Source organism: Schistocerca serialis, chromosome 4 (assembly GCF_023864345.2).
Source record: "Schistocerca serialis cubense isolate TAMUIC-IGC-003099 chromosome 4, iqSchSeri2.2, whole genome shotgun sequence".
Classification (NCBI taxonomy): Eukaryota; Metazoa; Arthropoda; class Insecta; order Orthoptera; family Acrididae; genus Schistocerca; species Schistocerca serialis.
Window position 1 is genome coordinate 891,022,068 of NC_064641.1, and position 72,089 is coordinate 891,094,156.

General features: G+C 43.5%; 1 long non-coding RNA gene across 1 annotated transcript; it reads right to left on the reverse strand.

The window, feature by feature from the left end:
- Window positions 1-15,136: 15,136 nt before the first annotated feature.
- On the reverse strand, window positions 15,137-52,430 carry LOC126473564 (uncharacterized). The gene is made up of 2 exons (XR_007586489.1): window positions 52,172-52,430; window positions 15,137-16,908 (listed from the first exon to the last, which is right to left on the reverse strand). It is a non-coding gene; the product is annotated as an uncharacterized LOC126473564 (long non-coding RNA).
- Window positions 52,431-72,089: the final 19,659 nt, after the last annotated feature.

Below are 72,089 nucleotides of genomic sequence, written 5' to 3' on the forward strand. Positions count from 1 at the left end.
ATTCAGAAATTACACGCCACGGAAGTGCAGCACAGAGCTGACGCCAATCGTGAGACCACACCGCCAAAACCTACAGCATTCGACTTGCAGACTTTTCTAAGTGAGAGGTTTAAGAAAGACGAACAGGGTAAGGAAAATTTTATTGAACAAAAGCGAAGGAAAAAAGATAGAAAATTCAAGACACCAGGTGAACGACTCGAGAAGACGGAAAATTTACTAAAGAAATGAGAGAAGAAAAGCGAAGAAACTGGGAATGCAACATTTGAAGAAAATAAGAGGCACAAAATTTGAAGAAAATAAGAGGCAATTTAACAACTTAAGCGAAAGGCTAGACGAGCAGACTGGGGCTGTGAAACAGAAAGTAGAAGACCACATAAAGAAATACGAAGAGTAGGGCATGACTATGGAGTAGAAGACAGATGATGAGACGGAAGAATTGGGTATGAGAATAAATATGCTAGAGCCGGCCGAAGTGGCCGTGCGGTTAAAGGCGCTGCAGTCTGGAACCGCAAGACCGCTACGGTCGCAGGTTCGAATCCTGCCTCGGGCATGGGTGTTTGTGATGTCCTTAGGTTAGTTAGGTTTAACTAGTTCTAAGTTCTAGGGGACTAATGACCTCAGCAGTTGAGTCCCATAGTGCTCAGAGCCATTTTGAAATATGCTAGAGCGGACAATGAAGGAGCCACAGACGAATTGAGGAAAAATGTCAACACACTGACACCACTACTAGGGATATTGAAGCAGTTCAGCCATGGAGCGAGGGGTATGTAAACTCACAGAAGATTACGATGGGAAAAATAATAGAGCAAGTTGAGGCTCTAACCACCGCCGTTGAGCAGCTGTCGAATTATAATAAAAGCAGCATCTGACGGAATGATACCAATAAACACAAGCGAATTTGCCGAGATAAGAGATTTGGTGCTATTTAAGGATGCGCAGGAAACTATTAATCGCATGAAAAGGAAGATGTTGGTGGCCCTCGTGAAAGAAAAGGAGAGCGGCAGATTTTCCACGCGTAATAACAGAAAACAGAACGTAACGATTCAAAGTGAGGAAGATTCGTGAACCTACTGAGAGATTACACCGCATCAGGAGAGTGCTGTCACCTTCAACTCCTCCAGTTAATTACACCAGTAATTACCACCATGGCTACCAAGGATGTATCATGCGACCTAGTCGGCGGGGAAATCAGTAAGCAGTTCGTGTCGGAACAAAAATTTTCATTCTTTTCGGTGGTTCCAAACCGCCTACATTCCGTGAAACATTACCGAAACCTTGGTGACACGTTTTAAAAACTAATTCCGCATGTGCTCACTTCAGAGACGAAGCAGCGACGAAAATGCCAGCAATTATGGGACAGTCCAACCGCACGACGAATTTAAGCGCGCCTTTCTTGAAGAATACTGGTCGAAAGGAATGCAAGATCAGATGAACATAGGGATTTTTTTTTGTCATCAATCTTCTGACTGGTTTATTACGGCCCGCCACGAATTCCTCTCCAGTTATTTGCTGGATGTATTCCAATCTCTGTCTTCCTCTACAGTTTTTGCCCCCTACAGCTCCCTCTAGTACCATGGAAGTCATTCCCTTATGTCTTAACAGATGTCCTATCATCCTGTCCGTTCTCCTTATCAGTGTTTTCCGTATATTCCTTTCCTCTCCGATTCTGCGTAGAATCTCCTCATTCCTTATCTTATCAGTCCAACTAATTTTCAACATTCGTCTATAGCACCACATCTCAAATGCTTCGATTCTCTTCTGTTCCGGTTTTCCCACAGTCCATGATTCACTACCATACAATGCTGTACTCCAGACGTTCATTCTTAGAAATTTCTGTCCTCAAATTAAGGCCGATATTTGATATTAGTAGACTTCTCTTGACCAGGATTTATTTATTTTTTTTTTTTTTTTACCATTGCCAGTCAGCTTTTGATTCATCCTTGTCTCGCCCGTCACTGGTTATTTTACTGCCCAGGTAGCCGAATTCCTTAACTTCACTTACTTCGTGACCATGAAACCTGATGTTAAGTTTCTCGCTGTTCTCGTTTTTTACTACTTCTCGTTACGTTCGTCTTTCTTCACACTTCATACTCTGTACTCATTAGACTGTTCATTCCGTTCAGCAGATCATTTAATTCTTCTTCACTTTCACTCAGGATAGCAATGTCATCAGCGAATCGTATCAATGATATCCTTTCACCTTGTATTTTAATTTCACTCCTGAACCTTTCTTTTATTTCCATTATTCCTTCCTCAATGTACAGACTGAACAGTACGGGCGAAAGGCTACATCCTTGTCTTACTTGCTTTTTAATACGAGAACTTCGTTCTTGAATGTCCACCCTTATTATTCCCTCTTGGCTGTTGTACATATTGTATATGACACGTCTTTCCCTATGGCTTATCTCCACTTTTTTCTGAATTTCGAACATTTTGCACCATTTTACATTGTCGAATGCTTTTTCCAGGTCCACAAATCCTATGAACTTGTCTTGATTTTTCTTTAGTCTTCCTTCCATTATTAACCGCAGCGTCAGAATTGCCCCATTGGTGCCTTTACTTTTTCTGAAGTCAAACTGTTCGTCATTTAGCGCATCCTCAATTTTCTTTTCCATTCTTCTGTATATTATTCTTGTAAGCAACTTGGATACATGTGTTGTTAAGGCGATTGTGCGGTAATTCCCGCACTTATCAGCTCTTGCCGTCTTTGGAATGATGTGGATGATGCTTTTGCGAAAGTCAGATGGTATGTTGCCAGACTCATACTTTCTGCACACTAAAGTGAATAGTAGTTTTGTTGCCACTTCCCCTAACGATTTTATAAATTCTCATGGAATTTTATCTATCCCTTCTGCCTTATTTGGTCTTAAGTCCTCCAGAGCTCTTTTAAATTCTGATTCTAATCTTCTCAATCGACTCCTGTCTCTTCTTCTATCACATCAGACATATCTTCCCCCTCATAACGGCTTTCAATGTACTCCTTCCACCTATCCACTCTCTCCTCTGCATTTAACAATGGAATTACCGTTGCAATCTTAATGTTATCACCCTTGCTTTTAATGTCACCGAAGGTTGTTTTCTCTTTCCCATATGCTGGGCCTGTCCTTCCGACAATCATTTCTTTTTCGATGTCTTCACATTTTTCCTGCAGCCATTTCGTCTTAGCTTCACTGTTTTTCCTATGTATTTCAGTCCTCAGCGACTTGTATTTCTGTATTCCTGAGTTTCCCGGAATATTTTTGTACTTCCTCCTTTCATCAATCAAGTGAAGTATTTCTTATGTTTATTCGCAGTTACCTTCTTTGTACATATGTTTTCCTTCACAACTTCTGAGATGTTCATTCCTCTTCAACTTTAGTGTTTACTGAGATATTTCTTATTGCTGTATCTATAGCCTTACAGAATTTCAACCGTATCTCGTCATCCCTTAGAATTCCGTATGCCACTTCTTTACGCATTGATACTTCTGATTAATGTCTTAAATTCTTTCTTTTTTTTAAAAAAAAAATTGTTCTCAGGTCTTATGGGACCAAATTCCTGAGGTTATCGGTCCCTAAGCCTGCACACAATATAACCGAAACTAACTTGCGCTAAGGACAACACACACACCCATGCCCGAGGGAGGACTCGAACTTCAGACGAGGGAGTCGCGTGGACCGTGACAACACGCCTGAGATCGCGCGGCTACTCCGCGCGGCAATGTCTTAAAACTTCAGCCCACTCTTCATCACTAGTATATTGTGACCTGAGTCTATATCTGCTCCTGGGTACGTCTTACAACCCAGCATCTGATTTCGGAATCTCTCTCTGAAAATGACGTATTCTACCGAAATGTTTCCCTATCACTCGGCATTTTCCAAGTATACCTCCTCCTCTTGTGATCCTTGAACAGGGTATTCGCGATTATTAGCTGAAACTTGTTACAGAACTCAATTCATTCTTCTCCTCGGTCCTCCCTTGCCTCAAGCCCGTATTCTCCTGCATCCTTTTTTTCTACTCCTTCCCCTACAAGTGCATTCCAGTGCCCTATGACTATTAGATTTTCCTCCCTCTTTACATACTGCATTACCATTTAAATATCCTTATACACTTTCTCTGTCTCTTCATCTTCAGCTTGCGACGTCGGCATGTATACCTGATCTATCGTTGTCGGTGTTCGTCTGCATTCGATTCTGATTAGAACAACCCGGTCACTGAACTGTTCACAGTAACACACCCTCTGCCCTACCTTCCTATTCATAACGAGTCGTACACCTGTTATACCATTTTCTGCTGCTGTTGATATTACCCGATACTCATCTGACCAGAAATCCTTGTCTTCCTTCCACTTCACTTCACTGACCCCTACTATATCTAGATTGAGCCTTTGCATTTCCCTTTTCAGATTTTCTAGTTTCCCTACCACGCTTCTGACATACCACGCCCCGACTCGTATTCAATCTTTTTCTCATGGTAACCTCCCCCTTGGCAGTCCCCTCCCGGAGATCCAAATGGGAGACTATTCGGGAACCCTCTGGCAATGGAGAGATCATCACGACACTTCTTAAATTACAAGCCATATGTCCTGTGGATACACGTTACGTGTCTTTAAAGCAGTGGTTCTCATTACCTTCTGCATCCTCATGCCGTTGATCATTGCTGATTCTTCCGCCGTTAAGGGCAGTTTCCCACCCCTAGGAGAAGAAAGTGCCCTGAACCTCTGTCCGCTCTTCCGCCCTCTTTGACAAGGCCGTTGGCAGAATGAGGGTGACTTCTTATACCGGAAGTCTTCGGCCGTCGCCAATGCTGATGGGGATGTTGATGTCTAAAAATTACATAGAGTCGAGGTGGCCGAATACCACTGAGTTTCTTAAAGACATGGTATGGAAGAACCAATTTTTAGACACGCTGTAAGAACGATCGGAACACACATAGATTTGATTGACGAAGCTCCCACGTTATATACAGCAATAAATAGGATCGCTTGCAGAAACAAGAATGATATTTGCGGATTCCAGCAACTGCTGCACGAATTATGGTACGACGAGAGTGGGCAAAACGGAATTTAGTTCAGACTAACTTTCCGCCAGTAAAACAACAAGTAAATAACCACACCTGATGAATGACACTTTCATAAAAAAATAAGAACAGAAATGGATGGTATAATCGATACTGTGATCTCACTAACAGCCTCTTGCTCGAACGAACAACTGGGACGTAACGACCGACCAGATTATGAAGGACTAGGTTGCAGACAATAGACTGTTGAAACTGGAGGACCTAACCACCGACAAAACCCAAGGTATGAGGAGAAAAGAAACTGACAAGGGCACCCACTGCAGAACGAACAATTTGAGGTACTACAGCATGAGCAGCACTGTATATAGATTCTCAAGAACTTACGAATATATTATTACCAGAAGAAGAGTAGTTTAAAGGTTGCGAATATCCTGCTGGCAATGTAGAATTTAACGATTGATTAGTCCAGTGTGTGTTTGATACAGTCAGCCAAATTTTCTGTTTTAGACAAGGGTGCTTATGATGTTTTTGATAAGAAAAAGAAATGGCTAATGTTCCAGATACCAAATTTAAAGGCCAGAAAAGCCGTGAGATGCAAGAACGCCGATGTGAAGGAGCAAGTGCGAGTAGATTTTAAGAGCCAAACTCACGGTTTTCATGCAGATTTTAGGTGATAGAGGGCTTGACAGTGGAGGCAATATTGGGACTCGATTTCTTAAAAAGGTACGAGATGGTTCTGTGGTTTGAAAATTTCGTTACTGCAAAGTTAGCTGATAAAATCGTGGCGCAGCATTGCAATAACTACGAAGAGAAGGATGGAGGACAAGGATTTGTGAGATTTAAGTGACATGTAAGAGTAAGAAAGAGGTAAGGTATGGAAGTAGGAAGTAAAGTAAACTGATATAGAGCAAAATTTCAGATGTGGGATCTTCTTTTTAGTTAAAGAATTTTTGTTCATGATTTCTAAATATTAAATGTACAGCCATACAAACAGCTTTAATCCATTACAATCACTATAACTCTTATACATATACCTTTAGCTAAAGTAAACAGAATCCGCTCTTGATAATACTCCAGATCACGTTAACGTAACAACGGAAATAAGCCAACAGTTCATCTGAAGATTTGTTATTAATTTAAATATACAGGTCCTAGTCATACAGACAGCTGCACATCACCGCAGATACAATAACTCTGTATTATTGATTCCTTGGGATTCATGTTAATGCCAAACATGATAATTGCTATTAAAAAATATATTAAATTAAAAAATAAATAAAAAAATACTGCTTGTAATATACAAGTAAAATAAGATAACAGATCACCTGAAATTTGTTCTTGTAGTAATTTATTTATTATTGTATCTTGTGCTTTCATGTTATCGCCATTCCGATTAAAATACTTGCCCTTATATCGACTTTAACACATGTAAAGAACAACAAATTACATCTCTGTACAAAGTAGGCTTATGCCATATCTCTCTGTCAAGATCTTTGTTACAAGCAACAGTTGTAAAGCGCATGCTGGATGCTGGTAAAGTGTCACTGTCAAAGTGTAAACTAATATAGTTTGTGTGAAAGTGTTCTGGACATCAAAATGGAGGCAGACAGATACGAAAAAAGCAGCCTCTACTGTCGCAGTAAGTAAAAACTAAATTTACATCCATATCGACAGATAAGCTATAGTCATGGCGATACATTAAGGTGTGACCCATCTTTCTGCCATAGAACCAGCATCCAGCGTTATGCTACTACCAGTAATGATGTAACTTCCCGGATCCCCCCGAAATCATCTGAAGATGAACCTGAAAAGGTTCGAAAACCGGTTCATGTAATAAACCATTATTATTGAAAAAAAGTGACTGGTTGCAGTTGTGTATAACTTATTTACATTCAATATACAGTCACGGTTCTAAAATATCCGTAATGGATAAGCATAATCTGTTTTTTTTGTTTTTTTTGCAGATGAAATTTGAAGAGAAAACACGATACGACTAGTTAATGAGTTGAGGTGGGGGGTGGATGGAAAGGGCATTGTCAGAGACAAAATTATACACAGAAGATTGAAATAACAGAAACGAGTAAGAAAAGAGCTTCCTTTTAGTGTGGCCGCAGTAGTATTGAGGTGAAGGATACTACGTACATCAACGTGTGGGTAATTAAGAGAAGGCTACTGAGTGCTGGTAGACTTCTCTGATTTAACTTGTAGAGCGTGAAATCGAGAGATAACGTCATGAATATATAATAACTAATCTAACCTCACTCGAGCTCCCAACCGAAAGAGTTTTTTACAGTATTTTAAAACCTTACTCAGAGATAATGATTTAACATAAAAAACTGAACACTGGAAACAGCTACAAACTAAGATATAAAAAGAAAGGAGTTCAGTTTTGAAAAGAAAAATCGATTAGTAAATAGATAATAAAGATTTTCAGTTTTACAAATGAATTTTAAATTTGTGGTTGGGTAAGTTCCATAAAAATGATAGTTACGTAACGTGGGGTAAAATTAAAGTAATAATTTGGTTACTCTTAGAAAGCAATAGTTAAAGAAATTTTAGACGCTATTACTAGAACCCTACCCTAGACACTTTTATCAAATCGGCCAAGCTTGCACTTTAGTATTATTATTTCTTTTCAGATAATTTGTGAGTAATAAGCCGATTTAACTGTGAATCTGGTTTCATTTAGTAATCATTGAATTCCTAATTCATTATTTTGGAGGGTGTCTGATAAATTCACGTCATATCACAGGGCCATTTAGCATACATCCAGATTGGAGACTATCAGCGCTGAATTCACACAGTGACTGGTTTCTTGATCAGAATGTTTTATACTGACACTACGCTCCTCTTTATGTGCTGCCTGATGGGAGTTACCACTGATATTGCTTACATCACTGAATACCGAAACGTGCCCGCTGACGTCAAGGAAAGATCTCTAGTATTACCTTAGACCAAAAAATCTTACTGGGTCAGGCTTCTGAATTTTTTTTCCCCTGGACTAAGTAAGAAGAAATTACTACCATTTTACTGAAGCCTCCCACTGTTCCATTGCTATATGTAAAGTACCACCTCGAGTTAAAACAAGAATCAGCTCATTCGCTAAACATAACCTCGCTTTGGCAAGGCTTGGAAACGAACAGTGCACAGTTTTAATTCTTTTGCCTTAAATATTACACGGTTGTCATGTCATCACGTAAAGTGGCGGGGAGATGGAACTGGAAGGAAAGATTTGCAGTTTAGCAACAAGGTCATTGAGCGCAGGAGGAAGTACCGCACACAGTAGTTATTTGCTCAGAGTAAAATGAAAGAATAAGAAACGGCACAGATGTTTGTGTGTGATTACTGTTCCCACCGTATATAGGCTCTTTAATGAGGCCCGTAATCCGCGTTTTTCATTAGCGCGTCCGTCAGGCAGGTGATTAATTGCGCCGCGGAGAACACACGCGAGTAATAGAGCGCCAATCACCGCTTTCGTCCTATCACTGATGCTATCTCAGAGAGCCGCCGCTACGGTTAATTTCGAGATTTAATGAAGACTCGCTGCAACAGACGTGTAATTACGTCCGAGATCTCTAATTCGAGTAATTACAGGCATCGCGGAACTAATACGAGAGAACATCGAGCGGTGAAACGGCGTAGCCAACTGGGAACGCTATGGCGCGGGCTGCAAATTGGCGTAAGTGGGTTTGAGATGAGGAGAGAGGAGCGTTAAGGAAAAGGGGGAGGGGGTGGGTAAGGACACACCAAGATGGACCACCCAGTGCCCCGCTTCGATCAGGAAGTTTGCAACTTCAATCGGCGACCGCTCGAACACAGTCCCCGATTAGGGGTGGGTGCACTGGAGCGGTCGGGACCGTCAGAGCTAAGCGTCTTCTTGGCTGGCGGTGGCAGCCTATCCGACTGCGGCGGCGAGTAGCGATCGCTCGCCGCGGGAGATTTATTGCTCGCCATCCATCATGCAGAGGCCCGCGACCGAGATTTATCGCCGTTTAATTTAGGGGATCCGCCGGGGGGTCTCGCAGGTGGTCCAGTTTGGAGAGAAGCAACAGGTGGCCGGGGAGCGGGGAAAACAAGTGTTCCAGGTCGCCTACCGCGGGGTGTTGTGACCTTTCCCTCCGTCCGATCCGACCCATTGCCACCTTAACGGCGCAGTGATAAAATGAAGCAAGCATGAATGAAGTGTCTGGAACAGAATGACCTCCGTCATGCCAACCAGTGTGGATTCCGTAGACATCGTGTGTGACACAGCTAGCACTTTCTCACACGATATCCTGAAATCTAGGGATCAAGGCAGTCAGGTAGATGCAGTATTTCTTCAGTCCAGAAAAGCATTTTACACATTACTCTGCGCCAAACCTATTCATTCCTAGAGACGAGGTACTGGCAGAAGTAAAGCTGTGAAGACGGGTCGTGAGTCGTGCTTGGGTAGCTCAATTGGTAGAGCACTTGCCCGCGAAAGGCAAAGGTCCCGAGTTCGAGCCTCGGTCCGGCACACAGTTTTAATCTGCCAGGAAGTTTCAAACCTACTCATGTTACCGAAAGCATCGATAGTCGTCTGCTGTTAGGCACATTTAATGCCGCGTATTTATGTGCGCATCCATAGGCACTTGTCTGTCTCAAACACCTTTACTCATCTAGCTGTCTGCTGGAGACGTAGGGAATCTGTGAGTTCTTGGCAAGTCGTTTGGGCTTTCATGTACGTCAGCCAAACTGAAAAGCTTGGTAGCAGAAGCAGTTTGTGAGGCCCTGTGATCTCGTGTTTAACTGGACACACTTACTGCTGCGTTCAGCATAGACGCGTTGTCCTGTGATAATCAAACAGACACAATGAAGCACCTTCGTACTGGATTATGCTATGATTGCTGCCAATGTAGTGGCTGCGTAAACGATCATAAAAAATTTCTAGTAATGTAGTTCAGTATTTGGGAGGTCAAGGCCTTCGTTCTGGATTATGCTGAGATGGTTCCTGCCAATGTAGTGTCTGCATAAATGATCACAAAAAAACTGTAGTAATGTAGTTCAGTACACAGGGGGTCAGGAACTTAAGGGCGGATATTGTGATCACTGGTAACTTAGTATATACATACGTCTGTTTGTTGGTTGTTTTCTGCATCTAACAGTTTTCCCACAGACACATTACATAATATACTACGAGGTGCTTTCTGCACTGCCGTAACTGCATCACAAAGTGGACTACGCTTGTCATTATAGATCACCTGTTTTGTGTCGACGCATTAACATCTCACCTGCTGCCTAGGGGTAAATTAGCATTATTGGCTTGCTCTTGCTACATGAATTTGGAGGTACTAACCAGAATAAAAATATACTATTCTTAATAGCATTAATTACCAGTCTGCAAATTAAGTAAATGCTACAAATAACCTTATAGGTCGCGCTTTGACGTACAGTTCTGTTTGACCAGTACCAATATATTTTCGTATGTTGACGACTCCCAAGGATTGTGTGTCTTTTAATTCTGTGTTTCCCAAGCAGATTCTGACGATGGTTTCATCCTATCATATGTGTGCTGTCCGGGCTCGTCTTTTGAACAGTGGTTTGGAAATGTGGTACTTATCATACATGGTGCGGATCGGATGCCCATCTGCTTTTTATCCAAGGATTTACCGAGGAGTGACATATTTTCAGGCGCACTTGCACCTTGAAAGTCGTGCCACGTGGGGTATTAGTTTAACATGACCTGAAGATATACCTCCTGGATATGAAACCCGTCGTCAAACAGTGAAAACACAATAAACAGCTATAGCGGATTTGGACTTTCACTCAGTTTAATGTAGAATACTTTACTATTTCTAATTTTAAATTGTTTGATTGTCCTTCACACTACGTAGAAGTAATTGCTGGTGTAATGTTGTTCAGTACACTGTTCTCTGTCGGCAAAAAAATTATCTGCATTTACAACCCTTACTCCCCGTGTATGTTAATTAATGAAAAAGTCGTCCTTTAGCTGAAACTAATTGCTTGCATTGAGGTATTTTCACCTCATATTTTGATTGAGATATATCAGTTAGCAGAAAACAGTGGAAGGAGAGACCATTGTGGAATGAAAGAGTCCAGGAGGTAATGGGAAGGAAGAACAAGGCTTTCAGACTGTGGTTCGAAGAAAAGACCGAATTAGCAACAGGAAGTATAATAAAAAGAAGAAAGACGCAAATAAGACAATGGTCGAGGAGAGAACAAAGTGGATAGAAGAACGGACAATGATGATGGAGGGATAGTAGAGGAAATAAGAAAGTACTATATGGAATGCTCAGAAGAAGGAGGACAGGTTTGAGAGAGAATACAACAATGATGGATACTAATGAAAAAAGAGGTTAATGACAAAGAGACACCGAAGATCGTGTGAAAGGAGTACTTAGAGCAGTTGCAAAATCCGAACTAACTTGGAAATGAGGCTAACAGACTAAAAGATGTAGAAATAAACTCTTGCGGTTGGGCGAGGAAACACCTGACATGGAAATAAATGGAAATGGTACTGGACAAGTTGAAAAGGAGGAAAGACACTAGGTGTGGACGAAATAAGTGTCGAAATGGTAAAGGCAGCATGGAGGTAGGGAAAGAGAGATTGTATAGCTTTTCGAGGAATGGGTGGAATGAAAGTTTGGAAGAGGGCACTAATTGTCCCTGTATTCAAGAAAGGGAGCAGGAAGGATTGTAGAAACTACTGGCGAGACACACCGATGCCGCAATTTTCCAACGTGTACGAAAAGAGCTTGGAGAACAGAATCTGAACAAGGGTCGAGAACAAATTGTGAGAGCATCAGCATGCCTTCAAACCTGGAAGGTTAGCTGTTGTCCTTATATATGCAGTAAGGCAGCTGCAAGTGCATAACTATGAATTTGGCAAGCAATGGTGTTCACAAATGACTTGATGACCTGGGGAACGGGGAGGATGAAATTCAGGAACAACTTGAGGCTTGGGAAGAAACTGTGAGACGGTATGGAATGAAATTTTATACAAACAAATGTAAGAGCCTGGTGACAACTACAAAGAAAGATAAAGCAACTAGAATAAGGACTGGAGGTGAAAAATTGAAGCAGGGTGAAAATCTAACGTACTTGGGAAGTGAGATAGACGAAAATGTAAGAAGTGAGAAAGAGATCACTGAATGTGACAAACAGGCGAAATGATAGGAGGCTGATTTGGAACAAAGAGTTAAAAAAAAAAAGTTTGAAATGTGTAGAAGTTACTAAATCCCGGTACAGACCTATGTCTCTGAAACATGGGTAACGAAGGAAGAAATGAGATGTGCGAAGATAACAAACAGGTGAATTAAACTTCATCAGAAGTTGCAGAGGTGTAACAAGTAGACCCAGTATGAGTAATGCAAGGGTAATGGAAACAGTGAAAGAGGAACCCCTGCACAGCAGCACATAAATATCAAATGTAAGATGGAATGGGCACTTAGGGAGTATGAAAAACAATAGAATTCCCAAAAAGACCCATGAATTGGTGATGCAAAGGAAACGATCAACAGGAAGACTTGACGATAAATGGCTGGATAGTGTAGAGGAGTCTGCTGAAAAAAGAAGCGAGGATTGGACCAGAGTGAACACAGAAAGATGGTGGACAAACAGGACTAGATGGCGAGATTTATGTTCCAAACATGGTTGGAAACTGTTCAAGATTACGATGATGACATCAGCTGCTTTTAAATGCTCCTTATAGAAACTCTCAAAAGGCAAGTTCAGCATGGGATTAGTTCACGGAAGCCATCACTGTATTATGTCGCTGCGAATAAGAAGTGGTTTTGACCATAAGTAATTTTAGATATAATTTTTAAAATGAAAAATGAAAACGAATGTTAGTTAGTTACATGTTCCATAGATCACTTTTATCGAAATGATGTGGAAAAAGTCAGTTTTAAGGGGTATGTATATGTAATTAGTGATAACATTAATGAACACATTATTTTCTTAGTCTTACTCAAGCAGCTACACAAGTTTCAGTACATGATGTAATAACTAATACGCAAAATTACTGGTACGAAGAGAGAGGTATAGTTTCAAGCAGTGTTACGCCATAACTAAAAGTGTTTTATGTTATATCGGAACTCTTATTAAGTGAATATGTAGGTTATAATGAACAAAAGGCATTCTCTTTAAAGCTGGCCACTTTAACTGTCAGGGATCTTCTCTTGCCGTATGGTCCGTATATATATATATATATATATATATATATATATATAATAGAAGGAAACATTCCACGTGGGAAAATGTCTGCTTGTGTCTGTATGTGTGGATGGATATGTGCGTGTGTGCGAGTGTATACCTTTCCTTTTTTCCCCCTAAGGTAAGTCTTTCCGCTCCCGGGATTGGAATGACTCCTTACCCTCTCCCTTAAAACCCACTTCCTTTCGTCTTCCCCCTCCTTCCCTCTTTCCTGATGAGGCAACAGTTTGTTGCGAAAACTTGAATTTTGTGTGTTTGTTTGTGTGTCTATCGACCTGCCAGAGCTTTCGTTCGGTAAGTCACCTCATCATAATATATATATATATATATCACGATCCGATTACACTTCCTTAGGTTTCTGTTCTGAGTTATATTTACTCCTGAAAATTTCTCTCCATTGAGAATGACATGCTGCGTCCAAGACTACAGGAAAAAAATTATATGTCATTGTTTTCCACTCTTAAGTAGCTCGGAAGAAAAATATGTACTGCCACTCCAATAATTTTTATATTTTTAACACACCAGCGAATATTTTAATCATACCCAGTGGTAATGTCTGTGTTAACAGAAAAATAGATTCTTATCATCAGTGACAGAAGAAGCACCTAGCGTGAAATGAGACACATTAATACTGTTCTGTTGCTTTGCCTCCAGAAATGAGCAATTTGGGGATGGTTCCAAGTGAAACAGTTGCTACAGTCTGAGTACTGTGGGATTTCTGCTTTTGCAAACACAAATAAATTCAGATTCTGTTTTCTCAAACGTAGTTCAGCATTTCTGTGCCATCATAAACAGCTTCTTATTTACATTACACCAGAAGACGTTAAATGAATGACAAAAAAGAGTGATGACTGAAAATTAGTCTAAACGCTTTTTGTTGTTACCATCTAAATTTTTGCTCTTCGTCTCAGTGAATCTAAGGCTTGTGAATTAACCAAATTTAAACAAGAGTGCATTTGGAAAATTTGGTGTAAGACAGGGGTCGAGTTATTGATTCATCTGTGACACAGCCACAGGCAACTTCGGCAACCAAAGCATTTACCAGGTGCAACCCAACTGTTATCGGTCTATCCACGTTGAACAGTCATCTCAGATGCACTGGTCTATCCCTGGGACATTGTTCGTAGTTTGACATACAGTTTTTCTCTTCTAAGATATAGGCACTCTCTGCATGTCCAACCAGCCCTCAACACTGAAGAACGTCCAGATTCTGTCAAAAACACAAATCCTGTGGGATCAAGTCCAGAGAATGCGGAGGTCAAGGAAATGACCTACCTCCTGCTATCAACCTGGCACAGAATCTGTTGTTTAGAAGCTGACTGCTTAACACTCAAATGAGGAGGAGCTACATCAAGTACGAACTCGTATTTTGTCCTGTTCATTAAAGCACATAATCTAGCTAAACAGGTATGGTACTCTTTAAGAAACCATTGCTAATTTCATCTTTCGGGCTCAAAATCGGACGCAAAACACTGGCATCATAGCTAGGTACTGTAACATAACCAGGTTTAAGGAAGAGTGAATTTTGATCAATTAGCGTATGTAAGTTCCATTTACTAAGAAAAGTTGTAGAAAATGTGTTCTGACACCAAAATAAACCATCTGTGGACATATTTCCATGCAAAATATGTTGTTCTTTTATGTTGAGAAGTATCTCCTGAAAGATTGTACCTTTTTATCACACACTGGATACATCAATGAACACCAAGATATGTAAATGTCATTGTCAAACAATTTAACAGCAGCCTACAGCAGAATCACAGGCGGATGTACACTGTCTGAAAACATTTATTTGTCTCTGTTTCATTAATCTATTATTTAGTTTCTTATAGGGTATGCAGTAATTTTCTGTCACTTTCCCTGCATACTTGTTGTGTGTACCAGAAATATAATGAAGCTGGAAAATGTGGTTCGAAAAATATGAAATAAATTTCAAGACAGTATGAAGATTTTCATTGTTTAAGCTTTATTTGTTATCCCATTAAATACATTATATTGCTTTCTATATCTGTCTTAATATACAATGCTCTATCTATCATTTTACATATTTTTATAAATTTCATTATATACACAAAAATTATAAATAATAGTCTTCTTCTTGTATCTCTGCTATGATGTACTCCTAATGGTTTCCTTTTCCTAGGTGCATTAAATGCCCTAGTCACCTGAAGAGATTTGAAAATTTCACAGTAAAATAAAAGGTAGTGTTCTTTTTCATTCACATCAAGCATAAGTCTTTCGTTACCTGCCACATGTATAGTGATTCATGGAGACTATAGTTAAGTAGCGAATAGCTACCCAGTTGTACTATTGTCGATTCTTCACTTCTAATAAGTCATTCCCAGCAAATATTTTAACTCTTACATAATATATAATTATCTGTTTCCTCACTTTAACTTTTTATAATAGCATTAGTGACACTGGAGAGGGAATTATGTGAGCTGTTTTGGAAAATTACGCTGTAACTCGAATTTAAAATGTAAGAGTAACTGACAGACACTGACAAATTAGAATATTTTTGGTTGACTGTGTTTCATAACTTTTATAAACTGTAGAAACGACATGTAATACTGTAATCTGCTTTTCATTTTATTTTTCATTTAAAAAACCGAACAGCAGTACATGTTTACATGCTGCCATTTCTACAGTTCTATAACACAGTTCAATTAGTCATAGAATTTCTGTCAGTAACATTACCTCCCAAGGGATGTACTTTGCACATTTACAAATTACGCAAAATTACTCTTCAGTAGCTAAGCTGAATTCATACCTTCTATTAATGTTCAAGTTAGCACTGTATCCATGTTCTCCTAATAGCAAAGAGGCACAAATTTACACAAATAACAATAGCAATGTTCAGTCAACCCAGTAATTATGTAATGGATTACAGGCAGTTTGGTCACAGAAACAAGATAATTTTTGGTCACTTCATTCCATTGTGAACTGCCAGAAAATGTATACCAAGAATATCTACTTGTGCAAAAAAAAAAAAAAAAAAAAAAAAAAAAAAAAAATCCTTAGACTTAATTCCCATGACTTTCTCAGAAGCACACTGATTCCCCAATGGGAAGAAAAGATTTCCTCAGTAACTTCAAAATATGTAACCTATAAAAAGTAGTATGCAGTTTGCTATCACGTTTGATGGAACTCATTGATAACACTGCAATTAATTTTCAAATTACGCTAAAAACCAGGAATTTCGTATTTGCATGTAGATATTGGTTGCTGCAGTGACGGGATCAACAAAATATTTCGAAAGACATTTCCAACAAATATTAAAATTGGAGTGAATTACAGTGGAGGCAGTGTGCATAATAAGAGAATAAAAGAAGTTAACATAGTAACTTATAACGGAGTCAAGAATGATACCTTTTAGTTTTTTTCGTTGAAGAGGGGAAACTTAGATGGCTAACCAAATAAGATTTCAAATTGACTGTACGAGTAAAGCACGGTATTTCTAGGATGTGACGACAATCATTGCTGATGGGTGTACTCGTTCTGGAGAAGTGGCGAGGGAACTGGAGACCGGTCCTGGAGTTCCAGATTAGTCACAGCCTCTACTGTAAGCCACACGGGCAGTGCTAAGGGCGAGGACGGCGAGTGCAGCTGGCGACGTCACAGGTGACGTCAGCAGTCCTGCCGCGGCGGGCCGCAGGACGCGCTTTGGGTCACACTGTGCTAACTCTCGGGGCCCATCTCCTCCTCGGTGCACGAACTCTGCAACACACCAAACAGCATCATGAAGCACGGAAAACTGGCACGTCGTAAAGGACTAAGAAACAAACATACACGCAGGACGATTTCTCAAATACCATTGTTAATTGCGTAAATACTTCAGTAGCTGAGGAGGCGACACAGCACCAACCCTTTGACTGGAGACTGATCCCCATTGAACTATTTCTGAGACGAGCTAATTAACACATGACCCAAGATGCAAAATAGAACTGCCCGGGAAAATATTTCATGCTCCTTAAGATAGCCAGCCAACTTACATTATCCGCTCCAGGTGTGGATGATTTGCGGTGAGATGCCTACCTTAAAGCACACGAAATATTTTCGGGGCCAGTTCTATTGCGTCCACCTCGTGTGATTAATAATGTTACGTAATGCGAAGTTTATGCAGTACCCTACTTTCAGTTCTTAAAGTCAGCCATATGATCAGAATGCGCAGATATTGCAAACTTTCTCCTTGGATGATGGTGGGTGCAACTGTCAAGACATTAGTAACCATTCATGAATCTGCATACTTAGACAATTACCGAAATAATTTGTGAAGCAACGTATGTTAATTTTTTTCTGCTTGTTCACACCTATAGCGACAACTTGACTGAGTCCCAATGAAATGAACACTAAATCTAAGTACATGAATATTCTTCTAACATTTCAAAGAGGTAACTTTTCATATGCTCTACAACTGTAAAGATTTCTTCACTTTTTAGCTCTTGCATGAAATACACTGAGTTGACAAAATCCATGGAATAGCGATATGCACATATAAAGATGGCGGTAGTATCGCGTGCACAGGCTATAAAAGAACAGTCCATTGGCGGAGCTGTCAGTTGTTGTTAGGTGAGTATTTGGTGAGGTACCCCATGTGATTACGCCCACAACGACGGGAATTGACGGATAACCCAATTGACGGATAACCCGGTGGCCGCGGCCTACGCTTAATAATCCAGAGCAGCCGCGTCTCTACAGAGTTGTTAGTGCTAACAGACAAGCAACACTGCGTGAAATAATGGCAGAAATCAATGTGGGACGTACGATGAAGGTATCCGTCAGGACAGTGGGACAAAATTTCGCTGTGCCAGCAAACGACAGATGCGAGTGTCTGCGCTTGTCAGCACGGCATAGCGTGCAGCGCCTCTCTTGGACTCGCGATCTCGTCGGGTGGACTCTAGACGACTGGAAAACCGTAGTCTGGTCAGATGAGTCCCGATTTCAATTGGTAAGAGCTGTTGGAAGGATTCGCGTGTGGCGTTTATCGTTGCGACGGGATCTTCTGATGAAATTTCAATTACCAATTTTCTCCTCCGATTGCGAAAACATTCTGTTGGCACCAACCTACATAGGGAGAAATGATCATCACGATAAAATAAGAGAAATCAGGGCTCGCACAGAAAAATGTAAGTGCTCGTTCTTCCCGCGTGCCGTTCGAGAGTGGAACCGTAGAAAATGGTTCAAATGGCTGTGAGCACTATGGGACTTAACATCTGTGGTCATCAGTCCCCTAGAACTTAGAACTACTTAAACCTAACTAACCTAAGGACACCACACACATCCATGCCCGAGGCAGGATTCGAACCTGCGACCGTAGCGGTCACGCGGTTCCAGACTGAAGCGCCTAGAACCGCACGGCCACACCGGCCGGCTTGAACGGTAGAGATACAGCATCAAGGTGGTTCATTGAACCCTCTGCCAGGCACTTTATTGTGAATAGCAGAGTAATCACGTAGATGTAGACGTAGATGTAGAGATCTTCAAGCTATGGAACCAAACTGGCAACAAGATATAGTGCAAACAGATGGTGTCCCCACAATGGTGTGAGCTGTCTTTAGATGGAATGGACTGGGTCCTTTGATCCAACTGAACCAATCACTGACTGGGAATGGTTATGTTCGGCTACCTGGAGACCATTTGTAGCCATTCATGCACTTCACTTTTATCTATGACAATCCGTCATGTCCTGGGCCACAACTGTTCGAGGTTGGTCTGAAGAACATTCTGACAATTCGAGCGGATGGTTTGGCTAACCAGATCGAGCGATGTGAACCACGTCGAACATTTACGGTACATAATCGAGAGGTCAGTTGGTGCAGAAAATCCTGCGCATTTGTGGAAGGATATGTAGGGAGCATGGCTCGATATTTCTGCAGGGGACTTCGAAGGACTTGTTGACTCCGCGCCACGTCGAGTTGCTACACTACGGCGGGCAAAAAGAGGTCAGACACCACATTAGGAGGTGTCCCATGGCTTGTCACCTCTCCTGGGCACAGGTCAGGTGCTGAAGTGTGCCAGCATGGATGCAAAACAGTCAGTCTATACTCAAAGGCGTAGTCCATTTACTGGTGCAGTTACGACCATGCAGAAAACATCTAGTAGCAAAGTAAAGTTTGTGAGATTTTGTAGGAGGACTGTTTGACACAGAGAAAAAACGACGAACACAATATCGTGTACACATACTGAGGTACCTCGTATAAAAGTATCTGCACTTATGCCCGCTACATACTGCCTATACCGGGTCTCCGTCTTATGACCCGTCAGAGGCATTTTCTATGGTGCGTCGGCTCGTATTTTCGGTCCTTTTTTTTTTTTTTTTTTTTTTTTGCAGGGCGAAGCTCGAAACGATCCAGCAAATAATGCTCACCACGTCTTTCTTGCGACGCTCTGTATCGACGGAAGGTGTCGGTTTGTTAGTCTAGTGCGTACTCGTTATTCCGGTATGCATTAACAAGGGCAGTAATGACTACTACCACCATACAGCAGCGCTCCCCAGTCGATGCTGGAGAACTGGTTATTACTTGTGTTTTACTGTACTTTGTTAGTACATTCCGATAAAACCAATATCGCACCAGACTAAAATGAGTCCGCTCTATCGAATGGGCACTTAAAATTCCGCTTCAAAAATAATTTTGTTTGTTGCGGGAAACAAATCGAAGCTTTCCGTCGATATTGAGAGCCGCAAGAAAGATGTGGTGGGCGGTATTTGTTGAGCCGATTCCAGCTGCACACTGCAAAAATGAAACTCCAGATATGTCCAGAAAAAGCGAGGAAATGCGCCCGAAGACCCTTAGGAGGGACACGCACAGGTGGCGAAGGCATTAGTTACACTACAGGCCATTAAAATTGCTACACCACGAAGATGACATGCTACAGACGCGAAATTTAACCGACAGGAATAAGATCCTGTGATACGCAAATGATTAGCTTTTCGGAGCATTCACACAAGGTTGGCGCCGGTGGCGACACCTACAACGTGCTGACATGAGGAAAGTTTCCAACCGATTTCTCATACACAAACAGCAGTTGACCGCCGTTGCCTGGTGAAACGTTGTTATGATGCCTCGTGTAAGTATGAGAAAGGCGTACCATCACGTTTCCGACTTTTATAAAGGTCGGATTGCAGCCTATCGCCATTGCGGTTTATCGTATCGCGACATTGCTGCTCGCGTTCGTCGAGGTCCAATGACTGTTAGCAGAATATGGGATAGATGGGTTCAGGAGGGTAATACGGAACGCCATGCTGGATCTCAACGGCCTCGTATCACTAGCAGTCGAGATGACAGGCATCTTATTCGCATGGCTGTAATGGATCGTGCAGCCACGTCTCGATCCCTGAGTCAACAGATGGGGATGTTTGCAAGACAACAATCATCTGCACGAATAGTCTGACGACGTTTACAGCAGCATGGACTATCAGCTCGGAGACCATGGCTGCGGCTACACTTGACGCTGCATCACAGACAGGAGCGTCTGCGATGGTGTACTCAACGACGAACCTGGGTGCACGAATAGCAATTCGTCATTTTTTCGGGTGAATCCAGGTTCTGTTTACAGCATCATGATGGTCGCATCCGTGTTTGGCGACATCGCGGTGAACGCACATTGGAAGCGTGTATTCGTCATCGCCATACTGGCGTATCACTCGGCATAATGGTATTGGGTGCCATTGGTTACACGTCTCGGTCACCTCTCGATTGCATTGACGGCACTTTTGAACAGTGGACGGTACATGTCAGATGTGTTACGACTAGTGGCTCTACCCTTCATTCGATCCCTGTGAAACCCTACATTTCAGCAGGATAATGCACGACCGCATGTTGCAGGTCCTGTACGGGCCTTTCTGGATACAGAAAATGTTCGACTGCTGCCCTGGCCAGTACATTCTCCAGGTCTCTCACCAAGTGAAAACGTCTGGTCAAAGGTGACCGAGCAACTGACTCGTCACAATACGCCCGTCACTACTCTTGATGAACTGTAGTATCGTGTTGAAGCTGCATGGGCAGCTGTACCTGTACACGCCATCCAAGCTCTGTTTGACTCAATGCCTAGGCGTATCAAGGCCGTTATTATGGCCAGAGGTGGTTGTTCTCGGTACTGATTTCTCAGGATCTATGCACCCAAATTGCGTGAAAATGTAATCACATGTTGTCAGTTTTAGTATAATATATGAGTCCAATGAATACCCGTTTATCATCCGCATTTCTTCTTTGTATAGCAATTTTCATGGCCAGTAGTGTAATAGTCGGAGGTAGTCCAAAACCTCATTCGACCAAAAATTACGTTCTTTTCTTGCTGATGCACGGCCATCAGAATAAATGCTCCGTATTTAACTATTTTGACAAAGACGTGACATTAAACACACACCTGCCCTCCCCAGCTGTGTGACCAATCATACGACTGCTGAGCAAATTGCTGTGTTCGTCAGTTATTATTTCTTACCATAACTCGATAAAGGGAAGATCGAACACGTGTGAGCGATTGGACTTTTTTCCTTCTTCAAGACTGCGTGTGAACTACGTATCAACTACTCGCACTAGTTTTTGACTGCAATTCTCTGCATGTCTGCCCAGCCTTGGTACGGTTCACGACTTCCTCCAAGAACGGTATGTATGTTCTGAGAGCGTCACACGGTATACAAATGCCCCGGGGTCGCAAGACTTCCTGCAGAGCGGTTCATGTAAAACAAATGAGCACAGTGAGAAACCCGGTCGCTGGGGCCAGTGTTCTCTGATTGGACGAGTACGAACGCAGGAAATTCGGTCTGAAGTTCGTACATTGCATGCAATGTGCGGAAATGATATGAATGTGTCGGAAGAATCGATTGTGTGGTAATGCCGGTCAAAAAATATAGAACGTCGTCCAAATGTCGCGTACTTATTGTCAGACGCAGTTTACGGTTTATGGAACCAGACGGTAATTTCATGTTACAAATTTATAAATTCTTAGAAAACCATACCAATCACAATTAATTATTTCATACGTAACTATTTTTATAATATATGTTTACAATAAATTTTGAAGATTTAACGTAAAAATCTTAAATTTAAATCTACCCAGGTTTGCTAAATGTTTATCAATTAATGTCTTTAACAAAGATGTAAACGTCTTTGCTTCTAATGGTATCTTTGTACTTTCTCATCGTGAACAGTTGACACGGATTAGTGGAGCAATGGAGACAAGTCGTGTTTCGTTATGTCCTACAAAGCAGACAATGTAGTTGCAGTTGACAGCTCACGGAAGCGAATGAATCTTCCGTTTTACTATTTCGATGTTTGAAGACTTAAAATATAAACAATAAAAGTGTACATATGTATTTGATTTCTTAGATATTCACGACACTTCCAGAATTCTAGTATCAGTGAGTGTTCTTCGAGCAAACAAAACTTGCGGATTTCCTTACCTGTGTAAGAAGACAACGGAGCAAACTTCAAGACATTCAGTTACGTGAATATTAAATTTTAGTAAAGTAAGTATACTCATTAGTTCAGATCCATTCACAGTCGCTACAAACGACCGTTCCACGGACAAGTCGTTGAATAACCAGTACTGAATCTGTACATTAAAACACAGTTGACAGTTTTCTGAAGGTTTCCTAGCCCTTCCAGACAAAACCCCTTTCCAATCTGTAATTAATTATTTACTCGCACAAATAGTCTTCAAAAATTGGTTCGTTTACGTAGTTTGATTTTAAAATAATCGGAAACTACCGATATCAGAGTTTTTATTTACTTTGGGTTCCACAGCCATTAGGCGTGAAACCCATTATCCGCACGGAGCTGAGAGATTTTGTTGAAATAAAATAATTATCAATATCCGCTACTGGCCTGTTCGGGCTTTTAAACCGAATTTTCACCAAAAGCTGTAGTTTTTCGTTGCTCGACTGGTAACAGTTCCGAGGACATTTCGCACCAAGGGATTTGACGAGGGAAGAAAGTGAGATCGGAAGTGAAGTGACGGAGGTCGTAATTAGTAGGCCTCCCATCTTCCCCTACAGCCCACCCTGTCTCTCTCCAAACATGCCTTCTATGACTAGCTTGCCCCACTATAGAGTTCACTGCTGTTTTTCCTTGTCTTCTTTTTTTTAAATACTTAATTTTTTAAATTAAAGTCCTTTATGCTCAAAATGGAAAAGGGGTAGAGGTCGTCCCTCTTTCGGGATTCAGATATTCATTCTGGTTCAGCAAATATCATTAGCACCCCAAGGGCATCGTCGGTTCTCGTCGAAATTCAACCTGTATTCCTCGTCAATACACAGAATATTAAAACCTTTTGTAACTGTTGAACGAATTTTCTGCTACACCTTTGTAGCATGACCCAATGTTGCAGTTGCAGTTAGGAGTGAAAGTTCAGTACGCCTGGAATGATTGTGGTTATCGAGTAGTGAGTGAAATACGCAACGACCGATATCTGCTGCCTGGGAACACGAGCCAATCTGCCTAAAACCGAAGTTGAAATCTACGGTGATGGGGCAGGTTCTGGTAATTAAAGCTAATTTTTTCATCGTCTACGACCAAATTACATTCTGATCAGAACAAACGAACCTATGTGCGAGGGTATCCTGTAATCGACACTTTCTGCTGGGAAGTTCTGGTGGTAAACTGACGTTGCGCAGCTTTTGTAGGAGCATTCCCCTAGATTACATCCAACCAAGTGCAATTGGCGTCTGACAGCAGAAATTTTTGTTGAACATCACACAATCTACATTTACATCTGCGTGACTGCTCTGCAGTTCACACCCAAGTGCCTGGCAGAGGGCTCTTCGAAACACTTCCAGAAGACTGTTTCTCTACCATTCCACTCTCTAGCTACGAATGGGAAAAATGAACACTTGCCGGCCGCGGTGGTCTTGCGGTTCTAGGCACTGCAGTCCGGAACCGTTGGACTGCTACGGTCGCAGGTTCGAATCCTGCATCGGGCATGGATGTGTGTGATGTCCTTAGGTTAGTTAGGTTTAAGTAGTTCTAAGTTCTAGGGGACTGATGACCTAAGATGTTAAGTCCCATAGTGCTCAGAGCCATTTTTGAATGAGCACTTAAACCTTCCCGTATGAGCTCTGGCTCCTTCATTTTATTGCGATAGTCATTTCTCCCAATATAGGCTGGCGAAGACAAAATATTTTCGCATTCAAAGGTGAAAGTTGGTGATTGACATTTCGTGAGAAGTTCTCCCTGCAACGAAAAATGCCTTTGTTTTAATGATAGCAATCATCAGACAGTGGACGACGAGTTGCCATTCTTCGGCCTTTTTCGATGTCCTCCATCAATACCACCTGGTAAGGATCCCATACGGCACAACAATGCTCTATCAGAAGACGGACAACCGAAGTGTAGGCAGTCTCTTTAGTAGACCTGTTGCATTTTCCAAGTGATCCGCCAATAAAACTCATTCTTCAGTTTGCCTATAGGACAGAATTATCTACGTGATCGTTCCAACTTAAATCGTCCGTAATTGTGAAGTGAACTGGCAGCCTTTAGAATGGTTCAAATGGCTCTGAGCACTATGAGACTCAACTGCTGAGGTCATTAGTCCCCTAGAACTTAGAACTAGTTAAACCTAACTAACCTAAGGACATCACAAACATCCATGCCCGAGGCAGGATTCGAACCTGTTGCATTTTCTAAGTGATCCGCCAATAAAACTCATTCTTCAGTTTGCCTATAGGACAGAATTATCTACGTGATCGTTCCAACTTAAATCGTCCGTAATTGTGAAATGAACTGGCAGCCTTTAGAATGGTTCAAATGGCTCTGAGCACTATGGGACTCAACTGCTGAGGTCATTAGTCCCCTAGAACTTAGAACTAGTTAAACCTAACTAACCTAAGGACATCACAAACATCCATGCCCGAGGCAGGATTCGAACCTGCGACCGTAGCGGTCTTGTGGTTCCAGACTGCAGCGCCTTTAACCGCACGGCCACTTCGGCCGGCGCAGCGTTTAGATTCGTGTGACTTATCATGTAACCGAAATTTAACGGAATTCTTCTAGTACTCATGTGGATGATCTCACACTTTCCCTTATTCAGAGACAACTACTAATTTTCGCACCATACACATATTGTGCCTAAGTGATTTTGGAATTCGTTTTGATCTCTTGATGACCTCACTAGAACGTAAATTGCAGCATCATCCGCAAGCAATCTAAGAAGGCTGCTCATACTGTCTGCTAACCTGTTTATATGGCTTAGGAAGGTAAAACGGTCTATACCACGGCTTTTGGGAACGCCAGATATCACTTCTGTTTTACTCGATAAGTTTCCGTCTATTACCTTTCTAACAGGGAATCACGAGTCCAGTCGCACAACTGAAGCGACACTCCAGTAGCATGCAGTCTGATTTACTAAACCCGCCCAAAGACATAAACAACCATGCATGAGCAACGACTATTAGACGGAAGGGGTCCGACAGCCGATCAGATCAAGTCATTCCACCAGGAAGGAGGTACACGGCTAGCGTTGTCTGTAGTTCAACCATGCATAGACGGTCAATACCGCGGTTCGATCGCGTCTGCGTTGTTACTTCGTGCCAGGAACGGCTCTCAACAAGGGCTGTGTCCAGGCGTCTCGGAGTGAACCAAAGCGATGTTGTTCGGGCATGGAGAAGAAGATACAGAGAGACAGGAACTGTCGATGACATGCCTCTCTCAGGCCGCCCAAGGGCTAGTACTGCAGTGGATGACCGCTACCTACGGATTATGGCTCGGAGGAACCCTGACAGCAACGCCATATTGTTGAATAATGCTTTTCGAGCAGTCACAGGACGTGGTGTTACGACTCAAACTGTGCGCAATAGGCTGCATGATGCGCAACTTCTCTCCCGACGTCCATGGCGAAGTCCATCTTTTCAAACACGACACCGTGCAGCGCGGTACAGATGACCCAACAACATGCCGAATGGACCGCTCAGGATTGCCATCACGTTTGCTTCACCGATGAGTGTCGCATACGCCTTCATCCGGACAATCGCCGGAGACATGTTTGGAGGCAACCCTGTCAGGCTGAACCCCTTAATCACACTGTCCAGCGAGTGCAGCAAGGTGGAGGTTCCCTGCTGTTTCGGTGTGGCATTATGTGGGGCCGACGTACGCCCCTGGTGATCACAGGAAGGTGCCGTAACGGCTGTAGATACGTGAATGCTATCCTCCGACCGATAGTACAACCATATCGGCAGCATATTCGCGAGGCATTCGTCTCCATGGACGACAGTTCGCGCCCCTATCGTGCACATCTTGTGAATGACTTCGTTCGGAATAACGACATCGCTTGAATAGAGTTGCCAGCATGTTCTCCAGACATGAAACCTATCGAACATGCCTGGGATAAATTTAAAAGGGCTGTTTATGCACGACGTCACCCACTAACCAACCACTCTGAGGGATCTACGCCGAATCGCTGTTATGGAGTGGGACAATCTGGACTAACAGTGCGTTGATGAACTTGTGGGTAGTACGCGACGAGGAATACAGTTACGCATAAATGCAAGAGGACGTGCTACTGGGTATTAGAGGTACCGGTGTGTACAGCAATCTGGACCACCACCTCTGGAGGTCTCGGTGTATGGTGGTAAAACATGCAATGTGTGGTTTTCATGAGCAATAGAAAGGGCGGAAATTATGTTTATTTTGAACACTATACCAATTTTCTGTACAGATTCCGTAACTCTCGGAACAGAGGTGATGCAAAACTTTTTTTGATATGTATTTATCAACCGGAGATTCCCTGTCGACAGCAGTCATCACACATTGCGAACATTGAGCTAGTTGTGATTCACAATAACGATATTTTCTGAAACCTTGTTGGCTATTTGTCAATAGATCATTTTCCTCATGGTAATTCATAATATTCGAAGACAGTATATGTGACAAAATACTACCGCATATCGACGTAAGTGATATGGGACTGTAATTCAGCGGATTACCCTTATTTCCTTTCATAAGCATTGGTGTAACCTGTGCATTTTTCCAGGCTTTAATTACGGATCTTTCATTGATCGAGCGGTTGTATAGGATTGACAAGTACGGGAATATTTTATCAGTATACTCTGAAAAGAAGCTAACGGGTACAGGGGAAGGTGGGGTGGCCACTCCAAGGGAAATTTGATTTTCACCAAACCATGGTTACTGATAGAACCTTACCGCTAATCTACGTATTATTAGGTATCGCACGAAACTGGTTTACTTCAAAAAGAAAATAATATATAAGAGGTATAAGCATTTGTCTAAAGGACAAACTGCTTAGGTGATCGGTCTCTGGACTTTACGCACTACTAAACTAACTTGTGCTAAGAACAACACACACACACACCCATGCCCGAGGAAGGACTCGAACATCCGGCGGAAGGAGCAGCGCAATCCGTGACATTGCGCCTCAAACCGACGGCCTCTCCGCGCGGCTGGAGTAGACTCTTCTCAAACGTTTTCTATTACGCCAAATTTAGCGTAACAGATATGGTTTTAAATAACATAATGTAATTATTTCAAAAGCGTTACAAAAGTATAAAATGACGGATGATATATTTGTGCATCAAAGAGTTTAGATGTCAATAAGAGTGATGTATGGAAGTAACTGTGGTGTCACCGCCAGACACCACACTTGCTAGGTGGTATCCTTTAAATCGGCCGCGGTCCGTTAGTATACGTCGGACCCGCGTGTCGCCACTATCAGTGATTGCAGACCGAGCGCCGCCACACGGCAGGTCTAGAGAGACTTCCTAGCACTCGCCCCAGTTGTACAACCGACTTTGCTAGCGATGGTTCACTGACAAAATACGTCCTCATTTGCCGAGACGATAGTTAGCATAGCCTTCAGCTACGTCATTTGCTACGACCTAGCAAAGCGCCATTATCAGTTGCTATTGATATTGTGAATCATGTAACGACAAGACCGACGTTCACCATTAATGGATTAAAGTTAATTATTCCACCAGCTACGTCCGTTTTTCTAAATTCTAATTTCCTTGTCCTGTTCCAGACCTCACGTCAGCCTGCGTGAGCTAAAACGCGTGCCTTTCGGCTTCCTCTAGTAACCTGGTGTTGGCTATCCTGCCAACCCACAACAGTAACTAACTGTTATTGCTTAAATACCTTGGCTACTTTTCCCCGAAGAGTACCGTGGCCACTTTACCCATCGGACACCATCTACATCTACATCTACATCCATACTCCGCAAGCCATCTGACGGTGTGTAGCGGAGGGTACTTTGAGTACCTCTATCGGTTCTCCCTTCTATTCCCGTCCCGTATTGTTCGCGGAAAGAAAGACTGTCGGTATGCCTCTGTGTGGGCTCTAATCTCTGTGATTTTATCCTGATGGCCTCTTCGCGAGATATACGTAGGAGGGAGCAATATACTACTTGAATCCTCGGTGAAGGTATGTTCTCGAAACTTCAACAAAAGCCCGTACCGAGGTACTGAGTGTCTCTCTTGCAGAGTCTTCCACTGGAGTTTATCTATCATCTCCGTAACGCTTTCGCGATTACTAAATCATCCTGTAACGAAGCGCGCTGCTTTCCGTTTGATCTTCTGGTTCAAAAATGGTTCAAATGGCTCTGAGAACTATGGGACTTAACTTCTGAGGTCATCAGTCCCCTAGAACTTTGAACTACTTAAACCTAACTAACCTAGGGACATCACACACATCCCTGCCCGAGGCAGGATTCGAACCTGCGACCGTAGCGGTCGCGTGGTTCCAGACTGTAGCGCCTAGAACTGCTGGGCCACCACGGCAGGCTGGATCTTCTGATGTGAAGTGCTGTCGGCAATAGCAGTTTCCAGAAGAAATGATCAAAACGAGAGCAATAACAAGGAGCTACTTTTAGAGGCCAAAAGACGTTGTTCCAATATTGGTACGGTAAAAAGTTATTACTCTACGTACATGTGATGTACACAACAAGAATAATGTAAGTGACTTACGTAAGACGACTGAAAATAAGATAAGTTTGTACTAAAAAAAAAAAAGCGGAACATGCTTCCTCCACCAGACTCACTGGAAATAACTAAGGTGCATATTAAAACTAGTTTGTCCACTGCTCGGCAGGCAGCAGCACTGTTCAGGACAAAAAAAATTTGCAGTGTCCACTTTTCCCGGCCTGGCTACTTTGCCTTACCTTCCCCTACTATCTGGAGGGAAAGTCTTGCCTTTATTAAGTAATTTAAGCTAGTTCGCTACACAGATGCTATTTACTTCTGCAGTGTTCGTGTTAGCAGTTGTCCTTGGTTTGAATTGTGGAGCATTTACTTCGTCTTCTTTGGTGAAGGAGTCTGCCGATGAGTAACCCCTGTAAAGCGAGTGTACCGGTGAATGGTGAAACGCTTGTTGGTACAAAAAAAGGCTGTGGAACCTGTGTTAACTTGGTTACTGAATTATCGTGAAAGACCGGCGGTACTTACATGTGTTTTATAAAATAATAAATATGCGAAAAGGGCATTAGACACAAAGATATTTAAGATAAAGAAAACTGTGATGGCGAGCCACTAAGGGCTGCTCGTTACTTGCGTGGTTCAGGTTGCAAAACGGACTGTATTAAAAAATAGCGGAACAAGCTTCCTCCACCAGACTCACTAGATACAACTAAGGTGCATGTTAGAACTAGTTTGTCCACTTCCCGGCAGGCAGCAGCACTGTTCAGGACAAAAAAGTATGCAGTGTCCACTTTTCCCGACCTGGCTACTTTGCCTTGCCTTCCCCTACTATCTGGAGGGAAGGACTTGCCTTTATTACGTAATTTAAGCTACTTCGCTAAACAGATGGTATTTACTCCTGCGGTGTTCTTGGTTCGAATTGTGGAGTCTGCCGATGGGTAACTCCTGCAAAGTGAGTGTACCGGTGAATGGTGAAATGCTTGTTGGTAAAAAGGCTGTGGAACCCGTGTTAACTTGGTTACGCAAGCAGACTGGAGTATGAAGTGAACGTGTGAAGACAGGGCAGTGAGCAGGTGCGCAGGGCGAGACGGGAGCCGACCGCTCTCTGCAGAGGCGGTGTGAAGTGCTGTCGGCCTATAGCGGTCGCGGAAGTGCGAGCCACCGGATGGCCGGGTCGCGGCCCCAACAGGTGTCCGCTCCCACACACACAGGCGCACCACGGCCGCTCGGTTTACAGTACAACTGCACAAGGCTGTGCTCCGCCACGGCGTCAAGAACGCGTCCCGCCACACTTTACACTGCCATATGGCGACTTCGATAACGAGAGACGTCACTGTCTGTTGGAAGCCCGAAAGCAGCTCAGTACTGAGCCATCCGAATCTCCGAGTGGCACTTTAAAAGTGCAGTTTGTTTTGTACCGATTTTGTACGCCGACACAACATTTCCCGACAATTTGACACAACAAGCCGTACTAAAAATGGCACGTTTTGGAGAGATCTTCAATGCAGTGTGTCAATGAAATTGAATATTTTCGTAGTACGCAAGTATAAATACGAAAACCACCGAATTAGCTTTCCAAACACGGTAATCAGTATGGCGGCTGCTCCGATTGGTTCTGTCAGCCAGTCACAGCCTTGGTCACGTGACCATGGTAGCCAGTCATAGCACAGGAAACGTGACTCATGTTGCTGTTAGTTTGAGACATAATAAAACTAAAACTCCTCCTGAACAGGACATGAAGGCCGAACGATACCGACCGGCCGCCATGTCATCCTCAGCCCACAGGCGTCACTGGATGCGGATATGGAGGGTCATGTGTTCAGCACACCGCTCTCGCGGCCGTATGTCAGTTTCCGAGACCGGAGCCGCTAATTTTCAATCAAGTAGCTCCTCAGTTTGCCTCACGAGGGCTGAGTGCACCCCACTTGCCAACAGCGCTCGGCAGACCGGATGGTCACCCTCCAAGTGCTAGCGCAGCCCGACACCGATTAATTTCGGTGATGGCCGGAACCGGTGTTACCAAAGAGGCAAGGGGCCGTTGGCACTTGAGACATAATAGCACGCCACAAATTAAATTAATAATCTTGGTTGTCCTTCTGAATCTAAAACTCACGAGGTGTCGTAGCTAAACAAAATTGTTAATTTTGCGCTGGCCTGCTGCAAGATGCAAATTTTTGTCGATGTTTTAACGATGTACTTACTATAGGAACAAATATGTGTTACGCCAGCTGAAGATGGGTGAAAGCCCTAAACGCATATTAGCATAAATAAAAATACATAAAAATGTGGCTGGTTGCTGTATTGCTTAAGTCGCAACCACGGAGCTCAACAACCAGTAACATGATTAAACTATAGGTTTTGCACCTATGTAGTATATTTTCACTGTGTTAGTTTTCGCTGTTAACTATGATACACTCTGTGTAGGAGATAAACCTTAAAATGGGAAAATACAACACAATATTAAAAGTGAGCAATGGAAAACTCTGTGTAGAAGATTTGGGAGTTGCAGAAAGCGTACCAAAAATAGAAATCATGGTATGCTTAATCTAAATTACTAATTTTTACAATAATAAGTTCATAAATGTAATCTTCATATAATCAGTACGAATTAAACTTAGCATATATGCTGAGATATCGCTTTTTACGAAGTAAACACAACGGTTGGATTAAAAAATATATACAGAATTAAAGAACCACTTTCTCGAAACCTCGTAATTCACACTCTTTGCGGTGCTTAAGTTTGAAATTTGGCTCAAAGGTGCGTACAGCCTTCCTCTGTAATGATGCAAAAGCATAGCGCCCTGCGATGTCATCCCCGGGCTCGACAACGCCTCAAACGGCAAGGTGTCCACACATACGGAAAAAGGCCACAGATCAGAATTTCACGTGGCGTGTAAAATGCGTTAATGCTGCCACAGTGGCGCCTACCCTCACCACAACTCTGACCAACGCTGCTGTGGACGTGTCAAACGATCGAAACGTCGTCACACTTCCTTTTGTCCACGTTTCACGTCTTCTTCTGAAGCCTGTGCGATGGAGGTCAGATCCGTAACGTTCAGTGTTGAAACCACGCGATTTTCTTGTGAGCCACCTAGGAAAACATTCCAGTCGCACCACCACTCAGATTAGGCACGAAAAGGCCGCAGTGCGCTGTATAAATGGCGTCAGTGAAATCACCTCTTCTGCTGGGGCGTTCATTCCCACAAATTTCGCTGTCGAAAACGACAGTTTGCAGTGCGACGAGCAACCTTTGATACTGCCGTAAAAAGAAGAGATGAAATGTGGGCAAGAGAGGGTGTGACGATCGGAAAGTCCACGGGGGCACTGGGCACAACTGTGGTGATATTTGTTGTCAGCATGATATTTTTAAACCACCTTATACGTCACGTGAACTTTTGATCTGTGCCTTTTTTCCGCATCTGTCTACACCTTGCTGTCTGGAGTTTCGTCAACCCCGAGGCTGAAGTCACAGGCTCCACGCTTTTGAATCATTACAGAGGAATGTAGACAGTAGATGGTTGGAAAGACAACATCGCGTTTACACGTAGGCAGTTATAGATGTCAGCCACTGATGCACCGTGTTAACCCCATTAGCGTCAACTAAGGCCTGAAGATGGTTCACTGAAGCTCCTAAAGTGGCAGCCATACAATAAATGACATCATAAGGACGGTTGTAGGTGTTTTATTGTCTTACAGAAGTGAACGACCGAAGTCCTCCAAGTCTCCAATCACAAGCATGGATATACAAAATTAGAGAGGAAAGTTGTACTCACCTCTGAGCCAAATTTAAAACTTAAGCGTCGTTGTTGTTGTTGTTGTGGTATTCAGTCCTGAGACTGCAGCTCTCCAAGCTACTCTATCCTGTGCAAGCTTCTTCACCTCCCAGTACTTACTGCAACCTACATCCTTCTGAATCTGCTTAGTGTATTCATCTCTTGGTCTCCGTCACCGATTTTATCCCTCCACGCTGCCCTCCAATATTGGTGATCCCTTGATGCCTCAGAACATGTCCTACCAACCCATCCCTTCTTCTAGTCAAGTTGTGCCACAAACTCCTCTTCTCCCCAATTCTATTCAATACCTCGTCATTAGTTATGTGATCTAGCCATCTAATCTTCAGCATTCTTCTGTAGCACCACATTTCGAAAGCTTCTATTCTCTTCTTGTCCAAACTATTTATCGTCCATGTTTCACTTCCATACATAGCTACATTCCATACAGATACTTTCAGAAACGACTTCCTGACACTTGAATCTATACTCGATGTTATCAAATTTCTCTTCTTCAGGAACGCTTTCCTTGCCATTGCCAGCCTACATTTTATATCTTCTCTACTTCGACCAGCATGTTATTTTGCTCCCCAAATAGCTAAACTTCTTTACTACTTAAAGTGTCTCATTTCCTAATGTAATGCCCTCAGCATCATCCGACTTAATTCGACTACATTCCATTATCTTCATTTTGCTTAGAGGGTTGGAATTACGAGGTTTCGAAGAGTCATCATTTAATACTGTTACGCAGTGTAGTGTTCCAGCACATGAATCCGTCACTTGTGCATTATTTAAAACAGGTGCAAATTATATCATACATGCTTTGTGTTCTATGATACTATAACATTCTGACGTCAGTGATTTAGGTCTAGGGCCACAAGTGTCAGACGTAAGCTAAATATGTGTAGGCTATCTGTCACTGAACGTCCATCACTAGCTACAATAACAGGTATACACAAGACTGCACCGAGCGAGGTGGCGTAGTGGTTAGCACACTGGACTCGCATTCGGGAGGACGACGGTTCAATCCCGTCTCCGGCCATCCTGATTTAGGTTTTCCGTGATTTCCCTAAATCGCTTCAGGCAAATGCCGGGATGGTTCCTTTGAAAGGGCACGGCCGATTTCCTTCCCCATCCTTCCCTCACCCGAGCTTGCGCTCCGTCTCTAATGATCTCGTTGTCGACGGGACGTTAAACACTAATCTCCTCCTCCTCCCTCACAAGACTGCAACCCGGCAGTGGAAGTTAAGGTCGAAACGCAGCTCTCCAGTTCCGCACTCCAGAGAACGCAAGCGCTCTGCCCCTTTATTTCATTTTCTTACCTGCCTTCAGAACTCCTCCCTTCCACGCCCATCCGGTAAACTCGCCGTAAATTATATCCTCGCCGCCGAACCTAATTGCTATTGGAAAACACTACAATCGGCGTCCGTGCGCCAAATTAGAGCGCCGCTGCGCGGCCTTTATCGGCGTATTTAGGAGGGGGCGGTAATCGCAAAACAAACGCCGACCTGCGGTCTGACTGCTGCGTTCCGGGCCGGCCGGCCGATAGAATCTGCGCGGCCTGCTTCTTCCCGCGGCGTTTTTTCCGCCTCGGCCACAATCGGGGCGTGACCGGAACGGGTTTTTTGCCTCCAAGAAGGAGCCGGCAGGTTGGCGGCCGCCGCTGCAGCTTCCAGATACTGTGTAGACCACCTGTGTCCTTAGTGCCAGCCGCTGGATCCACGTCTTCGTCTATGAGGTGTGTTCGGTCTTCAATATAATGTAATAATATACCTTTAGACATACTCGTAATTTTGATGGTCCTCGAGATAGTCTCCTTTCGATGCGATGCACTTGTCCCAGTGTTTCTGCCAGTCTGCAAACAGATGCTGGAAACCATTGTTTGGAAGGCCCTTCAGAATCGCTTCCGGAGCCTTCACTTCTGCTTCTGATGATGGAAAATGCTTCCCACTTAGGTCTTTCTTCATATTAGAGAAGAAACTCAAGTGGCGCTGAATGCAGACCATAGAGAAAGTGAGGGATACACTTTTCATTGATTTTTGCGATATGGGGCCGTGCATTATCGTGGTGGAGTCTTCTCCAGCCCGTTTCTTGGATACGAGCTCTTTTGGGCCTGATATGGAGCTGCAAAATTTTCAGGACATCATTGCAACATTGTCCAGTTATTAATGTGTGTGCAGGTGATAAAATGTTCCTTTAACATAAAAAAGAAGAGATGACTGTAAGTTTCCCAGCAGAAGCAACTACGTTCGCTTTATCGGGGGTTGGTGATAGAGAACTTCACAATGAGCTTTTCTGTTTGCTCTCAAAATCAAAATACTGTAGGCAGGTTTCATCAGTAGTAGCACCTATCTTCGAAGCGAACACCGTATCTTTGTCTAATGTCATCTTCAACTGCAGGTAGACCCGCATCTTCGGGCTGTGCTGCAGGGAAGTACAGACTCTCCATAGGGCTTCTGCCAGGTAGCGAAGGCCTCAGCTGAAGCTTCGTCGAGACGAAAGCAAAATTTCAAAGCCGCATATTGTTCGTCATGCGTCACATACTCCAACATGTCTCAGCTTGCCCACCTCTTACAGGAGGGTGACAGGAGTGTCAACAGTGAAACTAGGAGCGCCAACAATGAAATCAGTACGGCGTGTTTGTTACACATTAAGCTAACAGAACATTACAAGATTAAAATCCTAGTACAAGAAATTATGACCATGAAGAAATTATAATGATTCTTTATTGAACAGCCATACATAAGCTCAATGGGCAAAATACTTATCGTCTTACGAGGGTAGCAGCCAAAATGCTCATATTGGAGGTGTGAAAATGCTGAGAAAATGGTACTGGGAGACCATGTATCCATCCAGCAATGGCGAAAGTAATGGCTGTGAAGTGGTGTCTATATGGCAGGAGGTTGTACAGAATCACTGCAAAAGATGGTCGATGTGAGACGTGGCGGAATCGCAAGTAGAAGCTGTCGTATTCGTGGCCACACCGTGGAACAGGTCGACCATTTCGTTGTTGTATTAACGTGGATCGCCCAATGTGTCTGCAGGGAATACAGCATGAGAACAATGGTCGTACAAAAAATCCTAACCAACAGGGGCGGGGAGAAGTTTGGTGCCTTCTCAAAGACGATCGGTTTCAAAGCCGACAGGAATTCCTACCGTTACTCAATGTAGGCACATGTCAGAGGCCCTCGAGCGAAAATAGTGAAGAGTAACGAACACCTCCAGCTGAGTACCTCGCAAAAGTCATCAGTGAAAGTTTATCAATACAGGAAAAGAATCGAGACGAAATAGTGAAAACTAATGCCTTATTGCCTTTCTAGAAGAAGGAACTGTTTTACACGTTACAAAAATTTTACCCAGGTGTTTGAACAAAAACCACGAATAATTAAAGATTATGTTTGCCATCTTAATATGAGACTGCTTCTATCGCCACAGCCAGTATTCAATTCCATGGTTAGTAAGACCTGCCATTGTCAAAGAAATTAAGTGAATGCTTCAGCAGGGTGTCATCGATCCTTCAATAATCCTTACTGTAGACTGCTGCTGGTAGTTGCCAAGTCGGGACGGAGTGTACGACTTGTATTACACGACAGAGAAACTAACAAGGTCATTGCTTCAGTGTGTACTGGGTTGTGTACCAAAATTTCCAAATGTGAAATACATAACCATTGTAGATCTCCTATTATCTTACTGGCAAAATTCTGTTGAAAACAGAATCATCATCCATTCGGAAGTTATCGTTTCACTGTCTTATCGTAAAACTTAATGTAAATTTATATTAGCCTGGGCTACTTTATTGAGATCGGAAATTCGGAAACTAATGACTTTGTAAATGATCTGTTAATGGTATCACAAACATGGCAGCATGACATCACTGTTTATCTAAGGTGTTAGAACGATTCACGAACCTGGAGTTACAGGACACAAGAAATCGAAATTTAGACTACCACAGACAAACTTTTGGGGTATCTAATATCTTAATCTAGCGTACTATCGGAGAGCAAGAAGACAAATGCTGTTAATAATGCACCAGCACCAAGAACCGAGAAATATTAAAAGGATTCCTTGGTTTTCTTCTTGACCAGCGGCACCTAAAGTTCCACATGTTCAGTGGGCCAAACAGCACAGAAACTGACTGTAGGTATGTAGCACAGTCAGACGAGTCGAGATTTTGACTCTTTTGAATGATCAAAGGCGTCAACTGCAACGATGACGCAGTGAACCATTTAACCTGGAGTGTGTAGAGAGTAGGGTTCTGACTAGAAGTGGTTCTGTGATGTTTTGCGACGTTTTTAAGTACCATGACGTGGATCAGGTTTGATCTTGAACCAGGATGTCTATTTCATCATTCTCAGCCCATTGTTGTAAAAATTCTTAATGAGTACCGGTACGTTATCGGCACTGCCGTCTTCCACAATGGCAACAGCTTTGTTCACAGGGCTGCATGGATGTGTTCATGGTTTGATGAACACTCAGGCGTTCAATCGAAGATTGACTGGCCCACCAAGTCCCCTGACCTTAATCCCGTAAAAAATGTCGAAGACAATTTGGAACAGTGGATGATGTATGTAGTGACTTGGCAAGACAGCCAAGGCACTATGAGAGGAAGCCGAAAGGCACGCGTTTAAGCTCACGCAGGCTGGCGTGAGGTCTGGAACAGGTAAAGCAATTGAGACTAGCAAATAAAGTGCGAAGCTGCTGGAATACTTAACTTTAATCCATAGGTGGTGAACATAGCTCTTGACGGTACATGCATCACAAGATAAATAGCAAATGATAATGGCGCCTTGCTAGGTCGTAGCTAATGACGTAGCTGAAGGCTATGCTAACTATCGTCTCGGCAAATGAGAGCGTAATTTGTCAGTGAACCATCACTAGCAAAGTCGGCTGTACAACTGGGGCGAGTGCTAGGAAGTCACTCTAGACCTGCCGTGTGGCGGCGCTCGGTCTGCAATCACTGACAGTGGCGACACGCGGGTCCGACGTATACTAACGGACCGCGGCCGATTTATAGGCTACCACCTAGCAAGTGTGGTGTCTGGCGATGACACCACATTGTACGTACCTGTAACGAAGTAACGTACTGTGTGAAGAAGGTGCATACATATAGAGTTAGATCTTGATAAGACTTGCTTTTAATGTTCAGAAATGTAAAACTGTGCACTTCACATAATACAAAAACGTACTATCCTATGACTACTATATTTTTGAGTCAATCGTTAGAATCAATCAACTTCCACCAACACCTTCTTGTAACAGTTTGCGTGAACATGAAATGGAGTGGTAACATAGTCTCAGTCATAGGTACAGCAGGTGGCAGGAAACGGAGAGGGGGAAACCCACCACGTACCAAGAGGCCTACTGTGCTTAACGTGCACACCCGATGGGGGACAGTTCATCATCAACAGACACTGCGGAGAAGTTCCGATACAGTTCTGGACGTCGGCTCAAAGCATGATGATCATTAACGTCACGTCATCAGTTCTCCTCCCCTTGCTGGCCAGATAGAGCCTGTCGAAATTTCCTTAACCGACAGGATTGGAACAGGATACTTCCGTGCCGAGCGCGACCGCATAAGCGTGCGTTAACGACCTTGGATACAGAGGTGTGTTTGCAACAGTAGCAAACACAAACAACTAGTTTGAATAGTAATGAATGGAAACACGAATATCAGAAACATGACCAAATTTTCTTACATGCAGATATTGCATTCTAAATTGAAAATAAAGCTCGCAGTTTATATTTGAGTAGCGTGCAATCACTGGCAGTGAAAGACTGGCGACGTTGCAGTCGCGATGGAGCCGAGAGATGACAGATAATTACGAGCTTTCCTTGATGATTTACGGTTTGGGTCTTTCTCGCGTAATGTTTCGTCTTCTGCTGCAAGGACCATCATCACAGGCCATGGAGATGAGTGTTTATGAAGTGTCCGACGTTAACTGCCTCGAAGAACGTGACGATGTCTCTTGCAGCAAGAGTTGGCAGAAAATTATGCTTTTCAGAGTATCATCAAAGAGGTAAACACCAGTCATTAACACCTGTGCGTGAGAGTACAACGATTACAAGCTTTGACACCGGTTGCCGCCACCCATCTCCCTTTCTCTCCCCATCCCACACCGTCGTATCTCGTAGCTCCTGCCCCTCTTTTCGTCCTGTCTCTTACGATTCATAGCACATCACGTTTGCTATTCTTTGTGTCACACACTAAACAAAACGTGGGAACGATTAACGCACCTTTCTATAATCTGTAACTGAAGCATACTCGTCTCTGTTCCATCCGTACGCGTAAATGACACAAAGACTGCTAATAAGCCTTGAAAACGCCAGTAGCGTAAAATTCCCTGAGGTATCGAATATAACATTTCCACTGTCCTCCGTGTAGACACGGAGTAGCATCAAAAAGGAGAACACCAGATGGAATGACAGGTGAGTGTAACCGGTTTCTTTTACCAAAGAACGTGAAAGAAAGCTGTAGTACTGCTACTCACTTCACGACGCCTTTCACATGTCCTAAGAGCCGTTACAATAGGAACATCGTATTTTTCTCGCTTCTGTTATCTATAACAAGGGAGAATGTGTATTTCAACCACAGCCTTTCATGTCGCCACATTGTCCTTGAGGATGAAAGTAAAAAATAGATTTAAATAATACTCACAAGTACGAGATACGATGTAACCAGTCAGCTATTAACGTAATTAATGTTCTTCAAGTTCTGAAGGAGGCAGTTCTGAAGTTCTTTCTCACATCGACGTTGAACCACCTCCTTCATTCAGTTGTTGCGGCGCAATGAACCGTTTGGCCACATTGTTGTCACCGGCTTTCTGATCGAACAGAAAGACTCGAATGAGGAAAGCTTAAGGGAAAACAATTGTAACTGACAAGTAAAGCCGTTACTGGTGTTAGAGAGTGCAACAGGCTATTAATCCAAAGGTATGACGTTCCATTCTCAGTTGCCTGTCAGTAGTTTAATGAGACATTTTATTTTTGATAAATATGGTTTGGAGTCAATAGACTGTAGTCTTCACAAGACTTTCTAGAGATGCAGCATATCCCGAGTTAATGCCCGCATTATTTAGTAACTGGCATTCCAGTGTCTATGTTAAATTTTCGTGTGACTATGATGGATAAGGACGACGAATGTGACAATCACGTCAAAAGTACGGATAAATCGGCACTGCTTGCCTAGTCACATTAATGTGACCAACGCCTATCTTCGACGTCAACCTGCAATAAACACTCACAGACGGCAGTTGGCAGCACTGGCAGTGGACGGTATAGAAGGCGTGTCTGGGGGGGGGGGAGGGGGGAATGTGGAAAACAGTGCAGTCGTTGTCAGAACGCGGAAAAGGAGCGATTTAACTGAAGTCCTAAAAGGCATGATCACTGGATTTTGTATCACGGGTGGAAGCATTTCCGGAATGGCTACGATTATAAAGCGTTCGCCTGCTGGCTGTGGTTAAAGTATACCGTGCATGATAAAATGGTGCTATTCAAAACCGACGCCATGGCATCTGCGATGCACTACAAGTCATTGATGACACGGGTAACGACGGCTGCGGAGATGTACATGGGCGAACAGGCGTGCAACTGTTGAACAACTGACTGCCCAGATGAACAAAGTGGCTACCAACAGTGTCTCAGCAACGACGGAGCAGCGAGCGTTTTGCGTATGGGCCTCCGCAGCAAGTGCCTCGTACATGCAACCATGCTGACTGCTGCCCATCCGCGACGAAAGCTGGAATGTGTTCGCCAACAACGCAACTGACCGTCCACTGAGTGGTGGTCTTCTCCGATGAATCACGTTTCATGCTCCTTTGTCTGAAAGTAAACACACTGCAACAATCGGTGGAAGGGTCCAGGCAAGAGGAGATAGCGCCATGCTCTGGGGAATGTTTTAGTGGCATTCCCTGTGTGATCTCAAAGACACAATGGATCAACACAAGTATGCCTCTGTAACTGAGGACCATGGCAACTACCAGCCTGACAGTTAAATGGGTCACACAGCTCGCACTGTACACGAGAGGTACGAAGAGCATCAGGGTGAATTTACCGTACTCCCCTGGCCATCAAACTACCCCGATTTAAAACCAAATGAGAATGTGTGACCACGTCGGTCAGGCTGTTCGTGTCATGGATCCTCAATCGAGGAAGCTGGCGCAGATGGCCACGCAATGGAGTCAGAATGGTTTCACACCACTGTGGGTACCTTCCAGAACCTCACTGACTCTCTTCGTCACCTCTCGCAGCGGTCCGCGCTCCAGAAGTTGGTTATTCAGGTTCTTTGACAGGCGGTCACATTAATGTGAATGGACAGAATGGACAATGTAGTTTCACTGCACAGGCGGGAGTGTCTTCGGATATTCATTGCATTGACGGGTACGCGTTCAAGCTTAAAGCTCCATTCAGCACCATGGTGAACACACAGCGGAACTATTTCCCTGAATCGCATGTACTCATCATGGTAAGTGCAGGTATTGAGGGCTGTGCAATCAAATATTTCTCCTCGAACATGGTTGGACTATATACACAATGAAATTACGTCGTGTTTCACAAAATGATTTTAATAGTTTAAACTATTTTAGTCGACGAAAATAGTGGGAATTTTCGAATCGATGATACTGGATTAACACGTCTAAGTCCGACACAACAAGCCTGTGAGTGCATAAATTATTTCAAGATTTTATCACAATCACATATTTAAGTGTCAGGAAGTCTTTCCACGAGCTAACTGCTTAGAGTGTGGCATCATGGGCTATAGAAGAGAAATATGCATAATAAATAACACCGATAAGAAGACTATAGGAACTTTTGAAATGCAGTGCTGCGAAAACATGCTCACCATTATTTGGGCAGACGAGTAATTAGTCAAGAAGCACTGGATTGAAAAGAACTGTAATAAATTTTGAATAAAAAAACGGCTACATTTATAGGATACATTCCGAGACATCATGGAATAATAGTTAATTTGGTAATAGAAGGAAGTGTGGTGCTTAAAAATTACAAAGGGAGACAAAGGCTTGGCTATAGTGCATCATTTCACACGTACGTAAGTTGCAGCACATATACAGAGATGAAAAGACTTATAAAAGATTTACCATCGTGCAGACGTGCAGAGTAAAGCAGTCTTAGAACTGAAATTACAACTACAAAACATTGCAAAGAGACAAACTGCCTGTGGGCTTCTGTCTCGCGTACTTCGACCGGTGTTTATTTGATGATTTTTCTGACGCTTCGCCAGCACGAGTGGCTGGCATTGTCAATGCTTCACCCTCCATTGCTGCTGGTGGAATGGAGACGAGCTCGCAACCGCAGATTATATGATGTACCTGGCGCCCCAGTGACCAAGGGCTTTTCCGTGGTTATTTCCGGTGCCGTTCTCATCTTGCTACCTGCAACGGTCGTTCGCTTTCTACGAGCAGCTGGCAGGCATAGCCGTGGATAGTCCACTGATGTCCAGTTTCTTCATAAAACATTTCGAGGCACCGGCACTGGACATGGAACCTAGTAAACCTGAGGTGTGGTATAGATACGTTGATGATACCTTCGTTGTGTGGACTCATGGTGAGGAACAGATAGGTGACTTCCTAAGACATTTGAACAGCCTTCATCCCAACATAAAATCTACCTTGGAAGCAGAAAAGAACAAACAGCCACCCTTCCTATATGTGGTTATCACAAGGGATAGTGAAAACCCGGGACACAACGCACATCCAAAACCGACACACACGGACCGATACCTGCAAAAACTGTCAAATCACCTTCGAGCCAGAAACAGGCGTAATTAATACGCTCGTAACGCGAGAAAGACGAATATGTGAGACACCTCAGACGATAGCTGCAAACACCCGGAAAGCGTTTTGAGGAGCAATGGGTACTCCATCAGTTTTATAAGAAGTGTCACACAGTCAAACACTCGGCGAAGTGACACATCGGAATAAAAAAGGTCGGTCCGGTCTTTCTGACATACTTTCCCAGAGTGACGGACAGGATCGGCCGTATATTGTGCAAACACGGTGGAAAGACTATTTACAAATGGACAAAGAAGATCAAAGAGCGTCTCAGAGCGGCAAAGGAGACAATGGACCAAGTTTCAATGTCGGCAATATCAAAAAACACTGGGATGCCATAATATAAGCGGCATTGCAGGTTGGTGCAGGTGGAGAAATTGGCCCTAGCAGAGCACATGCGGCGTGAGGCCGACCACATAATAAAATTCGCCGAAACGCCTGGCTGTAGAGAAGAGCTAACACACCCACTTTTTCAGCGAAGCTATAGAAATACACAAACATAGCTTCAACAGGAAAGAAGAAAGCCTCAAGGTGAACGGATCCTGGATTCCCGAGCTGCAGCGAACGATCGTTGCAGGTCGCAAGAGGAGAATCGCACCGGAAATGACCAGGGAAATGCCCTTGGACGTTGGCGCACCAGGTACATAATCACAATCTGCGGCCGCGAGCTCGGCTCCAGTCCACTACCAGCAATGGAGCGTCAATACCAGTCACGCGTGCTGAAAAAACGTCAGAAAAATCATGGAACTAACGTCGGCCTAAGAACCCGAGACAGAAGCCCACAGGCAGTTTGTCAACAAGTGCCTACGAAAGCCTACACAATTTCGTATTGCTAATGGACTTTGTTTCGGCATGAATGACCCTCTGCATCAACAGTATGTGGTGCTGCCTGGCAGCAAGTCTTCCGTATGAACATTTTCTGAAAGTATTTTTGTAGTGTGAAACGTTGTAAGAAAATAAAATGTTCAGAACAGATAGTTAAGGTTCAAAATGGCTCTGAGCACTATGGGACTTAACTTCTGAGGTCATCAGTCCCCTAGAACTTAGAACTACTTAAACCTAACGAACCTAAGGACATCACACACTTCCATGCCCGAGGCAGGATTCGAACCTGCGACCGTAGTGGTCGCGCGGTTCCTGACTGTAACACCTAGAACCGCTCGGCCACCCCGGCCGGTGATGGTCAAGGGGACGTCTTTGCTCGTACTCTGTGTTATGTGAAATAAAACTGCTTTAGCGGAAATTTAGCCCTGTGAATTTTCTTCTCATATCAAGAAACGTTTCGTTCGCTTCCATCAGGAAGACAATTTTAAGGGTTCACCCAAACACTCCTAGACAGATACAAATGGCTTTCTGTTGGCACCTATTAATGCCTTTTATGGGGATGTTTCATGCTGAGCCGAGACAATTAGTATATGGTCTGATCGGAGGGACATACAAACTTATGGCATTTTCCTTAAGGGGCACGGATACTAAGCACGTGCATGGGCTGATCGGGGCGAGGAAAGGCTAGAAGGGAAAAAGTGCCGACTCCTCGCTGGGCTAGACAGAATCAACGGTGCCTACGACAAAGCTCTACCGTGACGCCGAGTTTCATTGTTTCCTAGTAAAAGCAGACAAACTGGCAGAAACATTCATACGGCCTGTAGTTGTACGACTTCCGCCGATTTCTTGCCTTCCTAGAAACACGGCAAGGTATGCTGTGCGTGTAGTACGCTGTGGTAAACATTTTGTTCTACAACAGGCAGAACAGCGACGTAGTTTTTCAATGTGACTTTACTGGATAAATTTTTTCACGCGTTCCTTGCCATGTCACATTTGAACGTAATCTCAAGCCTTCAACTGCCTCTGTCCTCGTCGACATGAGTTATCTGTGGGCCGAGTGCTACTTTATTTATCTGGCGTCACGAAGGCACGGGACTTCCGTATGAAATCAGATATTATGTCGATATCTGTGAGGGAGGTATATTGCTAACGATGTTGATTTCATTAGTTTGTGCACGACTCAGTCTATTTCTCCGTAGCTTCTAAACATCAAACGCCTGTCCTGATGCACCGCTAAGGATATGTCCACTGCGGAGGACAAAGTTGTTGCTGCACATTCTGAACTCAACGGCTGCTTTTACAACATAACCCCCGTAGGCAGACACATGGGATAAGATTTCCGATTCAGCAAACATAATGGATTTTCGTTTATGAGACCCCGTTCGGCAACAGAAGATTTGTCGAAATCGTGATGTTTAATGTGTTCGTGAAATCTGTACAACTCCTCATGAGTGCGTCAGCAGTTAGAATAGTCAGTCAGTACGAATGGTTTCAGAACTTGCACATAGCATATTAAGTAACAGAGTTCCGACAAGCCTGTTTTTGCCGAACATAGCCTTTAAGAAGGCATACGATTGTGTTTGTCGGAACGCTTATCTATCCCATGCATCTGAATACAGGGATTCTGTCATCAGCGAAACCATTTAGATCAACGAGTTTAACAGTGACAGCTGTTATTCTTTTACAAGTCCATGGAATAGGGAGCTTGCCACTAAAACGCTACAGAGAAATCAACCGTCATTTGTCGTCTAACGGAATCAGAATCGCTACCAACGTTCCTCCAGAACAGGTATCGACGAAATCTCTGAAAGCATATGCAAGTTGCATGACTTCGTGACGTCTCCACGACCAGCTAAATAAAGAATCACACGACCTACAGACAACTCTTGGTGTTAACAACACAGTAAGAAGCTGAAAAGATGAGTTTTACACACAAATATGGCGCGGCGCTAAATCTAAGAAACTCAATTATATTTATCTGAATTATTAACTTGCAACTGCAGCTCCAGTTGGTGGTATACGTAGATATAATACGCAACCAGATGCTGTTGGAATTTGATGCTATTTATTTTCTATAACCTTAACTGCAGATTCGTCACCAGACGGAGGTGTTACATGAACATTAAATCGTGGATCTAATACAGCTAGGGTCGTCGTTGTTTTGGCACTAGTAACAGAAATTCAGTTCACGAAATATTTACGACGCAAGATCGTTACATTTTAGGATACTTATATTGTACTGCCTCGTGATATCAATGAGATACTCATTTCGCTTAGGTATATTTTGCCATTTCTCTCTCTCTCTCTCTCTCTCTCTCTCTCTCTCACAGACACACACACACACACACACACACACACACAAACTAATATTACATACTCATTGAAACAGCTGGAAAGGCCTGTAAGTTGTAATTTTCACTTGCGTCCATTACTTAAGCTTGTAAATATTTTATTCTGTAATGCAATGCGTCTCATGTCAATAATCGCGCTGTGACAATGTGTGACTCTATGCACATACAGTTAGTGGTTGTTTACTGTGAAACCAAGCCACCTAAATATCGTTTGTTTGTGTAAACACCGTGTGTGTGTGTGTGTGTGTGTGTGTGTGTGTGTGTGTGTGTGTGCGTGCGTGTTAGCCTGCAAAACTTAAATTATCGGTGTCTGCCTGTCTTGAATACCATGAGACAGTGCAATATAAGTATCTTTCAACATGACGATACTTTCGGTTTTTAAACATTTCGTTAGCTAAATTTCCGTTATATCCGCCAGTGCCAATACCCTAGCGTCTAGCTGTATTTGGTCCAAGATATAACGTTCGTGTAATACGTCCATTTGATGTGGCTCGTAAACTAATGATAAAAAAACAATACTTGATTTGTGGCGATATGCATCGTTATCTGGTGTCGATACCGCTGACGAAAAAAAAAAAACAGACCCTCAGGTTTTGAGATGGCTTGTGATAAGACTTTTGCTGCGGCTGAAACTATGTAAAACTATGCCTACTTGGTGAAATAGCAGACTGTAATTAATTAACTTTTTGTACCTGGGATTCACAGTCATGTAGAACTTTATAAAAGACGTCATATTTACGCCAGTGACTGTAATACTGTGTCAGCTCATATTAAGTTTGACGTGGCTTAAAGCCACAAAAATCTGCACTTGATAATGGCCTAAAGCCGAAATTTCAATCGTAAAACAAAGAAAGTATTACAATGGCGTAAATATGATGTCTTTTATAAAGCAGAGTGTAATTTTTGTGGACGTACACAGTAGCGGGCAGTGGGAGATGGCTATCTATAACCAGGTGACTCAGCTTTATGCGTGTATTTTTGACAATTGCGAGAACTTGGGTGAAAATCGTGAAAACAAAGCAAAGTATTTCACAAATTTGTTTCCGGTGGCAACTACCATCAAGACACTTCCATTGTCATGTAGCAATCGTGAAAGAGGGTTTTCGCAAATGAATCTAATTTTTTCTGATGGTATAGCCTCTCTGTTAATAAGAGCTATTTATGCACATCTTTTTCTGAAGTTCGCCGGTCCACCATTCACTCCAGTTGATCCTTCAAAGAACGTGGAATCTTGCCTTCTTCGTGGACGGCACTCCTCTATAGATACCAATAGCAAGAAAGGAGAGAAAGAGGAGGGGCGTACAACGAAGATATTTCAGAGCTTTATATGGTTTTATAAACTGTAAGCTTAACATTTAAGAGGTTTTTTCTCCTTTTTAGGGTTTCGCGTTTCAGTTGGTAAAAAGGGAATTCTGATACGATCACTTTCTTGTCCGTCCATTCGTCTGCCTGTCTGTCTGTCTTGTCTGTCCCGCTCTTAAAAAACACTCATTCTCAGGAAAAGATGGAGGTAATAAGTTGAAATTTATGTAACTTACTGAGATTTACGGTTCTTTGGTAGTGCAATCACGAGATATGGCCATTTACGTAGCATATTTTGAGACTCGCAAACTCAGTCACCAAAATCTAATGGGTACTTTCCGTCTAGAATTATGTAATTTGGAAAGAAGGAAGGTCTCACACTAAAATAAAAGGACAAAATCTGAAAATTGTTGATTTGTTATCATATCACACGAGTAAAAAAGATTGTCATTTGTTATCAGACTATGTCTGCTAAAATTCCTTTTTCTCACGAGCGGGTAGATGCATCAAGCTAAATTATGTCACATACTAGGTTCAGTGGTCCCTTGGCGGTACAATAAACGTTAGCTTCTAAGTCAATGCAATCAAGAGATACGACTATTTATGACACACATTCTGATACTCCCAAACTCAGTCATCAAAACCTGTAACGTACTACCCCTTGGCATGGAATTCTGAAATTCGGCAAGACGCCACGTTCCACTGTACAAGTAAAGAAAAAAAATCCGAAAATTGTTAATTCGTAATTGTATTACACAAAAAAAAAATGTTTGTTTTGTCGTTTGGCACCCGACTTCAACCTTGAAATCGAAAGTCTTGGAAAGCGTGGGACCGACACATTGCGAGTATCAATGTCGATAATAGGCAAAATCGGCGGGATTCTCGATTCCCGGAATGGGTAGTTTCCAAGAATGGTTGCCTACGGAACGCGTGGGGCCTTAACGATATATACAGGGTGAGTCACCTAACGTTACCGCTGGATATATTTCGTAAACCACATCAAATACTGACGAACCGATTCCACAGATCGAACGTGAAGAGAGGGGCTAGTGTAATTGGTTAAGACAAACCATACAAAAATGCATGGAAGTGTGTTTTTTAACGCAAACCTATGTTTTTTTAAATGGAACCCCGTTAGTTTGGTTAGCACATCTGAACATATAAACAAATAATTAATCAGTGCCGTTTGTTTCCTTGTAAAATGTTAATTACATCCGGAGATATTGTAACCTACAGTTGACGCTTGAGTACCACTCCTCCGCTGTTCGATCGTGTGTATCGGAGAGCACCGAATTACGTAGGGATCCAAAGGGAGCGGTGATGGACCTTAGGTACAGAAGAGCCTGGAACAGCACATTACGTCCACATGCTAACACCTTTTTATTGGTCTTTTTCACTGACGCACATGTACATTACCATGACGTGGAGAACGTATAAATTGGCCAGCCCGTTCTCCTGATCTTACACCTCTGGACTTCTTTCTGTGGAGTACGTTGAAGGAGAATGTGTACCGTGATGTGCCTACAACCCCAGAGGATATGAAACAACGTATTCTGGCAGCCTGCGGCGACATTACACCAGATGTACTGCGGCGTGTACGACATTCATTACGCCAGAGATTGCAATTGAGTGCAGCAAATGATGGCCACCACATTGAACATCTATTGGCCTGACATGTCGGGACACACTATATTCCACTCCATAATTGAAAACGGAAACCACGTGTGTACGTGTACCTCACCCCTCATGGTTATGTACATGTGCGTCAGTGAAAAAGACCAATAAAAAGTGTTAGAATGTGGACGTAATGTGCTGTTCCAGTCTCTTCCGTACCTAAGGTGCATCACCGTTCCCTTTGGATCCCTACGTAATTCGGTGCTCTCCGATACACACGATCGAACAGCGGAGGAGTGGTACTCAAGAGTCAACTGTAGGTTACAATATCTCCGGATGTAATTAACATTTTACAATGCAACAAACGGCACTGATTACGTATTTGTTTATATGTTTAGATGTGCTAACGAAACTAACGGGTTTCCATTTTAAAAAACGTAGGTTTGTGTTAAAAAAACATACTTCCGTGCATTTTTTTATGGTTGTATTAACCAATTACACTAGCCCCTCTCCTCACGTTCGCTCGGTGGAATCGATTCGTCAGTATTTGATGTGGTTTACGAAATATATCCAGCAGTAATGTTAGTGACTCACCCTGTATATCGAATGCGCGAGTCTATTATTAATAAGCACTCATCCAACTATTTTCTCCCATGAGTTAATTAAAACTCACTGATCCACTTACCCAGGGTGTTAGCGCTGGTCGCACAGCACGAAGCTTTGAGTTGCTACGCAGTCGACCGTCTAGAGAAGACTGAGTAAGCGATCGATGTTTTTCAATTAAATCATGGAAGAAAATAGGTGGATCAATTTTCTTAAAGTCAGTACCGCCATTAGACTGTTTTTTTTATTTGCAATGTTACATTTATCCGATCACGATTTCGGCTTAAAATGCCATTAACAAGTGCATTAATGTTATACAGCGCCTAAGATGGCGTACTGTCATATTTAAAATACGATGGTCAAGATGGTACACTTAGTGATAAAAGGTGCAATAGGATTTTGCCAGAAATATTGACCCTTAGAGAATGTATCTAATAGTATGTTTTAAATACGACAGTATTCCATCTTAGGCACTGTATAACATTAAAACACTAGATAATGGCATTTTAAGTCGAAATCATAATCGTGTAAATGTAACATTGCAAATTAAAAAAAAAAAACAGTCTAATGGCGGTACAGACTTTAAGGAAATATATTATGACTGTGGCCCCAGATTATGAAAAAAATTATTAGGTGCATCAATGTTTATTGGTGACAGATTCGGACGTTCGGTATATATCGTTAGGGGCACACGCGTTCCATAGGAAATCGTTCTTGGAAATTACCCATAATGGTTGAATTGTCTGTATAAATAATAAAGCATGTACGCAACCCGCAGTGTGCGATTCCTACTCACACCTGGCCAGCTCTTCATTACCATATAGTTCGAATTTACATGTTTTCTCCTTAGTGTAGTTTCTTTTTCTTTTTTCTTTTTTAACAGATCGGAAAATGAGAAATAATATTTATTAAACCACGTAACAGAACATTATTGGTGCGCGTGGGAATTAAGCTTTTTTTTTACAAGTATAAATGTTGTATTCATGCTTTTAAGAGGGGTAGGACGTCAAACGGGCCGACTTGGAGCAGGAGAGGCTCCACAGGACATTTTAATGTCCACTGTCTATACTTTTACAAGTAAATTCATAAAGCTTTGTCAGCATGACCAGGAAGGAGTCAGGATTCACACTCGTAGCAGAGGAAGTTCAAAAACATAACAAACTAATATTTTTTTACATGTGAAATTTCATCATTTTTTCGCTTACTATTGGCTGCATTTGTTGCTATAGGTACACTTTTCTTTATTAGTAGGAGAGACTGTTCGATGAATTTTGCGCAGCGTACAAACCATACTTACAGGTGTCTGAAACTCTATTTAATTTATGAAAAAATGAATGAGCTGTTACGTTTTAAACTTTATGTTTAGAAAAAAAAATCAAATTTTGTAGTTAATTATCTCAATTTTTACCACAGTTTTTAATAGATTTGGAAAATTCTAGAGTTTCATACACCTGTAAGTATGGTTTGTATGCTGTGCAAAATTCATCAAAGAGTCTCTCTTACTTGTGAAGAAAAATGTACCTATAGCAACAAATGCAGCCAATGGTAAGCGAAAAAATGATGCAATTTCATATCTACAAAAGATTTGTTTTGTTATCTTTTTGTACTTCCACTGCTGTGAGTGTGAATCCTGAATCCTTCCTGGTCATGCTGACAAAGTTTTATGAATTTATTTGTAAAAGTAGACAGTAGAAAATAAAATGTCCTGTGGTGCCTCTCCTACATCTACATCTACATTTATACTCTGCTAGCCACCCAACGGTGTGTGGTGGAGGGCACTTTACGTGTCACTGTCATTACCTCCCTTTTCTGCTCCAGTCGCGCATGGTTCGCGGGAAGAACGACTGTCTGAAAGCCTCCGTGCGCGCTCGAATCTCTCTAATTTTACGTTCGTGATCCCCTCGGGAGGTGTAAGTAGGGGGAATTAATATTTTCTATACCTCATCCAGAAACGCACCCTCTCGAAACCTGGCGAGCAAGCTACTCCGCGATGCAGAGCGCCTCTCTTGCAGAGTCTGCCACTTGAGTTTGCTAAACATCTCCGTAACGCTATCACGGTTACCAAATAACCCTGTGACGAAACGCGCCGCTCTTCTTTTGATCTTCTCTATCTCCTCCGTCAACCCGATCTGGTACGGATCCCACACCGATGAGCAATACTCAAGTATAGGTCGAACGAGTGTTTTGTAAGCCACCTCCTTTGTTGATGGACTACATTTTCTAAGGACTCTTCCAATGAATCTCAACCTGGTACCTGCCTTACCAACAATTAATTTTATATGATCATTCCACTTCAAATCGTTCCGCACGCATACTCCCAGATATTTTACAGAAGTGACTGCTACCAGTGTTTGTTCCGCTATCATATAATCATACAATAAAGGATCCTTCTTTCTATGTATTCGCAATACATTACATTTGTCTATGTTAAGGGTCAGTTTCCACTCCCTCCACCAAGTGCCTATCCGCTGCAGATCTTCCTGCATTTCGCTACAATTTTCTAATGCTGCAACTTCTCTGTATACTACAGCATCATCCGCTCCTGCTCCAAGTCGGCCCGTTTGACGTCCTACCCCCATTAAAAGGCTCAGAACATGTTTATAATTATTTTTGTAAGATGTCTAAATTTGTAAAACACTCCCCCCGGGAGGACACAGTACCGGGAACTCTTTCTTTTCACAGATCAAGCATAGGATATAACAAGTCATGTGGAATTCGAGAAGCAACTGATTGCGTTGTACCAACGTCCACGGCCAGTCCGTGAAACCTTTATACAGCGGGCAGAGCGGACATCGTCAGGATTGCGGTAGGTGCAGGACGAGGCGCGCGAATGGGGTAGGTCGCGGACGGGGGGCGCTGTCCTCCTACCTGTCGACTGCAGGTCGCGCAGATGTCCTCGTCGTCTTCGAGCCGGTCCTCCGAGACGGGGGTGGCCGGGGGCGTGGGCGGCGCGCAGGGCACGTGGGCGGCGTGGGCGGAGGCGGCGACGGCGGGGTGGCGCAGCAGCGCGTGCTGCAGGTCGCAGATGTAGTCGATGACGTGGTGGATGACCTGGAGGCGCGAGAGGCGGCGGCGGCGCGGCGCGCGCGCGGCCGGCAGCAGGCGCCGCAGCTTGGCCAGGTACAGCTGCACCTCGCGCCGCCGCTGCGCCGCCGCCGGCAGCGCCTCTACCGCGGGCAGCGCGCACTTCATCCCGCGATCCACTGTGCTGGCGCCGCTCGTGGGCCGGCGACCGTCTGAGCCGCGCGCGGCTGCCTAGCCGCCGCCTGCCGCGTGCTCCTGCCCCCTCCAGCGCGCCACGGCCCCCCACCAACACCGCGGCGGTGACGGCTACCGCGTATGAATGAAACTGCGATAAGTGGCCTCTGCCACCGCCGCCGCTGCCATCTCGTCAGACCGCGGCCAGCAGGGACGCCCGGGGCGGAAGCGCAAGTGCCACACAGCCCTTCTATTTTTCCTTACATGTCCTCGAGGGCCAAACTTTTCTGATTTGCGGCCCCGCCTTTAGCTCACTAGACCGCGTGACACTTTAGTACTCCACTTAGCGGCTACATGCTTTTCTTCCTTACTACTTGTTCAGCGCAACGCGTTGCTGTGGTTCAGTCTGGTTAAGAAACAAAGAGAAAGCACACGTTTCTTACACGTACGGGAACTTGATGTAAGGCCTTATCTCCTTCTCTCTCCCTCTTTATCCAAGTCCTCCTCCCTCTCTCTTTATTCATCTCCACCTCCTACCCTTCTCTTACCTCCACCCTCTCTCCATCTGTTCTGCCTCATCTCTCCTCCCTTCTCTCTGTTCATCACCTCGACCCAGACCTTTATCCGCCCATATTTTCCTCTCTCTCTCTCTCCATCTCCTCCTACCACTCTCTCTCTCTCAATATCTCTCTGTGTGGTGTGCGTACTGTAACACCTTCGGTACACACACCATCAGATTATTTGACTTGTCGCTCTAATGAAGCAGGCGAGTGTCAGAAATATGTCTCGTGGTCTTACCGTGGTGTGTTTATCTTCTGCCGTTAGGTCAGACGATAGAAATGCCACTTGCACGCTTAGAGTAGCAGATTGACGGTGACCAACTTTAAACAGAACTTGATTAATTTTCACACACATTTATTAAAATAATAAAAAACATAGACATTACGTAACTTGATTCTGGATGCTGTTTACAACTGACAATCTGAAGTTCCTTTGGTCTTGGTACGTTAACCTTATTCGGACATATCTTTGATACTTGAAAAAGTGTCTATACATTTCTCTTCATGGCTATGTACAGGAATATGATAATCTTATTAGGCGCAGACTGAAACTTGACTATAGACTGGTACAGACTAATGCAGACTAATGCAGACTGACTTATCGGAGGTCTGTACACTTGTTATAATACCTCGAGCGTTCAGGTATCACTGCGCAAGTGTGATCCGCGAGGATAAAAGGTTCTACGTTAGCAGCAATCTCATTGGCTGCGTTACATATTAATACGCGGATCGGCGGAAGCAGAATTTGGTCCGTCTTTATGGCAGCGCCATCTCGTAGTGCGGAGACGGACGAGCGCTGCGCCTGCGCTGTTGTGCTTAGCGGGGCGCGCTCTAGTAGGAAAGTTGTGTACGCGCTGACTACGGGGAACTATGTACACAACACTTTTATTCCTTAGGCCGGTATTACTCTATCAAATTTCTTTGTCAAAGATTTGATCAAAGATGTGATCAAATATTCCGTCAAATATATTTGACAAAGATCTTTGACGTAGCGCTGGAAGGGGTATTACACTGTCATCATATTTTTCGACAAAGTTCAAGATGGCTGACAACAATAACTTGTTATTAACCGCAGCAGTTGCATGTACCACAATTGAAAAAAAAAATATTCAAATGTGTGTGATGTGTGTGAAATCGTATGGGACTTAACTGCTAAGGTCATCAGTCCCTAAGCTTACACAGTACTTAATCTAAATTATCGTAAGGACAAACACACACACCCATGACCGAGGGAGGACTCAAACCTCCACCGGGACCAGCCGCACAGTCCACATGCGTAAGAGAAGCACAGAAAAAAAAGGAAACATACCTGGGTGAAGCCGTGGGACGAGAAAAGCATTCAACAAAACTTGTTACGTGAGTTTATAGTGGAGGATGTCAAGTCGTACATCAATTACTTAAGAATGAATGAGCATTCATTTCTGTATGTGCTCAGTGAAGCGTATCCTCATATCACAAAGCACAATATTCACTTAAGAATTGCTACATCTGCAGAAGACAGGCTCACTGTAATACTCCGGTTCCTTCCTACAGGAGAGGGTTAGGTTAGGATATGTTACGTCAGGTCAGGTCTCCGTGCCTCACGTTGTAAAGCGTCTCATCAGCTTAATACATCTCTATTAATTTTGTAGTTGTCGGCACACACCAATTGTATTTACCGGCAATGTTTATAAAAACACCACAGACGACAGAACGCTGCAGCGATGCTATAGCGCCATGTGGTAACATGTCACATTGCAGTGAGCAGAAGACAAGCGACTTCTTCGATCAGATCTACAGCGAGGCCCTAGATTTGATCAAATAGTGGACGAAATTTGACAAAGTTCCCTATTACACCATCAAAGATTTTTGACAAAGATATTTGACAAAGTAATTTGATAGTGTAATACTGGCCTTATAACTTGTGCAGCACAACACGTTGCTGTGGCTCAGTCTGGTTAAGAAACAAAGAGAAGGTACACGTTTCTTACACATACGGGAACTGGATGGAAGGCTTTATCTCCTTCTCCCTCCCTCCACCTGCCTTTGTCCATGTCCTCCTCTCTCTCTCTTTATTCATCTCCACCTCTTACCCTTCTCTTACCTCCACCCCCTTTCCATCTTCTATTCCTCTCGTCTCTCTCCATCTGACCAGCCTCATCTCTCCTCCCCGACCCAGCCCTTTATCTGCCCATCTTCTCCTCTCCCTCTCCATCTCCTCCCACCACTCTCTCTCTGAATGTCTCTCTGTACAACCTCATCTCTCCTTCCTTCTCTCTGTCCATCACCTCGAACCAGCCCTTTATCTGCCTATCTTTTCCTCTCCCTCTATCTCCGCCTACCACTCTCTATCACCTCCTTTTTTCTGTGTCCATTTCCTCCCACACTCCTGTCAATCTCCTCCTCACCCCTATCTCTGACCTTGAGCCTTGTTTATTGTTCTTGCAAATCCATATTCTGTGGTATTCTAATCATAAACCAATAAACCATAAATACAGCTATCCTATTTGCTAACGTTTCACTATTATATTTGTTGTGGATTGGCAAGAGAGCCAACCCACTATGAGAGGAAGCCGAAAGGCACGCGTTTAAGCTCACGCAGGCTGGCGTGAGGTCTGGAACAGGACAAGGAATTTAGACTTCAGAAAAAAGGTGGTATTTGGTGGAATACTTAACTTTAATCCATTAATGATGAACGTATCTCTTGTCTGTACATTCTTTACAATATCAATAGCAACTGATAATGGCGCCTTGCTAGGTCGTAGCAAATGACGTAGCTGAAGGCTATGCTAACTATCGTCTCGGCAAATGAGAACGTATTTTGTCAGTGAACCATCGCTAGCAAAGTCGGTTGTACAACTGGGGCGAGTGCTAGGAAGTCTCTCTAGACCTGCCGTGTGGCGGCGCTCGGTCTGCAATCACTGATAGTGGCGACACGCGGGTCCGACGTATACTAACGGACCGCGGCCGATTTAAAGGCTACCACCTAGCAAGTGTGGTGTCTGGCGGTGACACCACCATATTCGTAAAAACGTTTATTAAATTAATATTTAAAAATTTGAAGTAAATCTCTGGAGTACCTTTTTAGATCTCTCATAAAAAAGTTGGCATTTATATGTTACATAGAAGAGGGGTATTCGGAAAGTAAGGTCCGATTTGGCACGAAATGAAAATCAGAGTGAAAATTCGATGGAACTTTTGCACAAACGTAGTGCACTGTGTCTATAGAAACTGATCAACCGCGTCTGTTCTGAGGGCACAGTGACCATGTAGACACGTGAAGAAAAATAATCTCTCCCGCCAAGTATGTGAATCCCGAGAGATTTCTCCTGAAGCTATGCAGCACACATAAGTGTCATGCGTTTCTTTCTTCAAGACAATTATTAGCTGCATTCTGCAGGGGCAGTGTTTTCAATGGGAAGTGTTTGATCAGCCACAATACAGTCGTTAATTGGCTCCCTTCGATGTTCTTCTATGCTCATATGAACTGCTGGCTATGAAGACAACATTTTGGCACAAACAACGAAAGGCAGACCAGTATAGAGAATTGGCGCAGTGGCGACTATTTAGAGAGATAACTGGAAGATGTGGCTAACAGTTGGGAACAAAAAATTTTTGATTTTCACTGTGGTTTCCATTTCGCGCCAGTAGGACTCTACTTTCTGAACACCCCTCATCTTGAAGTATTACACATATTAAAAATATATAGCGCATGTCCCGCCGCATGTTCATTAGAGTATTGTCTAAAAATTTGAAGTAAACCGCTCAGGTACTTTTCGCGATTTTGGTAATAACGTTTCCCCTTTATACATTATACATTTATTTGTATACTAGATATATTCAAAAGTTGGGTACATGAAAGCACCCACGTATTTGAATGCAATGTCGTCTCAAAATTTGTAAACAATCTGCGAAGAACTTTAGGAGCTTTAAGATTCTGAACAATCGAAAATTTAGATTTTTATGTAGTTTTACAATATATTTCTAACATATACACTCCTGGAAATTGAAATAAGAACACCGTGAATTCATTGTCCCAGGAAGGAGAAACTTTATTGACACATTCCTGGGGTCAGATACATCACATGATCACACTGACAGAACCACAGGCACATAGACACAGGCAACAGATCATGCACAATGTCGGCACTAGTACAGTGTATATCCACCTTTCGCAGCAATGCAGGCTGCTATTCTCCCATGGAGACGATCGTAGAGATGCTGGATGTAGTCCTGTGGAACGGCTTGCCATGCCATTTCCACCTGGCGCCTCAGTTGGACCAGCGTTCGTGCTGGACGTGCAGACCGCGTGGGACGACGCTTCATCCAGTCCCAAACATGCTCAATGGGGGACAGATCCGGAGATCTTGCTGCCCAGGGTAGTTGACTTACACCTTCTAGAGCACGTTAGGTGGCACGGGATACATGCGGACGTGCATTGTCCTGTTGGAACAGCAAGTTCCCTTGCCGGTCTAGGAATGGTAGAACGATGGGTTCGATGACGGTTTGGATGTACCGTGCACTATTCAGTGTCCCCTCGACGATCACCAGTGGTGTACGGCCAGTGTAGGAGATCGCTCCCCACACCATGATGCCGGGTGTTGGCCCTGTGTGCTTCGGTCGTATGCAGTCCTGATTGTGGCTCTCACCTGCACGGCGCCAAACACGCATACGACCATCATTGGCACCAAGGCAGAAGCGACTCTCATCGCTGAAGACGACACGTCTCCATTCGTCCCTCCATTCACGCCTGTCGCGACACCACTGGAGGCGGGCTGCACGATGTTGGGGCGTGAGCGGAAGACGGCCTAACGGTGTGCGGGACCGCAGCCCAGCTTCATGGAGACGGTTGCGAATGGTCCTCGCCGATACCCCAGGAGCAACAGTGTCCCTAATTTGCTGGGAAGTGGCGGTGCGGTCCCCTACGGCACTGCGTAGGATCCTACGGTCTTGGCGTGCATCCGTGCGTCGCTGCGGTCCGGTCCCAGGTCGACGGGCACGTGCACCTTCCGCCGACCACTGGCGACAACATCGATGTACTGTGGAGACCTCACGCCCCACGTGTTGAGCAATTCGGCGGTACGTCCACCCGGCCTCCCGCATGCCCACTATACGCCCTCGCTCAAAGTCCGTCAACTGCACATACGGTTCACGTCCACGCTGTCGCGGCATGCTACCAGTGTTAAAGACTGCGATGGAGCTCCGTATGCCACGGCAAACTGGCTGACACTGACGGCGGCGGTGCACAAATGCTGCGCAGCTAGCGCCATTCGACGGCCAACACCGCGGGTCCTGGTGTGTCCGCTGTGCCGTGCGTGTGATCATTGCTTGTACAGCCCTCTCGCAGTGTCCGGAGCAAGTATGGTGGGTCTGACACACCGGTGTCAATGTGTTCTTTTTTCCATTTCCAGGAGTGTATATTTGTATATTATATGTAGCACTCCAGTATTTCTGTAAAAAAACGCACTTGCTCTAATGCAACATTATGTCAATATTTCTAAGTAATCGGTGTAGAGCTTACGAAGGTTTACGATTTTGAAGAAACGTGGGTACACATTTCTATTTACGTAGATTGGGAAATTGATGTAGCGTATGCAAACAAAAATTATTCGTCCCAACTGAATATAATGTAAGAGAGTCAGTCATCAGCGAGTGAGCGAGATCGATTACCTTCCCTGTGTTATGAGAGACATCTTGAAGTATTACACATATTAAAAATATATAGCTGCCTCCATTTGTAAAGTCGTCCGTGACATCCCGAGGGCAAGTTCATCTGCCTAATTGGAAAGGTTTTCCCTGTTCTTCCCCGACAGTGGCACCTTCCCTTCGAAAAGTGTGAGATTTGCACGTTAAGTGAACTTGTAAATAAGTTAAGATAATATAATGAAGTGTATGCATACTGGCGCACAAGCTTCTATACGCAAGTACACACACTACAATAACACAGAAAACGGTTAGTTTACCGTTAGCCTAGCACTAACATAATTTTAGGAACTGTGAGTGGAGGTCAACGGCTGGAAGCAACTGTTTCGAGGTATCGACTACCTGTCACACTCGGTGACACGGGACTAGTTACGCAACGTTGATGTAGCGCTCGATGAATCTCGTAACGTCACTTCCCGCTATTTCACGTTGAGGACCCGTTTCATCACACGTGAGACACAAAACAAGATCTGCGGTATTTCGGCGACATCTCACAAGTAGAACCAATAGGAAGCAAGAACGCTCCCTATGTCACAAGCTGAAAGCTTGAAGCTGGCAGAAAGCGGGACGCCATATTATACTTCTCGCGTTAGTAGAAGCCCATATTCGGTGGCTTTTATGTTATATGTTACACCGCATGAATATATGCTGTTTCTAAGCACCAGCACATTGCATGTCTCAAGAACGAATGACTATTGCTACAAATTGTTGTAACAGAAAGGCGGCAAACCTCATACTGGTGGTTATAGAATTTTCGTGTTTTGTTGTCATCGCGTTATAATTCGCGTGCTGTCAGAGTAAGCCGTTTTAAGGCAACAGTGCATTAAATACTCGTGAGAATTGCGTTGTTTTTGATACGATTAATGTAAATTAACAGCATTACGGCGATTAAAGCCTATGTAAGACTATAAATTACGAAGAAGGTCGTTATGACGCAGTAACCTAGCATAATGAGTAAAGGCACTGTATTACAGAAAAGAAATTAAGTCGGTGCAGTGTTAGAGTCCCGTTGTATGTATTCTTTTTTCTTACGTTTGTGTTTTCCTAAAACTTGTGGGACTTTCTTACAATATTAACAGAAAAAATTTCTGTAATTCTTGACGATGTGCGTTCTCTGTCAGGGGTGAGTTTGTTTGTTTTGATGAACTTTTATAAACTGATGTCCTTTCTGACTGGACATATATCTCTGATCTTATCACATGTTTACAGATATTGAAGTTTTGGTTTATATAAACCACAGAGAGAATAACATGAACAGCATATGTACGTTTTAACAGAGAAAACGTAGGAATTCTGCCCGCATCTACTTTCGTGAACAAACTGTATTGTTTGCGAGCCAAATAAAGCCGACAACTGCCGCTAGTGAGCGCGGAGAGCGCTAAATCACATTAACCAGATCGTCCCGTGGGACGACCGTGCTGTGTCTCGTGGCGTTGTATATCCTGTCTTCATGCGCCTCATCTTCAGGTGCTTCGTCCAGTGTCCAGTGTGCTGGCGCCATATCTAACCTATCTTATGCTTCATTCTTCTTGAAAACAAACTACTTTGCTCAAATAACCAATGGGAATGCAGTGATGTCGACAACAGCTGCCGAATTTTTGACGGGTGACCACACTGTCATGTACGAGACAGTTTTGCCTCGAAAGTTACGGGGTGGTCACCTATCGAAACTTTGGCGGTTGTCGACATCATCCCGCTGCAGTCCCGTAACTTACTTACACTTTATATACGACGAAACAAACTGAAGTGTTACAAACCGCTGTATTTATATTTTCTTTTCATATTTGTCTTCAGTGCTGCAGACAGAAACCAATAAAAACAAAAAGAGACAGTGGTGGTGGCCCGCATCTCGTCGTCGTGCGGTAGCGTTCTCGCTTCCCACGCCCGGGTTCCCGGGTTCGATTCCCGGCGGGGTCAGGGATTTTCTCTGCCTCGTGATGGCTGGGTGTTGTGTGATGTCCTTAGGTTAGTTAGGTTTAAGTAGTTCTAAGTTCTAGGGGACTGATGACCATAGATGTTAAGTCCCATAGTGCTCAGAGCCAACAGCAGCCAGCCAGACAGTGGTGGGATACGGACAGCGGTGTGGTCGGTTGTTATGCTGAAGGGACCTGTAGCTGGTGCCTGTCACACCGCATACACCAATAATAGCAGCTAAATGCCCAGGTGAAGTAGAAAATGAAAACGGTGTTAAGCATATCTCAGATGTCTACATCTACATCTACATCCATACTCCGCAAGCCACCTGACGGTGTGTGGCGGAGGGTACCCTGAGTACCTCTATCGGTTCTCCCTTCTATTCCAGTCCCGTAATGTTCCTGGAAAGAAGGATTGTCGGTATGCTTTGTGTGGGCTCTAATCTCTCTGATTTTATCCTCATGGTCTCTTCGCGAGATATACGTAGGAGGGAGCAATATACTGCTTGACTCCCCGGTGAAGGTATGTTCTCGGAACTTCAACAAAAGTCCCTACCGAGCTACTGAGCGTCTCTCCTGCAAAGTCTCCCACTGGAGTTTATCTATCATCTCCGTAACGCTTTCGCGATTACTAAATGATCCTGTAACGAAGCGTGCTGCTCTCCGTTGGATCTTCTCTATCTCTTCTATCAACCCTATCTGGTACGGATCCCACACTGCCGAGCAGTATTCAAGCAGCGGGCGAACAAGCGTACTGTAACGTACTTCCTTTGTTTTCGGATTGCATTTCCTTAGGATTCTTCCAATGAATCTCAGTCTGCCATCTGCTTTACCGACGATCAACTTTATATGATCATTCCATTTTAAATCACCCCTAATGCGTACTCCCAGATAATTTATGGAATTAACTGCTTCCAGTTGCTGACCTGCTATTTTGTAGCTAAATGATAAGGGATCTATCTTTCTATGCATTCGCAGCACATTACACTTGTCTACATTGAGATTCAATTACCATTCCCTGCAGCATGCGTCAATTCGCTGCAGATCCTCCTGCATTTCAGTACAATTTTCCATTGTTACAACCTCTCGATACACCACAGCATCATCTGCAAAAAGCCTCAGTGAACTTCCGATGTCGTCCACAAGGTCATTTATGTATATAGTGAATAGCAACGGTCCTATGACACTCCCCTGCCGCACACCTGAAATCACTCTTACTTCGGAAGACTTCTCTCCATTGAGAATAACAAGCTGCGTTCTGTTATCTAGGAACTCTTCAATCCAATCACACAACTGGTCTGATAGTCCATATGCTGTTACTTTGTTCATTTAATGACTGTGGGGAACTGTATCGAACGCCTTGCGGAAGTCAAGAAACACGGCATCCACCTGTGAACGCGTGTCTATGGCCCTCTGAGTCTCGTGGACGAATAGCGCGAGCTGGGTTTCACACGATCGTCTTTTTCGAAACCCATGCTGATTCCTACAGAGTAGATTTCTAGTCCCCAGAAAAGTCCTTATACTCGAACATAATACGTGTTCCAAAATTCTACAACTGATAGCCGTTAGTGATATAGGTCTATAGCTCTGCACATCTGTTCGACGTCCCTTCTTGAAAACGGGGATGACCTGTGCGCTTTTCCAATCCTTTGGAACGCTACGCTCCTATAGAGACCTACGGTACACCGCTGCAAGAAGGGGGGCAAGTTCCTTTGCGCACTCTGTGTAAAATCGAACTGGTATCCCATCAGGTCCAGCGGCCTTTCCTCTTTTGAGCAATTTTAATTGTTTATCTATCCCTCTATCTATCGTTTGAGTCTCCCAGTCTCCCAATATATATATATGTATAGATGACTGTAATGTGTGTGTCTGTGTATGTGTGTGTGGGGGGGGGGGGGGGGTGTCATGTGGTATCGCGTCTACATTGACTGATGTTGAGGTATGGAAGTGGGTGAAGCCAGGTATCGATACACAGCTCCTCTCGAATAACGCCAAGGGACAGACAAACTCGCCAGTCCCGTTCAACAGACGAATCACTGTCAACAGTGTAGCATGACCTCAATATGTGAGGGACAGTGCAGAGGTTTGGCATTGACACTGAAGCGAAATATGCTGATAGGAACTTTATGCCACCGTCCCTCCTCCTGTTTGCCATAAAGGAAAAGGGAGAATTTCCAGTCGCATTATGCAGGCAGTCACCCACCCAAGTACCGGCCATACCTGGCATTGTTTAACTTCGGTATTTTGAAAGACGCCAAGCTCTCGTACTTCGTCCACTTCCACTTTTTTTTTTTTGCCTTGATTCGACTTTTTCTTGTTAACTTCCCGAGTAGTGACGACCAGTTAAGGTCACTGGAATAATGACATCTGAAATGAGAGCTTTCATTTTTTTTAGATAGTAACTGGGTGACGGAGCTGTCACACTTGGTTAGGCGTGGAGCGAAGAGTGGTGGCATGGCTACCTGGGCGACAACAGCAGAGTCCGGCCCACTCTCTGCCCTGTGTTTTCGCCTTTAGTAGCGAGGCAGGCAGACTCTCCGGGACACGGGCAGTGTCGGGACCGGCACCTAATAGATCGTTTTAGTGTGCTGGGGCCCGCAGCTCATCTACCAGACGACGCCAGACAGCTTCATTGTCTGCATCGGTTTGCATCCGTGGGTGGTCGACAGTATTGCGGCCATGTAGACCACTGCCTCCAGTGGCCAGAGGCAGTTTCAGGTCTATACTTTGAGAGATTGCAGGGCACTCTCACTTCTAATACGGTGTTATGATGCGTAATGTTCTTAGGAAAGTTGATCTGTATTACTTGGTTGCTATACGTGGATACCATCTGATTTCATTCATATGATGAAATGGCTGGCAGTAGTTAATGATCTTGCTTGTGTGCTCTAGGGGAGGAAGAGGGTGCCGATTTAAATGACTGCAGTAAAAGTGTACAGTAGCTGAGCGCCGAGGGCAGCGTTTTTTTCTGTAGAACCTAGGTGAAAACATTTGTGTACTGCCGAGTTCTGCGGTCTCATTGTGCAGTCATGTTGGATGGCGCCGGTCGGTCGGCAGCCGCATCCAGACAGGCTGACTAGAGCCGAGGAATCGCCACTGCAGTGCGTAGAGAATTGAAGACCAGCAATAAAGCAGAGGATGGGCTCTTGTTAGGCAGGAACCAATGAGACGACTGTGTGTTTCAGCGAATTTCCGTGAGACAGGTCACTGGCGCCCAGACGTCCATGTTACAAAACATATTTGTGAAGGCACGAGGCTTTTAGCGAGTTTATGGCCATTCTTTGGAGATATCGAAATGGACACAACAGGAGAGATAGCGATCTTTTTATGGAGGGCTGTTGTTCCATCCAGGTCATACTTTTTGCAAAAGACACATGTGGGAAAGAGGCCACAAAGCTGAATTTTTTTCTTTTTCTCCCAATTAACTTTAAAGTCTTTGACTGGTCAAATATGTGTACACAGAGCACAGCTTCGAATGTCGCTCTCCAGCTCATCACTGGCTTGTGCTAAAGTGGGAATAGTCTAAGATGTAAATGTGCTGTGCTACCAAGGTGCTGAGGAAAGCTGAGAGAAAGAGAAGTGCTTCCCTAGTGAAGAACTGCAGGTCTTTAACAGTGAGAATTGTGTCCTTTGCTAGTGTGCCACTTAGAGCATGTGCCAGTCACCATCTGAACCCTCGGAGGTACTGCTTCTAGCATCACGCCCACAACAAATGATGTGTGATGTACTTATTTGTTTTGAGTTGGCCGTCTAAACAGTTGACATATTCCGTCACGCATAGTTGTGGCACAGAGTCAGATTGGTTTGGCACCCCAGCAAATCGGTCCACCTGCACAATGGAATCCACTGGGGTTTCAGACGTTCATGGGGAAGTACCTGCATTCCGAATTAGCTGATCGCGAAACCGCGTACTTGCATTTTTTGGGGGCGTACGCCATATATAACAGACGGCTCCTGTCCATGACTCCAGCCGAAGAGCACATCGTGGTGTGCCACCCTGACCAGCAGGAGGGTAAAGTATTCGCTGCTACGGCGTAGGGCTCCGATATTTGCTTCTCAGCACCCTGTTTCTTCGAAGCACATTTTTCTTTATGGAATAGTAGAGTACAGGTGCTTGAGAGCTTGATAGTTTTTGGGTCGTACCACGGATTCAAACGTATCAAGTCAGGTACAGCGATTAGTTCTGGTTAGTGTCGTGTGATAATCCCCAGCTGATCACTTTGTTCACCATAGACAGCATATTAGTGAAAGCGTTTGTCAAATATAAATGTTCGTGTTACGTTTCTTCAGCCATCTTTTCTTGTCTTGTGATGTTAAGAATGAATAAATCTAGTGTTAGTTAGACCATAACTCCTCCCACCGTTCTGATTAACATTTTTGTTGTTGTTGTGGTCTTCAGTCCTGAGACTGGTTTGATGCAGCACTCCATGCTACTCTATCCTGTGCAAGCTTCTTCATCTCCCAGTACCTACTGCAACCTACATCCTTCTGAATCTGCTTAGTGTATTCATCTCTTGGCCTCCCTCTACGATTTTTACCCTCCACGCTGCCCTCCAATACTAAATTGGTGATCCCTTGATGCCTCAGACCATGTTCTACCAACCGATCCCTTCTTCTAGTCAAGTTGTGCCACAAACTTCTCTTCTCCACAATCCTATTTAATACTTCCTCATTAGTAATGTGATCTACCCATCTAATCTTCAGCATTCTTCTGTAGCACCACATTTCGAAAGCTTCTATTCTCTTCTTGTTCAAACTATTCATCGTCCATGTTTCACTTCCATACATGGCTACACTCCATATAAATACTTTCAAAAATGACTTCCTGACACTTAAATCTATACTCGATGTTAACAAATTTCTCTTCTTCAGAAACGCTTTCCTTGCCATTGCCACTCTACATTTGATATCCTCTCTACTTCGACCATCATCAGTTATTTTGCTCCCCAAATAGCAAAACTCATTTACTAGTTTAAGCGTCTCATTTCCTAGTGTAATTCTCTCAGCATCACCCGACTTAATTCGACTACATTCCATTATCCTCGTTTTGCTTTTGTTAATGTTCATCTTATATCCTCCCTTCAAGACACTATCCATTCCGTTCAACTGCTCCTCCAAGTCATTTGCTGTCTCTTACAGAATTACAATGTCATCGGCGAACCTCAAAGTTTTTATTTCTTCTCCACGGATTTTAATACCTACTCCGAATTTTTCTTTTGTTTCCTTCACTGCTTGCTCAATATACAGATTGAATAACATCGGGGAGAGACTACAACCCTGTCTCACTCCCTTCCCAACCAATGCTTCCCATTCATGACCCTCGACTCTTATAACTGCCACCTGGTTTCTGTACAAATTGTAAATAGCCTTTCGCTCCCTGTATTTTACCCCTGCCACCTTCAGAATTTGAAAGAGTTAACATTGTCAAAAGCCTTCTCTAAGTCTACAAATGTTAGAAACGTAGGTTTGCCCTTCCTTAATCTAGCTTCTAAGATAAGTCGTAGGGTCAGTATTGCCTCACGTGTTCCAACATTTCTACGGAATCCAAACTGATCTTCCCCGAGGTCCGCTTCTACTAGTTTTTCCAATCCTCTGTAAAGAATTCGCGTTAGTATTTTGCAGCTGTGACTTATTAAACTGATAGATCGGTAATTTTCACATCTGTCAACACCTGCTTTCTTTGGGATTGGAATTATTATATTCTTTTTGAAGTCTGAGGGTATTTTGCCTGTTTCATACATCTTGCTCACCAGATGGTAGAGTTTTGTCAGGACTGGCTCCCCAAGGCCGTCAGTAGTTCTAATGGAATGTTGTCTACTCCGGGGGCCTTGTTTCGACTCAGGTCTTTCAGTGCTCTGTCAAATTCGTCACGCAGTATCCTATCTCACATTTCATCTTCATCTACACCCTCTTCCATTTCCATAATATTGTCCTGAAGAACATCGCCCCTGTATAGACCCTCTATATACTCCTTCCACTTTTCTGCTTTCCCTTCTTTGCTTAGAACTGGGTTTCGATCTGAGCTGTTGATGTTCATGCAAATGGTTCTCTTATCTCCAAAGGTCTCTTTAATTTTCCTGTAGGCAGTATCTATCTTACCCCTAGTGATACTCGCTTCTAAATCCTTACATTTGTCCTCTAGCCATCCCTGCTTAGCCATTTTGCGCTTCCTGTCGATCTCATTTTTGAGACGTTTGTATTCCTTTTTGTCTTCTTCATTTACTGCATTTTTATATTTTCTCCTTTCATCAATTAAATTCAATATTTCTTCTGTTACCCAAGGATTTCTACTAGCCATCGTCTTTTTACCTTCTTGATCCTCTGCTGCCTTCAGTACTTCATTCCTCATAGCTACCCATTCTTCTTCTACTGTATTTCTTTCCCCCATTCCTGTCAATTGTTCCCTTATGCTCTCCGTGAAACTCTGTACAACCTCTGGTTCAGTCAGTTTATCCAGGTCCCATCTCCTTAAATTCCCACCTTTTTGCAGTTTCTTCAGTTTTAATCTACATATCATAACCAACAGATTGTGGTCAGAGTCCACATCTGCTCCTGGAAATGTCTTAGAATTTAAAACCTGGTTCCTAGATCTCTGTCTTACCATTATATAATCTATGTGATACCTTTTAGTATCTCCAGGATTCTTCCATGTATAGAACCTTCTTTTATGATTCTTGAACCAAGTGTTAGCTATGATTAACTTATGCTCTGTGCAAAATTCTACCAGGCGGCTTCCTCTTTCATTTCTTAGCCCCAATCCATATTCACCTACTACATTTCCTTCTCTCCCTTTTACTACTACCGAATTCCATTCACCCATGACTATTAAATTTTCGTCACTCTTTACTATCTGAATAATTTCTTTTATTTCATCATACATTTCTTCAATTTCTTCGTCATCTGCAGAGCTAGTTGGCATATAAACTTGTACTACTGTAGTAGGCATGGGCTTCGTATCTATCTTTGCCACAATAATGCGTTCACTATGCTGTTTGTAGTAGCTTACTCGCATTCCTATTTTCCTATTCATTATTAAACCTACTCTTGCATTACCCGTATTTGATTTTGTGTTGATAAGCCTGTAGTCACCTGACCAGAAGTCTCGTTCCTCCTGCCACCGAACTTCACTAATTCCCACTATATCTAACTTTAACCTATCCATTTCCCTTTTTAAATTTTCTTACCTACCTGCCCGATTAAGTGATCTGACATTCCACGCTCCGATCCGTAGAACGCCAGTTTTCTTTTTCTTGATAATGACGTCCGCTTGAGTAGTCCTCGCCCGGAGATCCGAATGGGGGACTATTTTACCTCCGAATATTTTACCCAAGAGGACGCCATCATCACTTAACCATAAAGTAAAGCTGCATGCCCTCGGGAAAAGTTACGGCCGTAGTTTCCCCTTGCCTTCAGTCGTTCGCAGTACCAGCACAGCAAGGCCGTTTTGGTTAGTGTTACAAGGCCAGATCAGTCAATCATCCAGACTGTTGCCCTTTGCAACTACTGAAAATGCTGCTGCCCCTCTTCAGGAACCACACGTTTGTCTGGCCTCTCAACAGATACCCCTCCGTTGTGGTTGCACCTACGGTACGGCTATCTGTATCGCTGAGGCACGCAAGCCTCCCCACCAACGGCAAGGTCCATGATGAACATTTCCTTTGTAATTTTTCATTAAAACCTTGATTACAATTGAAAGTAGGAGGCTTGCAACTTTTCTAGTGCACAGACCGAAAAACGCCGTCTGATAGGTGGACCGGCATGACGTGTGCTGACGCAAAAGACCGTACTCCGAATTTGGCAGGACGACCCGTGATAGGACGAAAATTTGTTGTAATGGTTTGGAGAGGAAAGGAGCGGCAGAATCTAAGAGTATGATTGGCTACTGTTTCTGAGTCCTCCCAAGACTGGAGATCTTCCTGCACAGCGGGAATAAGGCGCTAACTTTCAATGTGAAGGCGAAGTGAGGAACTTTTTTTTTCGATTTTCGATGGCCGGAGAGATCGGTCGTGTTTCGCTTCTGGACTGCCAGACTGAAGGTGATAGTAAAATTCAGAAGTGTTGCTGTCACTGTAGTCCGGGCAGAATCTGTCTGCTACCACCTGGTGAAAACAGTAATTTGTCTGTCGTTTCCCGCTGGCGGTATTTCTGTTGTGGCTTTATCCACGGGGACGGAACGCTACTGGTAGCAGCTGCAACATCATCTATGCCCTCCGAGATGTCAGCGTGCAGCCCTCCAGTCTTGCAGGTAGTAATGTATTCGCACCACCGGCACAGTAGTCTAATTGATTTGACACCTCCCAGCTTACGCCGTCGCCTTGTTGCCACACGCAGTCATGGCGTTCGTGTGCGATCTGTATCAAACGCGTTCATTCCCGATCGACACTGTTAGTAATAGTCAGGGGTAACGTGTTAAGGCATACTCTCACTCGTAACATTTGTAGGGCTCTATAGCATGATAGTTGGCTCTGAGCACTATGGGACTTAACATCTGTGGTCATCAGTCCCCTAGAACTTAGAACTACTTAAACCTAACTAACCTAAGGACATCACACACATCCATGCCCGAGGCAGGATTCGAACCTGCGACCGTAGCGGTCACGCGGTTCCAGACTGAAGCGCCTAGAACCGCAAGGCCACACCGGCCGGCGCATGATAGTTGATTCCACTCCTGTAAGCGAATTCATCCAATGTCTCATTACCAAAGTCACGTTGTTCTTATTTATATTCCCTTCAATACTTGTGTCTGGTAACACTTAAGGAATTCTCGCAATAAATCACTTTGTTATACCAAAATATTTGTATAATTTAGTAGTTAAATTGTAATTGACATTGTAATTCTGTCAGAGACAGCAAAGGACTTGGAAGAGCAGTTGAACAGAATGGACAGTGTCTTGAAAGGAGGATATAAGATGAACACAAACAAAAGCAAAGCAAGTATAATGGAATGTACTCGAATTAAATCGGGTGATGCTGAGAGAATTACATTAGGAAATGAGACGCTTAAACTAGTAAATAAGTTTTGCTATTTGGGGAGCAAAGTAACTGATGATGGCCGAAGTAGAGAGAATATAAAATGTAGACTGGCAATGGCAAGGAAAGCGTTTCTGAAGAAGAGAAATTTGTTAACATCGAGTATAGATTTAAGTGTCAGGAAGTCGTTTCTGAAAGTATTTGTATGGAGTGTAGCCATGTATGGAAGTGAAACGTGGACGATAAATAGTTTAGACAAAAAGAGAATAGAAGCTTTCGAAAGGTGGTGTTACAGAAGAATGCTGAAGATTAGATTGGTAGGTGACAACTAATGTGGAGGTATTGAATAGAATTCGGGAGAAGAAAAATTTGTGGCACAACTTGACTAGGAAAAGTGATCGCTTGATAGGACAAATTCTGAGGCATCACGGGATTACCAATTTAGTATTGGAGGGCAGCGTGGAGGGTAAATATCGTAGAGGGAGGCCAAGTGATCTATATACTAAACAGATTCAGAAGAATGTAAGTTGCAGTAGGTACTGGGAGATGAAGAATCTTGCACAGGATAGAGTAGCATGGAGAGCTGCCTCAAACCAGTCTCTGGACTGAAGACCACAACAACAACAACAGTAGTTAAATTTCACCTTTATTATCAGGGCTCTTTGTCAGACACAAGTGATCAGCTATTAAATTTTTATAAGCGTAATTATGTCAAAGGTGCGACTCTTAAACTGACCACAAACAGAGCCATATCATAATTTCCTCCATAAATTGCCGGCTGCATGATATGTCCTGCGAACTGTGGTAGTTAGAGGGGGCTTGATTGTATTAATCTAATTAATATGGATTTCTTTAACGAATTTGGGTGATACAGCCACCTCTCAACCCTGGCACCTCGCAGTTTCACGGAAACTGTTTAATTTTTTTTTTCTTTTTCTCCCTTTGCTCCGACCATTCTTTTCCGCTTATCGCTAGCGGCCGCTTTACCATTTTTTTTTCATCAGCATTTAAACATGAACAAGAGAACTTAGTAAAACCCCTCTTCTGTTGCACGTTACAAAATAAGATTAACAGTTTCTTTAAATATAAGCTGAACACTGTAAGAATAATCCATACTGACATAAAACTAGCTTTGTAATGAAGTAGCATACTTTGGAAAGTTAAACATAGTCAGAATTGAAAAACACAATAAAATTATGTTAAAAGAAATATTTCTCTAACTATAATTTAAATTTTGATGGATATCTATCACATATTAAAGCAAATTCCTAGTACACGTATAACAGTTAGTAAGTTAAATTACAATAACAACCACATCATCGTCATACCACAAATAATATCTGTGTACTGCCTGAGAGCTATATAAACTGAACACTATTCTTGCATAACATAAAGAAAGAAACACACAGCACGACGGAGAACCTTATTTCCAAACACGCCGCTGCTCTTTCATCCGGGTATGTCTCCTCGTATGCATATGGTATACACCGATTCTTATCTTCTGTTCATTCTTTCATCGCATCGATAGTTTAACGTCTCCTATCCTGCAAGTTCCAGGGGGTCTTGAAACGCACTCCTTAGGAAGTTACAAAAATACTATCGATATTTCGGACTGCTCACGATCTTCAGATGTCATTCCTGGAAAAAGGTCCGAGAGTCCATCACATCTCTGAACAAATAGAGCACCGTCTAATCTCGAAGCCACGTTACTGCTTTCGTTTTAATACGCATACAGTACGTCCTGTCTGGGAAGAATACAGTCCCCGGTCCAATGTTGCGGTGTCCCACGCGAAGAAAAAAAGCGTCCATTTGTGTCGCCATACGCCACTCTTCTGCCGAGGGACAGCATATGAGGCGCTGTTTGTCGTTGTCCAGAGTTTGGCACTGAGAGCGTGGTGATAAATCCATCATGCGAATCGCATAGAGTCTGGATAGGGTGACATTTTTACAATTAACAGTTAGGTCTCAAACTGCACATATCTCTGTGTCTGAGGAAACATGGTCTATGGATCGACATACTACATGCCAATTGATAAGTACATGCTTCCTCTCAATAGCACTGGGACGTCGTTTGGTCGTTACTAGCCTGCTTTCAGGCAGAGCCATCTGACCGTAGCTGTACTCTGTAAGAAAAGCGCGTATATGGCAAAATGACTGGGAAATGTGCTGGACCGCCACTGGTGCCATTTGTGAAACTGTTGTTCTTCTATTAAGATTCCTCACACATTTATGATGTCATTTCCACAGTTTTAACATTGTGCTGATACATAGTGCGGCCAGACTTTCGTTAACATGTGCAGTGCCCAGTCCACTCCTACTTAGAGGGGGTATAAGAGCGTTGTGTCTTACTTTAAGTAGTAGGCCTGGACTCACGAAGGAACGCAACGCCGCCAGTACGCACCGTGCTAGCATTACCGGCACCGGAAATACTTGGGCAAAGTAAGGAATTAGTGACGCTATGTA